The 69885-nt window shown below is 50.9% G+C and overlaps 3 protein-coding genes across 3 annotated transcripts; 2 read left to right on the top strand and 1 right to left on the bottom strand.

Moving 5' to 3' along the window:
- The first annotated feature begins 694 nt into the window (after positions 1-694).
- LOC134413401 (uncharacterized) lies at positions 695-2424 on the top strand. The gene has a single exon (XM_063147584.1). It carries the CDS (start codon positions 760-762, stop codon positions 2422-2424), a length of 1665 nt encoding a protein of 554 aa, XP_063003654.1. The 5' UTR covers positions 695-759.
- Positions 2425-3951: 1527 nt separating this feature from the next.
- On the top strand, positions 3952-9126 carry LOC134407310 (gastrula zinc finger protein XlCGF26.1-like). The gene is made up of 4 exons (XM_063139435.1): positions 3952-4000; positions 6040-6166; positions 6559-6657; positions 7334-9126. The coding sequence occupies exons 1-4, from the start codon at positions 3959-3961 to the stop codon at positions 8569-8571; spliced, it is 1506 nt and encodes a 501-aa protein (XP_062995505.1). The 5' UTR covers positions 3952-3958; the 3' UTR covers positions 8572-9126.
- Positions 9127-16598: 7472 nt separating this feature from the next.
- LOC134413400 (protein KRBA1-like) lies at positions 16599-64198 on the bottom strand. The gene is made up of 27 exons (XM_063147583.1): positions 64160-64198; positions 60798-60966; positions 59136-59198; positions 58656-58697; positions 57918-58019; positions 56464-56619; positions 53543-53671; positions 52234-52395; positions 50112-50297; positions 46293-46466; positions 45871-46041; positions 43718-43846; positions 40910-41080; positions 40121-40285; positions 37501-37584; positions 36115-36279; positions 35557-35721; positions 33978-34151; positions 31124-31291; positions 29940-30104; positions 29130-29366; positions 28083-28397; positions 22525-22698; positions 20840-20950; positions 20509-20709; positions 18913-19062; positions 16599-17548 (listed from the first exon to the last, which is right to left on the bottom strand). The coding sequence occupies exons 1-27, from the start codon at positions 64196-64198 to the stop codon at positions 16599-16601; spliced, it is 4917 nt and encodes a 1638-aa protein (XP_063003653.1).
- Positions 64199-69885: the final 5687 nt, after the last annotated feature.

The raw sequence follows: 69885 nt of genomic DNA, 5'->3' as shown, positions 1-69885 counted from the left end.
AAAGGAAATGCGCTGTGGAGGCTGACGCTGATATGTAAAGGACCCGCAAACATCTATAAGTAACAGATCATCGGCATCCAATAAATCGCTTGTGCAGAGAAGTTCTGGGCAATATTCCTCTGAGTAACAGATACTGGGGACAAACAATAGCCAACACTGGAAGCAGAATACTGCACTAAGTGGACATTTTGTCTGTTCCTGCAGGACAGTTCACTTCTTAAGTTCTTAATTTATTTTTTCCAAGTTGGGTGGAACAGTCAGTGCATATGCGGAGAAATTACTTCTGTTACTGTCTCCACTTTAGACCAAAATGCTTATGATAAAACTTAACTATATCTGTAATTTTTCAGGTGCTAATTTATGGAATGAGAGGACAGCTTGGGTTAAGCCAAACACTAGAACTGAAAATCATACCATTGACTCAGACATCTCTGGGAAAAACCAGTCTGCTCAGAAAGGGAAAGGGAGACCATCTGAAGAAGCAACACGATTAAAACTACATGGCAATAAAGAAGGAATGAGGAATGTTTGTAGTGGTCACTTTGGGGGGGTCTACACCACTGCTTTAAAGCGCTTTATAACAGTTTTGACAACTGTTGGGCCCCAGGACACACTGCATATACAGTTTCCAAACTGTTTTCAAAGTGCTTTAAAGGCAGTAGTGTAGATCCCCCCTTGTTGTCCGCCTCACATGAACGCTCTGCAGTTCCACCAACAGCTGCTATTTCACTGCCAGTAAATGACAGAGTAGTAGACAAAATGATCGAACGAAGCACCGTGTTAGAAGAACGTGACCAACTCACCATTTATCGCCTTCCTTTAACAAAGTCTGCCTCTTCTTCTTCCAGTTTTATAAAATACCGGCTGGGGCACGAAGACTCCCGATTCTCTCACAAAGTGATCATGGTGATGGGAGCAACAGGATCAGGGAAGACAACCCTGATCAATGGGATGATCAATTACATCCTGGGAGTAGAGTGGAAGGACCGTTTCAGGTTCAAGCTTATCCATGAAGAGACCAACAGAAGCCAAGCTCAGAGCCAGACTTCCGAGGTAACCGCCTATGAGATCAATCACTTAAATGGCTTTCAGATTCCCTATAACTTAACTATAATTGACACCCCAGGATTTGGTGACACCAGAGGAATAGAGAATGACAGACTGATAACAGAGAAGATCCGGGAGTTTTTTTCCACTCCAGGCGGCATCGACCATATTGACGGTGTCTGTTTCGTGGTTCAGGCCTCTTTAGCTCGCTTGACACAAGCTCAGAAATATGTCTTTGACTCGGTGCTTTCCATCTTTGGGAAGGACATAAAAGCTAACATCCAAATCCTAGTCACTTTTGCAGACGGACAGTTTCCCCCTGTTCTTGAAGCCATTTTAGAGTCTGAGGTGCCCTGTGCTATGGATGGAGACGGCAACCCTGTTCACTTCAAATTCAACAATTCTGCTTTGTTCGCCAGCAATTCTACAGCGAATGAGACAAGTTTTGACTTTGATGCAATGTTCTGGAAAATGGGAGCTGTGAGCATGGAGAGGTTTTTTGCGTCTTTGCACAATTTAGAGCCTAGAAGCCTACGGATGACCAAAGAGGTGCTCCAGGAACGGAAGAGGCTGGAAACGGCCGTGCAGGGGCTGCAGCCGCAAATCAAAGCCTGTCTGGGGGCTCTGGAAGCACTAAGAAAGACACAGCAAGCTTTGGAGCAGCGCAGAGACAAGATGGATGCCAACAAGAACTTTGTGGTTGAGGTTGACAAACCAGTGACCGTGAAAATAGAGGTCACTGATGGATTCTTAACTAATTGCCAGACATGCTACTTCACATGTCACTATCCCTGTGCCTATGCCAGTGATCAAGACAAGCGCAAATGTTCTTCAATGGATACAAGTGGAAAATGCACCGTTTGCCCCGGGAAATGTGTGTGGAACGTACATTACAACCAAAAGTACAAGTGGGAGTACAAAACTGTAAAGGAGGAGCAAACATATGCCCAGATCAAGGAGAAATATGAAAAAGCCTGTGGGGAAGTGATGACAACAGAGAAAATCTTTGAGCAGCTTATCGAGGAATATGAGGATGTGGAAAATGTAGTGCTCGAACTGATTGAGGAATCGTCTCACAGTATTGAGCGCTTGCAGGAAATTGCCTTAAAGCCCAACCCGATGGCAACTCCAGAACACATTGATTTACTGATTGAAAGTGAAAAACAAGAAGCTACGCCTGGATTCCAAGATCGCATCAAGGCACTCGAGGGGGTGAAAGAAATGGCTGTGATTGTGAACAAGATTGCCAGAGGCGAACGACTGCTTCCATCCGAGCAGAAAGCAGCCCACAAGTGTAAAGCCAAACCATCTAACAGCAAAAAACTGTTCAATTATTTTACAAGTTGGCTTCCCTCTATGAAAAGTGACTCACGTTAATTTTAATTACACTAATTTTCTGGTGAGGCTCTTTTATTACGATGATGATGATGATGATGCATGTCCCACTTCTCTCAGTAGTGAGAATTTCTGGAGTCTCTGCACTTATGCAAGTTTTGCTTGTGGAACATAGCTGGAGGAATGCAGTTCGACTGCACAGAGATTGTTTTTCCCTAGGGTGACCCTGTGGAAAGGAGGGCACCAGGTTGGGGAAGGGCTGCTCTAAACAAAAAAAGAAGTAGGTGGCTCTAAGTTGTTCGTCATCAGTTTTCCACAACCCCACAGTCACCTCTGCCTATCCTACTCTCCATCCTGTCCTCATGGTTTATCTGCTTTGGCAGAATGAGAATTTCACTCGTACTTTCTGCCTCCTTAGGGAGGATGTGGCGTTAAGGCTGGCGAGCCTTAACTCCCAATTTCCCCGCTTTTTGGTGCTTGGTGGAAAAGTGTACGGCCTTAACGTTGTTTTATAAACCGTAGGTTTTTTGTTCATTGAATTTCATGGCTTTTTGTAAAGGATGACGAAAGCCCTGCCCTCTTTTAAGTGCGGTCACTGTAGTATGGCTCCTGCAGCTTTCACTGTTGTGATGAAGAGGAGATTTCACCAGGTTCTCCATATATACAAATGACACCTGCTGAAATTCCCTTTTCTGTGCAACTGTTAAAGATACAGGAGCCCAGTCCTCCTTTTCATATGGTCACCCTACATAATGAAGCTCTGTGTAGAAACAGTATATGCAGCAAGAGGGTTCTCTAAGGCGCATCACACAAGGGAGAACGCGTGACACAGCAGCTACGGAAAACGTGGGATGCGTCTGTCCAGGGACACGCGTTGAGAATACGTGCAGTTTGGCCGCCGAGGCACACAGACTTTTTAAAGATCTCAGCAACGGCTTTGAAAAAGATCGCCCAAAAAAACAGCACAGGTAGCCCCGTCGGCCGTCAGCAAAATTCCAAGATCCATATTGCTGTAGTACCTATATTGGGCCAAGAAAAATATTACATGTTTTTAATGATCTCCAGACCTCCTGGGCACTCCGTGCTCCCCCCTCTCCCCGCACATCTGGACCGGGGCCAGAAAGAGCAAGGGGGGAGTGGGGCTGCCCGGAGCGGACCTTTTGCGCAAGCCCGACCCTGCTGCTGCTGCTGCTGCTGCCCCGAGTGCCCGGCTGCCCTCCCGCCACGCGCGCCGTCGACCTCTCTCCTTGCGCGCAACTGTTCGCACGTGTGAATCGGCCCGTGCAAAGCTGCGCAACGCGGGCGGGCCGCCTCTTCTGCGCCTGGCCGCTGTCTCAGCCGCAGCCCGGCTTCCTCGGGAGCAGGCGCCGTGCCAGCTCGGGGCCTGGGGGGGGCGGGGCCGGCCTCCGGGGAGGCGGGGCGGAGTTCGCGCGCTGGGCTTCATCCCGCAGCGGCCACCAGTTGCGCCCCGGAGCTTGCCCGGGCTGCGGAGCGCAGAGGCCGCCCTTGTCCTGCTCCCCGGCCCGGATCGAGACCCGCGCGGCGCCGCGCCTGCTTGCTTGCCGCCCCCTGCAAGATGGCGAGGAGGAGGAAGGCCGGCCCCGGCCGCCCTGCGCAGGTAAGGGCTGCCCGGGGAGGACGCGTCTGCGGGGACCGCGAGCGGGGCGCGCCCTGTGGCCAAGCGCCTCCACTCCGGGGGCGGCGGCGGCGGCGGAGGAGGAGGCGGCTGGGGAGGACAGGGCGCCGGGGAGGCCGGGGCCGGGGAGGAGGCCCATTCTGCCTGCCCGTCCCCCGGCTCCCGCGAGAGCCGGCCGCCCCGAGGAGCACCAGCGCCCTGGGGTCAGGCGCAGGCCAGCAGGCGCTTCAGAAGGACGCCTCCCGCGTCCCGGTGCCTCCGTGCCTGGAGGGACCCCTGGGCTCCCCGAGGGCTGCTGCTGCTGCCGCCGCTGCCCCCCCGGCCACGCGCGGAAGCGGCCTTCCCGCAAACTGGCGGGGCTCCGTCGCACCGACTCCCCCCCCCCCCGCGTCCCGCGCGCGCGCTTTGAGCCCACGGTTCCGCCCTCCGGTCTCCTCTGCGCGCTTCCAGCTCGGATCTCTTTGCCCCTGGAGCGCTGCTGGGCCGGCGGAACCTCCCTCCGCAGCCCTCCGCCCCCCCCCCCCCATGTTCTTCCCCCTGTACTTAATTTTATATCTATTATTTCTGCGCAGAAGCAATAGGAGGGCAGCCTGGAAATGGGATTTTATTTATTTATTTATTTATTTATTTATTTATTTTTATGAATTACATTTCTATGTAATTCCCAATAGCCGGAACTCTCTGGGCAGTTCACAAAAATTAAAAACGTTCAAAGTATAAAACAACAGTAGAAAACCGTAATATAAAATACAATATAGAAGCACAACCAGGATGAAAACAGCAGCAATGCAAAATTACAAGTTTAAAACGAATGCGGCATTAGCGATCCTCTTGTGGACAGCCATGGTTGGCATCCATGCTCAGGCAGCTCACATCCCAAAAAAAAGGGCTCCCGGTGGCGTGTTGCAGGGGAGCATAAGGCCTTGCATTCCAAAGTTTGAGAAGCACTGACTTAGGGAATGAAGGTTTGTTTGTTTTTGGTTTTTTGGCCAACAGATAGCTCCACATCAGAAAGTAGGGAGCTGAATATGAGCCAACAGTGCGATATGGCTGCAAGAAAGGCAAATGCTATTTTGGGCTGCATTAATAGAAGTATAGCTTCCAAATCACGTGAGGTACTGGTTCCTCTCTATTCGGCCCTGGTTAGGCCTCATCTAGAGTATTGCGTCCAGTTCTGGGCTCCACAATTCAAGAAGGACGCAGACAAGCTGGAGCGTGTTCAGAAGAGGGCAACGAGGATGATCAGAGGTCTAGAAACAAAGCCCTATGAAGAGAGACTGAAAGAACTGGGCATGTTTAGCCTGGAGAAGAGAAGATTGAGGGGAGACATGATAGCACTCTTCAAATACTTAAAAGGTTGTCACACAGAGGAGGGCCAGGATCTCTTCTCGATTCTCCCAGAGTGCAGGACACGGAATAACGGGCTCAAGTTAAAGGAAGCCAGATTCCGGCTGGACATCAGGAAAAACTTCCTGACTGTTAGAGCAGTGCGACAGTGGAATCAGCTACCTAGGGAGGTTGTGGGCTCTCCCACACTAGAGGCATTCAAGAGGCAGCTGGACAACCATCTGTCAGGGATGCTTTAGGGTGGATTCCTGCATTGAGCAGGGGGTTGGACTCGATGGCCTTGTAGGCCCCTTCCAACTCTGCTATTCTATGATTCTATGATTCTATGGTACCTGTAGACACCTGTGCACATCCATACATGTTGTTTAGAACTGGCCACATGCAGATCCTATCCCTTTTTTTAAAAAAATGGAAAAAAACTTCCCGGCAACTTGGATTGTTGTGAAATAGATTTAGTGTCTTTCGCCTCAGCCCCCACCTCGGTCTTTGGGGCAGTTTGCTTGTCCTTCCCTGCGCCTTCCATGGCAGACATTTTGTGCTGGTGCCCAGGACTGTTTCTCAAATTGCCAAATTATGTCCATGGCCCCCCAAAAAGTTGGCCGTCCCCTGTTCCACCTGGAAGGTGAATCACAAAGAGCCGAATGTGGGACACCTATTTCTTTTTTTTACTCTAGCTTGCAGTGAGCTTTGCTGACGTCACCGTTCTTTTCTCTCGTGGGGAGTGGGAGATGTTGTCAGCCTTCCAGAAGGATCTGTACCGAGATGTGTTGAGTGAAAATTATGCCAGCTTCGCTTTCCTAGGTGAAAAGGGGTTTGGTTTGCAATCTGGGATGGGAAAATGGCTGTGGGCTGAAGACTGGCTCTGAATTCCCAGAAGGCAGGCTTCTCCTATCCCCTGTGTAATGACCACACTGAGCACCTTTTGGGGGGTGGAAAGGGGGACCCTGAATCAAAGCAATCCCTAAATAACCACCAGGGCATCTGCCCTGGACATATTTCTGCACGGGCCCTTTGAACCCAAGCCTTTCCCTGCCTCTCTTCCTCGACAGAGACCGCTCTCACTTCCTTGGGATCAAGTCCAATGAAGGGCAGAGCGACTGAATTCCAGATTGCATGCGTGGAATCGGGCTCCTTTGCGGTTTAGCAGAAGAGATGTGGCCCTTTTCTCAGCCAAGCTGTCCTTTCGTTCACAGGCCTCGCGGCTGGCAAACCTCAGCTCATTTCCAAGCTCGAACAAGGGCTGGAGTTGTACCACGGGGACCCGCCCGGGGGCGCTCAGAGCCCCTCCTTAGGTGAGTAGCGGTATTCATTGAACAGTAGTGAGTGCACCGCAAATAATCGGGACATTGGGGAGGGCATTTAAACGCCTGACAGGGTTTGCTTGCGAGATGTTCCGGCTAAGGGTCACCGGGGAGGTGGGGGATCCTTACCAGCGCATTCTCCCATTGATCCGCCCTTCATCCACTGGGGAATTGCTTTCTATCAAAGGTGATTTAAACCTGTAGCTTCAATTGGCACAAGGCAAGACGGAGTTCAGCCCAGTTCCCCAGTTGCACCGCAAATACTTCCTAGCGATGGGATTGCTTCTCTCCGTACCATGAAAAGGTTCACCTGAAGCAGGGCTGCTCTAGTTTCCTGGCGTTCAGCAACTGAGCTAGAAGGATGTATTAATGGCTCTATATAACAATCAAAATGTGTCGATTTTCAGTTCAATAGAGCTGACCTAGGAGGATACAGTGGATTCTAAATTGCGGTATAGTTCTATAAGTATTTAAAGGACGTCTCTATGATTTTAGAAAACAATTCTGGAAATTTTGGTTATTTTATGAGTACGTTCTTGGGTCATGATTGGCGTCAACCTACAGAAAGGATGGGAGCTGGAAGATAATGAGGAGGGCCTCTTGCTACTTTTGCATGTTGGTCTTTTAACAGTGAAGTGGTTTATGTCCCTTTTCTTGCTTCCTGTAGCTGGGGAAGGAGCAGGACCTTCTGAAAGTCCAGGATCTCAAGAGACCCGCCCTAAAAGGTTGGAAGAGAAGGAGAGTCACAGGCGTGGGAGATTGTCCAGCCGAGGCAGAAAGGGTCCAGCACGAGGGGAGCGTCAGATAACGGGAAAAGGAGGCTGCAAGTGTATATATTGTGGGAAAATCCTAGCCAGTCGGAAAACCCTGCATGCTCACAAGAAGACCCACAAGGGGCCAAAGCCCTTTGAGTGCCAAGAATGTAAGAAGAAGTTCAGTCGTAGCGCACACTTGATGGTGCACGTGAGAACCCATACAGGGGAGAAGCCCTTCCCATGTGAGGTCTGTGGGAAGCGGTTCAGCCAGAGGGCCAACCTCCGTACGCACTCCATCACCCACTCCGGGGAAAAGCCCTTCGTGTGTTCCAGATGTGGGAAGGCGTTCAGCCAGAAACAATACCTCATTCCGCATGAGAAACTCCACAGGGAAGAGAAGCCGTTTCGATGCGACACGTGCGGCAAACGTTTCATTTCCACGAAAGTCCTCCGGTACCACCAAAAGTCTCACCTGGGCCCTTACCCGTGTGTCGAATGTGGGAAGAAGTTCATGTCCCAGGCGGGCTTGAAGAGACACCAGGTCATTCACACAGGGGAGAAGCCATTCGCCTGTGCCAAGTGCGGGAAACGCCACATCACCAAAGCCAGCCTGAAGTACCACTTGCAGACATTCCACTCGAAAGAACGGCCCTACCAGTGTGGAGACTGTGACCGTAGTTTCTGGCGCAAGTCGGCCCTAACGTACCACCAGAGGATCCACACTGGCGAACGGCCCCATAAATGTACTGAGTGCGGGAGCAGCTTCTGCTACAAGAAAAGCCTCACGAAACATCTGCGGACTCACACGGGCGAGAAGCCCTTTTCCTGTGACGAGTGTGGGAGAAAGTTCACCACCAAGTGCAGCCTCCAGGCCCATCAGAAAACCCACACGGGCGAGAAGCCGTTCAAGTGCAGGTTCTGTGGGAAAAGCTACTGGGAGTACCGGCGGTGCCGGAGGCACGAGGAAGTCCACACGGGGGATCGGCCAGCGTGCCTCGAGTGCGGGAAGCAGTTGCGGACGGAGAGGGAGCTCCTGATACACCAGCGCGTCCACACCGGGGAGAAGCCCTTCCAGTGTCCTCGCTGTGGAAAAAGCTACCACCGGAAAAACGATTTGGTAAAGCATCTGAAAGACCCGTGCAAAGAGTAATGTTGCATGTTTTTGTGGTTTTTGATTTTTGTATACTGTTTTTAAACGTTTTATGTGAACCGCCCAGACAGCTTCATCTATGGGGCAGTATAAATAAATAAATAGAAATAAAAAAATAATTGCGAAGGAAGGCTGGGGTCCACCCAGCGCCCTTGCAGGGTAGGCACCCGGACCAAACGTCAAGGTTCCCAGGTAGCCCCCTCCCTAGTCCTGTCATAGAATCATATTGTAGAATAGCAGAGTTGGAAGGGGCCTACAAGGCCATCGAGTCCAACCCCCTGCTCAGTGCAGGAATCCACCCTAAAGCATCCCTGACAGATGTTTGTCCAGCTGCCTCTTGGATGCCTCTAGGGTGGGAGAGCCCACAACCTCCCTAGGTCACTGGTTCCATTGTCGTACTGCTCTAACAGGAAGTTTTTCCTGATGTCCAGATGGAGTCTGGCTTCCTGTCACTTGAGCCCGTTATTCCGTGTTCTGCACTCTGGGAGGATCAAGAAGAGATCCTGGCCCTCCTCTATGTGACAACCTTTTAAGTCCTTGAAGAATGCTATCATGTCTCCCCTCAATCTTCTCTTCTCCAGGCTAAACATGCCCAGTTCTTTCAGTCTCTCTTCATAGGGCTTTGTTTCTAGACCTCTGATCATCCTGGTTGCCCTCCTCTGAACCCGCTCCAGCTTGTCTGCGTCCTTCTTGAATTGTGGAGCCCAGAACTGGACGCAATACTCTAGATGAGGCCTAACCAGGGCCGAATAGAGAGGAACCAGTACCTCACGTGATTTGGAAGCTATACTTATATTAATGCAGCCCCAAATAGCATGGCCTTTCTTGCAGCCATATCGCACTGTTGGCTCATATTCAGCTTGTGATCTACAACAATTCCAAGATCCTTCTCGTTTGTAGTATTGCTGAGCCAAGTATCCCCCATTTTGTAACTCTGTCTTTGGTTTCTATTTCCTAAATGTAGAATTTGGCATTTATCCCTATTAAATTTCATCCTGTTGTTTTCAGCCCAGCACTCCAGCCTATCAAGATCACTTTGAAGTTTGTTTCTGTCTTCCAGGGTATTAGCTATCCCACCCAATTTGGTGTCATCTGCAAATTTGATCAGCGTTCCCTGCACCTCCTCGTCCAAATCATTAATAAAAATGTTGAAGAGCACTGGGCCCAGGACTGAGCCCTGCGGCACCCCACTTGTTGCCTCTCCCCAGTTTGAGAAGGTTCCATTGATAAGTACTCTTTGAGTCCGATTCTGTAGCCAACTGTGGATCCACCTAATAGTTGTTCCATCTAGCCCACTTTTAGCTAGTTTGTTAATCACAATATCATGGGGCACTTTGTCGAAAGCTTTGCTGAAGTCAAGATATATGATATCTACAGCATTCCCACAGTCTGGGAGGTTATCCTATCAAAAAATGAGATCAAATTAGTCTGACAGGATTTGTTCCTGACAAATCCATGTTGGCTTCTAGTGATCACTGCATTGATTTCAAGGTGTTTACAGATTGACTTCTTTATAATCTGCTCCAGAATTTTCCCAGGGATGGATGTCGGACTGACTGGTCTGTAGTTCCCAGGTTCCTCCTTTTTGCCCTTTTTGAAGATAGGGACAACGTTGGCCCTCCTCCAGTCGGCCGGCACCTCACCCGTCTTCCATGATTTTGCAAAGATAATAGACAAAGGTTCTGAGAGTTCTTCCGCTAGCTCCTTCATTACTTCATCGGGCCCTGGAGATTTGAACTCATTCAAGGAAATTAGGTGTTCTTTGACCATTTGTTTATCAATCTCAAACTGCAATCCTGCCCCCTCAACTTCTGCTTCACTTTCTCCAGGGGGGGTCATAGACCCGCTTTTGGGGGAAGACCGAGGCAAAGTAGGAGTTTCCTGTCCCAGAAGAGTGGGGATGCCTATTACCCTTTGTACAATGTAGCATCATGCTACAGTTGCCACCCGTTTTTTTATTTCCTTTTAGTGCTCAATCTCCAAAATGGAAGGTTCTGGAGCTTAAATCTGCCTGGATGTCACATCTTTTAGCCTGCAAGCCTAGCCCTCTAGTCTTAGAGTCACGAGAAAGTGTTGTGGCCTTCTCCTTGGAGAGGTATAAATACTTTGTCCATGCTCAAAGGCTCTGTTATAACCACATCGTTTCAAGGCTGTACCCAAAAAAGCAGGGCCTTACAAGGAACATCCCTGGAAGCCTCCAGGCGGACATTTTAGGTGGTCTCCCTCATGTATTACTGTTGCTTTTGGCTGCATTCCCCACAGCCCCCAACCTGTCTGTTTTGATTTTTGGCTTTAGGAGAGTAGGGAGAAAAGACAGGTATTCTCTCTGGCCTTCCTTCCTCTCACATCAGTCCGCTGGTTTCTGTTCACCACTCTGCCGCAAAGATCATCTTCTTGGCTCGCCGCTCCGACCATGTTACTCCACTTCTGAAATCTCTTCATTGGCTTCCAATTCACTTCAGAATCCAATATAAACTTCTCCTGTTAACCTTCAAAGCTTTTCACGGTCTAGCTCCTTCCTATCTCTCCTCTCTCATCTCACACTATTGCCCCGCTCGTGCTCTTCGCTCCTTTGATGCCATGTTTCTCGCCTGCCCAAGGGCCTCTACTTCCCTTGCTCGGCTTCGTCCATTTTCTTCTGCTGCCCCTTACGCCTGGAACGCTCTTCCAGAACACTTGAGAACTACAAACTCAATCACTGCTTTTAAAACTCAGCTAAAAACTTTTCTTTTTCCTAAAGCTTTTAAAACTTGATGTTGTGCGGACTTTATACTGTTAGTTTTACCCTACCCTGTGCCTGCTTACCCTACCCTGTGCCTGTTTGCATTCTCTTCCCCTCCTTATTGTTTTACTATGATTTTATTAGATTGTAAGCCTATGCGGCAGAGTCTTGCTATTTACTGTTTTACTCTGTTCAGCACCATGTACATTGATGGTGCTATATAAATAAATAATAATAATAATAATAATAATAATAATAATAATAATAATAATAATCACCCAGCCAGGCCCTGAAGAGACAAAACCAGCCAGCCAGAGAACACAGGAATTATGTGTGAGCTGCTTGGAAAAGGTTACGTCCATCATCCCCGAGCAAGCGGCAGCGAGTAACAGGGATGGGGAAACCGCCAGGCCCAGAAGTTTCTTTAAACATGCAGGACAGACTGAGCCGTGTCGGAAGGGCAGGCAGGCCTGGGCCAAGTTGGGGCCCGGGAGTTTGTGGAGGAATGTTGCCCTCCTTTCTTAACAAGGGAAGATACAGTCTCACACACACAAGGTGGCCTCCTAGTTGCATGGGACCTGGGTTTGGGAGCACCAGAGTCCAGTCCAGCCTGGCTTGTGAATGCTGGGAACGCAGGTGGGCAGAAGGATGTCTTTGTCCCAGGATCCACACACACACACACACACACACACACCACGGATCCTCCAAACTGAGAGTGCCTGTGCTGGAAGACGATATGTCTCTGTGAACGTTGCAAACGGGGTTCTCAGCAGCATCTGCTTGGCCAGTATTGGTTAGGGTGACCCTGTGAAAAGGAGGACAGGGCTCCTGTATCTTTAACAGTTGTATTGAAAAGGGAATTTCAGCAGATGTCATTTGTATATGTGGAGAACCTGGTGAAATTTCCTCTTCATCACAACAGTTAAAGCTGCAGGAGCCCTGCCCTCTTTTAAATCTGGTCACTCTAGTATAGCTCCTGCAGCTTTAACTGTTGTGGTGAAGAGGGAATTTCACCAGGTGCTGCATGCATACAAATGACACCTGCTGAAACTCCCTTCTCTATGCAACTGTTCGAGATACAGGAGCCCGGTCCTCCTTTTCATAGGGTCACCCTAGTATTGGTCTGACCCAGCAGGGCTCTTGTGTTTTTGGCCAGGCCAGGAAGAAGCAGCAGCAGCAGCAGCAGCCGCCCAGGCAAAGACTCCCCCAAGGCGCAACACAACTTTCAGCCCAGCCCATTGGGGAATGGGAAGGGGGGGCGTCGGGGAAGCATTCAGTGCACACCCTGTGCACTGGAAGTTCGTGGGGTGAATGTTGGAGGCTGTTTGCCAAAGGGGACCACAGTACGAATGGGCCACATGGCCCAGTGGGGGCAGTAGGGTGACCCTACGAAAAGGAGGACAGGGCTCTTGTATCTTTAACTGTTATAGAGAGAAGGGAATTTCAGCAAGTGTCCTTTGTATGCATGTAGCACCTGGTGAAATTCCCCTCTTCATCACAACAGTTAAAGCTGCAGGAACCCCTATCCTAGTGACCAGATACAAAAGAAGGCAGGGCTCCTGTTGTGATGAAGAATTTTCCTTCATGTGATTGTATTGGTCTTCTATGCTCTTTTAACTAATTTTATGTATTATATTTTATTTAGGGTTGTTACCCGCCTTGATCCAGAGGGAGAGGCGGGTAATAAATATTATTATTATTATTATTATTATTATTTCACCAGGTGCTGCATGCATATAAATGACACCTGCTGAAATTCCCTGTTCTGTACAACTGTTAAAGTTACAGGAGCCCTGTCCTCCTTTCCATAGGGTCACCCTAGGGAGGAGAAGCCCTGGCCTGAACGCTTCCCCTGGGTCTTAATAAATTTGGAAGTGAAGTCATCCCAGGATGACTTCACCCCCACCCACCCCAGGATGGTCCAAAAATACAGACAGCTGTGTCACTCTCTCTCTTCCCCCACCATACATGCCTTTTGTAAAGCGAATGGGTCTTAATTGCCCATTCAAGGCCAAGCCAATGCATTACAATGGGGACAGAAAGGTGGGGGGCAAGTGACTAGTGTGTCTCACTTTGCGTTTTATGGCTTCAATGGTTCTGAACCGTTTACCAGCTGTGTTTCTGTGCAGCTGGCTCCTCTGCATTGATTCCCCCTTAAGCTGTACTGAGCACCTTTCTAACACGGCAATCCCAAACCTCAGTCCACCTTTCCAGTTTGTTGGTACCCTGGGTCAGGTAGATTAAGGCCAATAATTCATAACGCTGGCTCCGCCTTTAGCACTGTGTTAGTTTACAAGACCAAATCCTAGGAATATCTCCTCAGAAGTAAATCCCGTGGCGTTCAGCAGAGCTTACTCCCAGGTACGCGTGCACAGGATAGTATCTGGTCTCTAGAGCAGGGCTCCTGCAGCTTTAACTGTGGTGAAGAAGAGGTGATTTCACCAGGTGCTGCATGCATGCGAATGACACCTGCTGAAATTCCCTTTTCTGTGCAACAGTTAAAAGCTACAGGAGCCCGGTCCTCCTTTCCATAGGGTCACCCTACGACCAGACTGAATGCAGAAAGAGAAGGGGCATCCTCAAAGAAGCTGCTGCATTCTTAGGAGTCCCAAACCAGGCCTGCTCTTGGGCTTATTTAAAAAACCTTCGTTGGCGTCCTTCAAGAATGTTTCCACATTTTAAATCAGTCGTTTGTGTATATTTCTATAAATTAACATATACAAATAATTAATTGGGGGGGGTGTCTCTTAACCATGTCCCACAAAAAGCGGGTATCAAGGTGCCTTTGCAATAAGGAACTCAAGCGCAGATCATGCCTGGCATGCCATGGGGGCGGGGAGGGGGGCGATATGAAAGGGATCTGGGGGGCACCAGCTCCCATCACTTCGATGCACCCCGAGGCTCAGAAAAGGCAGAAAACAGCTTTAGTTCCGCTTGAGGGAGTTTGTCGTGTGTCTGCAGAGACCATCCGTGGAAGGCGGCCACCTTGATCTTGGCAATGCTCCTGCCTTTTTTAAACCACTGAGAAAGGCAGAGATTCAACAGGGAAAGCACGCTGCCGACAGTCCAGACTGGGGCACAGCTATTCAAGGCCGAGGAGCCCTATGAGAAGAGGAAAAGGTGACTACCCTAGCATGGGACCAGGATACCTGAGAGAACGCCTTTTCCCCTACCAACCTGCCCGGTCACTGAGGTCATCCAAGGGCCTGCTCCTGGTGGTTCCACATAGATCCATCCTCCGATTGAAGTCCACCAGGGGAAGAGCCTTCAGCGTGGTGGCTCCCCTCCTGCGGAATTCCCTGCCTCTGGAAGTCAGGCAGGCGCCAACTTTGTATTCCTTCCGGCACCTCCTGAAAACGTCGTCGTTCCAGGAAGCCTCCCATTGATGACCAGCCACGGTTCACTGTACATTTTACTTCTTTTAAAAATCTATTTTAAGGTGTTTTTATTTTGTTTTGTTCCGAAATTTTGAATAGGGAGCGGTATGTAAATAAAATAAATAAATAGTGTGGAGGTGTAGATAGTGAGTGTATGTGTGTGTACGCGTCCTAGAACTATGCTCTTTAGTAAAGACGCAGAGTGGATTATGGTGTCCCTTCCAACATCACGCCTCAAGAGGTGAGCTGCTTTACCCCTAAACAGGAAGGTCCAAAACGGATCAGAGCATCCACCCTAAAAGCACATGGCAGGTTCAGAGGCATCCGGGTGACATCCTTGAGACACTTGAGGACTAGACGCCTCGGTGCCAAAGTCCTTCATGCAGTCTTCCCCAAGCTAGTGCCCTCCAGATGTGTTGGGACTACAACCTCACATTATTGGCCGTGCTGGATGGGGATGATGGATGAGGTACTCCAACACATCTGGGCGGTGCCAGGGTTGGGGAAGGCTGCTGAAATTGGTTTGGAAGAGCTGGATTAATGAATTACGGAGTGCGCTGGATGGGGGGCGTTGCTCACCACAACTTCTTCTCTAGAAAGCCCAGGAGAAGTCTGAGGGATTCCTCACAGGTCTCCCGTGAATACGATCCTTCTTGGTGGAGAGGCCTGGGGACGCCCTCCTGTGCCCAAAGCACCAACGAAGAAGCAGGCAGAAGGACCTACGGCCCTCGGGAATAACCCCGACATTCTCACCCCAGGCTCCTTTATTGTTCGTAAATATTGCCAACCCTCTACACAAAGGCTCTGGACGTGTTAACAACCATACATAGAAAACAAAATACCAATATAAAATATCATTAAAAAACAATACATGAAAAATATAAAACAACACATTTTGAAAACATACTTTCACCCTGATATATTCCCAGCCAGCCGATGCCGGTCCAACCCCAAAAGGCCTCACATTGTGCCTCCGGGGGGGGGGGGGGAACCACACACAAAAAGGGGACTGCTGAGCCCCAGGGGGAAGAGAACTCGACCCCCACAGCCGGAGAGCGGCAACCAAAGATGCGTCTCGGGGCATCCTAGCTTGGCTGTATGGTAGGGTTAAGGGCGGGTTTCTCAGCCCTAGAGATCGCAACGGGGCGCGCACGACATGGATTCAAGCGGGAGAGCAGTTGTAGGTCACAGCAGCTTCTTGAACTATGCCTGGAGTGTTACTGCGGCGCTGAGAGCCAGTTCCAGATGGGTTGGAATGATGGGAGTCGTAGTCAACACATCTGGAAGCGTGCCCGTTGGGGAAAGCTGTTGCCGGGACACCAGCTGCCGTGTCTTGCTCATCCCAGGGTAGCATCCATTACGGTTACACACACCCGTCAACATTACAAGCGCTGAGAACCTTCCTCGAGAAGTCTACACAGTAAGAAGAGGGCCGCTTCCATCTTCTCGCTCAGTGGAGGGGGTGAAAACACTGCTGACCCCCCCCCCCCCCAATCCTGACTTGAGCACAGAAAGCTCCGTGTCCCAAGGATTTTGTCGGGGTGGTGGTGCGGATATATGAAGACCAGGCAGGGACAAGAAGGGAACCTGCAGGATTCCTCAGAGAAGGTCCCAGAATTAGGGAGGGTGTTTCGAACGATGAGCCATCACCCACCCACTCCTCTCTGGAACAGACCCACCCAAGGGAGAGACCGGCTGCACCTACAACCCCAGTTCCTGGTGTGTGAAGGGGGATTGGGTGCAATTACTTGTGTCAACAGACATCAAGCCCAGGTGCCAGCGTCCACCAGCCTCACGGGCCTCTTCTGTCGCGTGTGTTTGTGTGTCGCTCCTGAATCCACTGAAAGGCCCAGGCCAGCTCAGTCAAAACCGATGCGGCTGCAAGAAACGAATCGCCTTTTCCCTCTCGGATCAGCCGTCCTGCAGCATCACGGCTTGTGTTGCTCACAGCTCCCTGCAGAACGGCACGCACCGTGATGCCCCGGGCCTGGTAATGGGTCTGTGTCCCAGCTTCCTGTCCCCGGTCCTTTAGAAGCTCTGCCTTCCTTCTGGCCCGCGAGGGGCCCAGAGTGGGCGAGAGGCTCCCGCGGTCCTTCAGCCCAGCCGTAGCAACCGGAGGAGTGCCGCGGGCCAAAGCACAGGTCTGCTACCCACCTGGTCCTCCGGAACGTCCCGAACGGGACCCGCCTACGTTGAGAGAGTGAGGAGCAGAAGTCCGGCAAAATGGTGACCTGCACGCTGGCGTAGCTGAGGGGCCGCGTGCGTGCCGCCTGCAAAATGGCCGCCTTGTCGGCAAAACGTAGCAGCCGGAACACCAGCGGGCGGGGCCTGCCGTTGGAATCCCAGGACGCGCCCCCGTGTACCCTGCGTGCGCTCTCGATCTCCAGGGCCGGGGCGTCTGGGGCCGAGCCCAGCATTGCCGGAAGAGCTCGCCGCAAGAAGGAGACGGCGTCGCTGCCCTCGACTCCTTCCGGCAAGCCCAGCAGGCGCAAGTTGTTGCGGCGGGAGCGGTTCTCTAGCGTGCGGCAGCGGCCTTCCACCCGCCTCACGTATTCGCTCAGGCTCCGGTTTTCCATGCGGAGGGCAGCCAGCTCGAGAACCCAGCTCCGGGCGTCCTGCTCCAGCCGGTCCATGTGACTCTGCAGCCGGGAGACGTCCCTGCAGATGGCGGTCATGTCCGTGGAAAGGCGTTCCAGCTTCGTGGACAGGAGAGGCCCCAGGTCGCCAAGCGCAGCCCTGCACTCCGGCGGCTTCCCATTCCCCCAAGTCAAGAGAGGTGAAGGCGGGTCCAGGCTGTGGCACCTTTTCTTGGGGAAGTTTCCTGACTCCACCTCACCTCGGGATTTGAACCCTGGGGCTGGGCCGTCATCGGCCCTCGCTGTAAGCAGAGGATAAGGAACATAAGAAATAGCTGCTAGGTCCTTCTTCCTCTCTACCGCAATCTGGGCTGCTTCAAAGTAACCCAGTTCTGAAAAAGATCTCCCTTTTCCTCAGCCTGAGAGTTAAACTTCCTATCCAGCCTAAAAGTCCCAGAAAACTCGCTCAATAGGTTTACACATTTTAGTTGGTCCTAATAATTTTTTTTCTAATTCTTCTTCCTTTTTAATAGACCCACACAGCAACCTACATTTTTTCCTAGAAGAGATTGATTGAGAGCTCCATCAGATGGGGGGAAGGAAATCGTGGTTCCCTACCGTTGCTTCTCCACCCCTGCTCCTGTCCCACAATACTTCCTCTTTCCTCCAGGAGAAGAAAGAGGAAGTAAACAAAGACCACGTGGCCCATTCAGGGGGCATTGTTGTCGTGATGCTTTTCCTGCACACAACAGGAAATGGCAACACATTCTGTTACCAAAAAATGGTCGGATTTTGGGGGGTCTATTTTGTCACAGGAAGAAGGCAAGAAGAAGCAGGAGGCAATACGGGAGGCAGACAGCGGCGTCTAAAGGACGCTTGAACATCCGTAAGTGGGCAGCAGCAAGCGTGCGATAAAACACTCGTCTGATGAACCCCTCTGTGATGTCTAGAATTACACCTAGCCTTCCCAGTCCCAAAGGAGTAGGGAGAATAAAATTTCACCGCAATAAAAGAAGTTACCCATCTTTTTTTTGTGACCCGCCCAGAGAGCTTTGGCTATTGGGCGGTATAAAAATGTAATAAATAAATAAATAAATTTTGGCATCACCCCAGTTCTGTGGCAAACCCACGCACGCATGAAGCTAGTATGCTTTAGGGTGGATTCCTGCACTGAGCAGGGGGTTGGACTCGATGGCCTTGGAGGCCCCTTCCAACTCTGCTATTCTATGATTCTATGATTCTAGTCCAGCCGGAAACCTCTTACACCACAAGGCTCCTGCACTTTTATGGAGGGGAGGGGGTTTATCCCAAGAACGCCCCTCCCCAGGCTTATGCTATTCTAGCTGGATGCTTGCATGCATGTCCCTGATTTTGCTAGTCCTGTGTATGGATTAGCCCGCTCGTCACGGGCCTGCACAAATCCTGCTCAGCCCCCTCTGCACCCAGCACCAGTTTTTGCACTTGGGCAGTACAGATGCTGGACAGAAAGCAGCCCCATTTTGCTTCTTCCCCAAGAAAAGGATTTGTACACAATATCCTTGAGCTGGACCCAACGGAGTCTCAGCAAGCAGCGTTACGACATTCAGGAACGCCCAAGCCAGTGGGCCGGAAACCTGGGCTGCCGCCCCTCAACCTTCCGGCTTCCAGTTCAGCCCTTCTGCCTCACCTGCCGCGAAGGCTCTTTTCATCCCACTCTTGGGCGAGGTGGAATCACTCCGTCTGGGAGCGCCAAACTTGAGCGCGGGCGACCTCCTGCTCAAGGCGCACGCGGCTCCGATCCCCACACCGCAGACAGGCGGGTTTCTGGAGGCAGCTCCTGATTGGAACAACAGAGCCACAACCTGTGGTTACGTGGGGCTGCCTTTGAAAACGGTCCGGAAGCTTCAGCTGGTACAAAACAGGGCAGCCCGTTTACTAACAGGGACTGGCTGGCGAGACCACATTACGCCAGTCCTTTTCCAGCTTCATTGGCTGCCAGTCCAGGTCCGGGCCCGATTCAAAGTGCTGGTATTGACATTTAAAGCCCTAAACGGTTTGGGGCCAAGTTATTTGAAGGAACGCCTCCTCCCATATGTACCTCCCTGGACATTAAGATCATCCACAGGGGTCCTTCTCCGTGAGCCCCTGCCAAAGAAAGTGAGGCAGGTGGCTACTAGGAGCAGGGCCTTCTCCGCTGTGGCACCCCGGCTGTGGAATGAGCTCCCCAGAGAGGTCCGCCTGGCACCTACTCTGTACTCCTTTCATCGCCAGCTAAAGACCTTTTTATTCTCTCAGTATTTTAACACTTAATTTTAACTTAAATTTAAATTTTACTGTTCTACCTTATATCTATTTTGCTGTGTGGTTTTATCCTGGTTTTGCTTTTTAAACTGTATTTTGTATTTGTGCTTTTAACATGTTGGTTGTTTTATTATGGTTTTAATTTTTGTGAACCGCCCAGAGAGCTTCAGCTATTGGGCGGTATAAAAATGTAATAAATAAATAAATAAATAAACCTGTGTTAACTGGAGTGAATCGGAGTCTTCAAAAAATGTTTTGATCAAAGCCAAACAGCAGCTGCGATAATAATAAGAGCCCTGATGCTGGATCAGACCAAAGTGTGTCCATCTAGTCCAGCACTCTGTTCACACAGTGGCCAGGCAGCCATCAGTTGGGGACCAACAAGGCAGGACATGGTGCAACAGCACCCTCCCACCCATGTTCCCCAGCAACTGGTGCACCCAGGCTTACTGCCTCGAATACTGGAGATATGCTGCATGCATTCAAATGACACCTGATGAAATTCCCTTTTCTGTGCAACTGTTAAAGATACAGGAGCCCAGTCCTCCTTTCCATAGGGTCACCCTACGCATTCTAGTGGTGGGTGTGGCCAAAGGGGCAGGGCCAAAAATACAAACCTATTTTAAAGCTCTTCCTGCCCGTAACTCAGTCTTGGGAGAGGCATTTCAAACTTTTAGAAATAGGGCAAAAGAAGGCCATCTGGGAAATTGCAGAGAGGCGGAGGCGGCCCCTGAGCCTGAGGTTCAACATCTCTGCTCAAAAGGAACAGAAGAGAACTCTCTAAGGGCAAGTTACAACGTACACCGGATAACAGCCATGGCTTCTTCCCTAAATGGTCACTGGGAAATGTATGTCTACAAGAGGCAGCGGAGACATCGCAAAACCACAGCTCCCAGGGGGAAGGAAAGAGTGGCCTTAGGGGCTTCCTCTGCTATCTACCTGGCCGTGCCTTAAGGTCGTCAGAAGAGGCCCTTCTCCGTACCTCTTCCATCACAGGAGCACATTTCACCTTTATGAAAGAGGGGGCCTTCTCTGGGGTGGCTCCCCAACTCCGGGATGGCCTCCCACGGGAGGTACACCTGGCCCCGGCGTGGCACTCTTTTCGGTGCCGGCTTGGCCACAAAGATCAGTCCAATGGGCAGATGCTCCCCTTGCTTTGACAGCGCAGTATCCCACGTTAGTCCTAGGTGGAACAGACCCATTGAAATGAATGAGATGCAAGTCAGTCACAACGTAAGTCAGACCCATTCATTTCAGTGGGTCTACTCTTCATGGGACAAATGCTGGATACTTAAGATACCACATCAGCTCACCTCCGGCATCCCCGCCAACCTCAGCGGGTGGGCTCCTCTTCACAGCCTCCCTCCGTGGGCTACCAGGGGAGACGGTGTTCATGGGCCTTTCCTTCAGACTGCTCCCCGGACCTGTTTGGACCACAGAGAGAAAGGCAGAACCACAGAGGTTTGGCTCAGGCGTGAGACTCACCCTTCTTCTCCCAGCTTCATCCGAGGTCCAACCCCAGAGGCTCATCTGAGGTCCAACCCCAGAGGCTCTTCTGAGGTCCAACCCCCTGAGGCTCATCCGAGGTCAACCCCGGAGGTTCATCTGAGGTCCAACCCCAGAGGCTCATCCGAGGTCAATCCTTCTCCCAGCCTCATCCAAGGTCCAACCCCAGAGGGTCATCTGAGGTCAATCCTTCTTCTCCCAGCCTCATCCAAGGTCCAACCCCAGAGACTCATCCGAGGTCCAACCCCGGAGGCTCATCCGAGGTCAACCCCGGAGGTTCATCCGAGGTCAACCCCGGAGGTTCATCCGAGGTCCAACCCCAGAGGCTCATCCGAGGTCAACCCCGGAGGTTCATCCGAGGTCAACCCCGGAGGCTCATCCGAGGTCAACCCCGGAGGTTCATCCGAGGTCCAACCCCAGAGGCTCATCCGAGGTCAACCCCGGAGGTTCATCCGAGGTCCAACCCCAGAGGCTCATCCGAAGTCCAACCCCAGAGGCTCATCCGAAGTCCAACCCCAGAGGTTCATCCGAGGTCCAACCCCAGAGGCTCATCCGAGGTCAACCCCGGAGGTTCATCCGAGGTCCAACCCCAGAGGCTCATCCGAGGTCCAACCCCGGAGGCTCATCCGAGGTCAACCCCGGAGGTTCATCCGAGGTCAACCCCGGAGGTTCATCCGAGGTCCAACCCCAGAGGCTCATCCGAGGTCAACCCCGGAGGTTCATCCGAGGTCAACCCCGGAGGCTCATCCGAGGTCAACCCCGGAGGTTCATCCGAGGTCCAACCCCAGAGGCTCATCCGAGGTCAACCCCGGAGGTTCATCCGAGGTCCAACCCCAGAGGCTCATCCGAAGTCCAACCCCAGAGGCTCATCCGAAGTCCAACCCCAGAGGTTCATCCGAGGTCCAACCCCAGAGGCTCATCCGAGGTCAACCCCGGAGGTTCATCCGAGGTCCAACCCCAGAGGCTCATCCGAGGTCAACCCCGGAGGTTCATCCGAGGTCCAACCCCGGAGGCTCATCCGAAGTCCAACCCCAGAGGCTCATCCGAAGTCCAACCCCAGAGGTTCATCCGAGGTCCAACCCCAGAGGCTCATCCGAGGTCAACCCCGGAGGTTCATCCGAGGTCAACCCCGGAGGTTCATCCGAGGTCCAACCCCAGAGGCTCATCCGAGGTCAACCCCGGAGGTTCATCCGAGGTCAACCCCGGAGGCTCATCCGAGGTCAACCCTGGAGGTTCATCCGAGGTCCAACCCCAGAGGCTCATCCGAGGTCAACCCCGGAGGTTCATCCGAGGTCCAACCCCAGAGGCTCATCCGAGGTCAACCCCGGAGGTTCATCCGAGGTCCAACCCCAGAGGCTCATCCGAAGTCCAACCCCAGAGGCTCATCCGAAGTCCAACCCCAGAGGTTCATCCGAGGTCCAACCCCAGAGGCTCATCCGAGATCAACCCTTCTTCTCCCAGCCTCATCCGAGGTCCAACCACAGAAGCTCACCTTCCTGGGACGCCCTTCCAGCATCAGGCTCCTCCTCCTCCTCCTCCCCGTGTTTGCGCCTCGGCTCCCCTTGCGCATTGCTGGCCGACGAGCTGCATGGACTGGGGCTCCTGGCCGTGATCTCCTTGAGGCACCTGAGCAGGCCCTGGAGGGGGCTACTCTCGGTCAGCCCCTCTGAGCAAAGGAAGGCAGCGACCCATGACTGGGTTGTCCAGGGAATCCAGGGAGCAAGAGCTGCCTTTGGAGCTCAAGGCCAACGGATCATGCACAGCAAATTATTTCAACAGACGCCACCTCCCTCCCTCCTTCCCAATTCCTCCTCAGAAGTTATCTTTTCTACATAACTTTTGGGTGTGCCCACTAAATCCTCTTTCTCATCCCAAATCCTTCAGGGAAGGCCCTGAACCCTCAACTAGAACCCTATTGGGTTGGCATGTCAACCACCCTTCTCCAATCTGGTGCTTTCCAGATGTGTTGGACTACAACTCCCAGCATTCCTGACCATTGGCCATGCTGACTGGGGCTGATGGGACTTGATAGGAGGGACCATAGCTCAGTGGTAGATTCCCCTGCTTTACATGCAGAAGGTCCCAGGTAGGGCTTGAAAATCTCCTGCCAGTCAGTGTCGACGATACTGGGCTAGTTGGACCAACGATTCCATCCATCTGCTGCCAGCCAGTGTCAACTATACTGGGCTATATGGACCAAGGATCTAACTCAGAATAAGGCAGCTTCCTGGGTTCTGATGATACTAGGCTGGGGAAAGGTTATAGGAGCCACCTTAAATGAGCAACTATCTAAGTCCAACTCCCCCAACCTGGTGCCTTCAGATGTTTTGGACCCCAACGACCTTCAGGCCCAATCGTCAGGAATGCTGGTCCAAAACACCTGGAGGGCACCCGCCTGGGGAGGGTGATCTAACTGATGCACCTTCATTGCTGGAATTAAATGCGCAAAAGAACAGCAATGGAAGAACCCCACAGCTCTGCGAGCTGCCACCATTTACTGAATTCACGGAGCAGCGGGACTCTGTGGTAGTTTGGGTCAGGGTCCCAAAACACTCCGGGATGTGGCGTGAGATATGGCGGGTCAGTCATAGAATCATAGAATCACAGAATAGAAGGGTTGGAAGGGGCCTACAAGGCCATCGAGTCCAACCCCCTGCTCAATGCAGGAATCCGCCCTAAAGCATCCCTGACAGAGGGTTGCCCAGCTGCCTCTTGAAGGCCTCTAGTGTGGAAGAGCCCACCACCTCCCTAGGTAACCGGTTCCATTGTCGTACTGCTCTAACAGTCAGGAAGTTTTTCCTGATGTCCAGCTGGAATCTGGCTTCCTTTAACTTGAGCCCGTTATTCCGTGTCCTGCACTCTGGGAGGATTGAGAAGAGATCCTGGCCCTCCTCTGTGTGACAACCTTTTAAGTATTTGAAGAGTGCTATCATGTCTCCCCTCCATCTTCTCTTCTCCAGGCTAAACATGCCCGTTTTTTTCAGTCTCTCTTCATAGGGCTTTGTTCATCCTGGTTGCCCTCCTCTGGACACACTCCTGCTTGTCTGCGTCCTTCTTGAATTGTGGAGCCCAGAACTGGACGCAATACTCCAGATGAGGCCTAACTGGGGCCGAATAGAGAGGAACCAGTACCTCACGTGATTTGGAAGCTATACTTCTATTAATGCAGCCCAAAATAGCATTGGCCTTTCTTGCAGCCACATCGCGCTGTTGGCTCCTATTCAGCTTGTGACCTACAACAATTCCAAAATCCTTCTTGTTTGTAGTACTGCTGAGCCAAGTCAGAATCCCCCTGGGCTCAAAACACCCCCCAGTTGTGCTTTAACCAAACAACTGGATTTATTATCGAAAGATACGGAACCTGCCATGGCAGCCAATTTAAAACAGAGGTGGGTGACTTCTAGCCCTTCAGATGTCACTGGACTGCAACTCCCATCAGCCCCAGCCAACGGTGATCACGGTAGCAATCCTGCTCCTTGATCCCTTTTTTAGCTAAGAGATGCTGCCAGCCTGGGAGTGAGGCCAGGATCGTTTGTGCGCAAAGCGGGGGCTCCCCCGCCAAGCCTTCTTACGAACACCCCGGAGTAAGAACGCCAGCTGAAGGGAGGCACCGGAGAAAGGAGAAACTGCAACGTTTCTTAATCCGTGGAGTTTGCAAGGATCAAAGACGCTCCTGGATTGTAAGAGAAGTGAGTGAATCTCTCCCACTTCTTTCATTTCAAGAGCCTCATTATGAGGCCTGTAAGGATGGGGTTAAATCATACAAAGAATGGCTGTTTTAAAATGTTAAAATGTTTTATTGTTATGATTTTTAGGAGTGGAACAGATAAGCGCCAGCTGTATGTGGGCGTTCTGGCACATCCTGGAACCGCTTGGGGCAAGGCCGATCGGCCTTGAGCGAAAATTAGCATCTCTGGGAAGGTGTGAACGATCCTCGCAAGGGAGGGGGGAAGGAGCAGGGGAAAGTTTCTATAAAGGATATGCTTTTGAAAAAGGGGTTTTTGTTCTGAGCTGGATGACCACATGGCTGGGTGAAGTATAGTTTGCAACTTAGTTATTTAGTTTGCTTAGACTGGGTTCTTATTGTATCCGCATGTTTTATCAGTTGAATGCTAATCTTGTATTTCCTACCCTTATCCTGAATAAATTTGGGCTTAACCCTCCAAACTGGGAGCTGTGTGCGTGTGTTCTTGGGATCTGTGCAAAATCCAGTGAAAAAGCCAGCTTTGCTGGGGCGTGCTTCCTTTACAAGGCCCACTGAATACATCCACTCCATTTCATCCTCACAACAACCACCCTGTGAGGTAGGCTGGGCTGAGAGTCTGTGACTGGCCCAAAGTCACCCAGTGGGTTTCCATGGCCAAGTGGGGACTAGAACCCGGATCTCCCGACTCCCAGCTCAACACTTTAGCCACTACACCACACTGGCCGATACATAGCCATTATGACAGTCCCCATAGCCACCCCCACCCCAAGGAGTCCAAAAATGCAGGCTGCTGTGTTGATCCATATCAGCACATCAGTTTAAGCAGTTTTCATCTTCACCAAGCGCTGGACTTCTATAAAGCCACTGGGCCTTAACGGCCCATTCAGGACCACGGCACCCCAAAATACTTTGCACCACAACCATCAAGTATTGTTGTGATGCAGTGGCTAAAGTGGTGCAGTGGCTAAAGTGTTGGACTGGGAATTGGGAGATCCCGGTTCTAGTCCTCACTCGGCCATGGAAACCCACTGGGTGTCTTTGGGCCAGTCACGGACTCTCAGCCCAACCCACCTCACAGGGTTGTTGTTGTGAGGATAAAGTGGAGAGAAGGAGGATTATGTACGCCGCCTTGGGTTCCTTGCAGGAAAAAAGGTCGGGATATAAATGTAATAATAAGAATAAGAATAAGAATAAGAAGAGGAAGAGGAAGAAGAAGAAGAAGAAGAAGAAGAAGAAGAAGAAGAAGAAGAAGAAGAAGAAGAAGAAGAAGAAGAAGAAGAAGAAGAAGAAGAAGAAGAAGAAGAAGAAGAAGAAGAAGAAGAAGAAGAAGAAGAAGAAGAAGAAGAAGAAGAAGAAGAAGAAGAAGAAGAAGAAGAAGAAGAAGAAGAAGAAGAAGAAGGGGCAAACCCACTTTCCCGCAGGTACTGTGAGGATGGCAGCAAAGTTCAAAAGGGACAGAGAAGCCCGAAGGAGGTGGCAGGTGATGTCGTTGGCCCTGCTCATGAACACGTCCCGGGGCTTCGACCCTGCGAGCCCCTGACTCCAGCACGCCACCACATATAGCTAAGGACGAAGTCCAGGGCAGTCTCCTCCTCCCTGAAAAGACGGGGACAGGGCCTTCTACACACACACCCCAATCCCTCCAAGCTCCCCTTCCCACGTCACTTCCGCTACGGCGGCGCTTCTCACCTCCTTCCATGGCGTCTGCGCTCGTCCGTGCGCCCCACTCCCTGTGTTCCGAGGTGCCCGGAGCATCGCTTGGGAGTGACTTGGGAGGGTGGGGATGAGGGGCAGGCGGGTTGCTTTCCGTGCCTTGGCGGTGGGAGCTGCTTGCGGCCGCTTTCCTTTGAGCTGCAGGAGGCAAACGGAGAGAAGGGGTGATCCCCGCAGCACGGTGCCAGGACTTAACTCTGCCCCCTCATCCCTTCGCTGTGCCCTGGAATGAGGGACGCAACTGGGGCGCAGAGCGGAGCCACACGGCCTGGCTTCCCTTATACTCTTAATGCTCCAGCTAGTCCGTGTTGATCCCGTCTCTCCCCGAGCCCAACAAAAGTGTTAGACATCTCATGGGCCAGGGAGGCTCAGTTGCGGTCAGCACCGCTCACCAGCATCACGGTGAGGCTGCGGGAGCTGAGCATCCAGGCGGCTCCACTCGGATGTCCTCCTGAAGGAGTCCTGGGCTGGCGTGTTGGAACGACCTGGGGTATCGGTTGGTGCTGTATATTTGGAAAGGCTCGGTGGATTCCGGACTGGGATGTTGTCTGCTGGAGTTACAACGAAAGGAAGACATTCTCATTCAGCACAGGCCTGAAGTCCTGCCCGCAGGTGAGGTCCCATCAGCTATTCTTGCAGGTCTCAGCTCTAGGCTGACGCTTCTCCGCATCAAAGGCAGAAGCCCTGAATGTTTGTATAGAATCATAGAATCATAGAATAGCAGAGTTGGAAAGGGCCTACAAGGCCATCGAGTCCAACCCCCTGCTCAGTGCAGGAATCCACCCTAAAGCATCCCTGACAGAGGGTTGTCCAGCTGCCTCTTCAAGGCCTCTAGTGTGGGAGAGCCCACCACATCCCTAGGTAACTGATTCCATTGTCGTACTGCTCTAACAGTCAGGAAGTTTTTCCTGCTGTCCAGCTGGAATCTGGCGTCCTTTAACTTGAGCCCGTTATTCCGTGTCCTGCTCTCTGGGAGGACACGGAACAACATGTAACGGAGGCTGGAACCCTCACCTCGCCCTTCTGCTACCAAAGCAGGGCAGGGCGCTCAGCTCCAAATAGCAAAAGGCTTGTCCACAGCGTCAATTCACTCGAGATTCCACAAAACCTGTACTAGATGTCAAGAAATACTTTTGTAAGCCGCCATGAGAGCCTTTTTTGGCTGAATGGCGGCATAAAAATCCTTAAATAAATAAATAATAAAAAAAGATCCCTTCTCTGATTGGTTTATGGGTCATTTCTAGAGTTTGAAATTGCACAGAATGCAGCAGAGAAAAGCCCTGATGATCCAGGGCCTCCTCTGTTGCCTGCATTTCCTCTTGGGACCAAGAAGACCCAACTCCGGGCCCTGCAAGAGTTTTCTTCTCCCAACTCCAATCAGCCCTAGGCCGCATAACCAATGGTGAAGGATCATGGGAGTTGTAGGCAAAAACTCCTGGAAGGCCACAAGTCACCTTGCCGTGCAGAGTTCAAAATTCACGGCAAGTGACCAAAGAAAAGGGAGTTTCAGTTTTGCCATTTCCAAGGGCAAGTTCTCAGCACCCTCCCACTGCCCTGGCCAGGGGCAGACAAGGCCCAGCCAGGCACCAGAGCAAACTCAGTGTTGTAAAAGCTACCTCAGGCTCACTTACTCGACGAATGCAATCCAGAAATCGCTGCCTCGGATTCCCCGGGTGTCACGTCCCGCTGGGTGTTGGCATTGGCAGGAAGAGGTACGTTGGAGCAGAGTAATGGGCTTGCGGCAATGTCCTTCAAGCAGTTTTCCAGGCCGCGGAGGGGGGAGGCAGGTGGCTCTTGGTTGCCCACTTCGACAAGCTGAGGCTCTTGCGCGGAAGGAACCCTCCTTCCCTCCTCTGAAGGAAGGCAAAGCGACGGACTCGGACTCCTCCCAGATTCCACCCCCTTCTGCCCCACAACTTCATCTGCCTCAGGTCCTTGGCACGTGTCTAGGAAGAGCAGAAATACACAAAAGCTCTTCATTTTCCCACTCTTCCTCCCCTCCAAGCCACAACTGCTTCTCTTTCATCAGCCCCTTCACTGTGAATATGAGATAGGCTCTGAGGTTCCCAGCCATGAAGACAATAGCATGTCACAGGCACCCCTGTGTCACTGCAGCCTAAGATTCCTAAACAATCCAGGCCCCTTTAAGAGAAAATGCCTCTCACTGTAGAGGTGGGGCCAACCAGCCTAAAAGAAGCCAAACTCCTACTTAAGGCTCTGTCACGGTCTGCTGCTTGGTGGAGCAACTTACAGACAAGCTTGTCTGCCATCCAGCCCCACTACTACTCAGAGCTCTCCGTGGTGTTTCCATGTTACTGTTCAAGAGAAACCTGACTTGCCCAAAACCCTTTGTAAAGCACTGATCAACAGTGAAACCCTGTAACCCAGACCTCAACAGTGTTCATTGCTAAGCTCTTGCCATGGCAGAACATATCTCACATCAAGACAGACCCATTGGGGAATTTTCTGAGGGGTTACCCATTGGCAGCATCTCCAGCTTCTCTCACCTGCTCCTCAAATTGCTGCCTCCTCAGCCCCCAACCCTGACTTCCCCTCCTGTGACAACCTGTAGCCTGCTGCACCCTTCAATGGATCAGACGCAACAGCACTTCCGAGTCCAACCTGCCATTCAGGACTGGTGGGTCCTGTTGTGTCTCCACCTAGCTCCTGAGACCCACCTTGGCTGCAGTCCCACCATGCCCCACTGCCAGGGCTCTGCTGGTCTCTCTCGGTTTCGCTGCAGCTGGAGGAAGAAGAGGAGACGCTCGGCGTGTTGAGGTAACTCGGCCTTTGGATGGGGATTTCCTTTAGACAGTTCATCAGTCTGTGGAGGGGAGACGTTTCCACGCCGTCTTCTGTGTTCACGGAACCGGAGACGCTCGTGGGACATTGCAGAAGACTGTCCACGGAAATGCCTAGCAAAAAGAGAAGGCAACCTCTGGAATTCTCTCCCCAAGGAGGTTAGACTGGCTCCTTCTTTGTTCTGTTTTGGGCCGGCTGTTAAGCCTGTTTTGTTCTACGTGGGCTTCTCAGTATTTTCAACGTATTAACGCTGCACTCTGTTTTCAAATTGTTTTAAAATAATGGTTAAACAGGTAAGATGTTTTAAGTTTTAATGGTAAGTCACCTCGGCAACCCTCTTTAAGCTAAAACGCAACTCGTACACTTATAAATAAATACAAAATAATGGAAGGGATTCCTGGGTCAGACTGTGAACATCAATTAAAGAGATGTGCAGCGCATTAACTGGCAACCCTATACACACACTTACCAGGGCATAAGCGCCACTGAGCTAACTTTCGAGCAGACACGTACAGGGTCGTACTGTTAATCTCCTTCCTGAGGGAAAATACTCATGGAGTAAAAGAACACGCACGCTCAGCTTCTATTTGGCTAAAGAAACCTGGAGTTTCTTTAGGATGGATCCTGCCTGGTTCCCAGGGACGTGGATCCCCAAAAGGCCGTCTTCCCTCCGTCCTTCCCCTTACCTCCTGCCCACAACCTCTGCGACGCGGCCTCCGGTCTCCGCCGCTTCTGAGCACAGCTGTTGCTTGCTGCGGGGCCGGAGTTCGGGAGGGACTTCCTGCTCACCGGGATCTCTTTCAAGCAGTTCTCCAGGCCTTGAAGGGGAGGGATCCCTGAGGGATTTGCTCCTGTTTGAAAAAGGTGTGCCACGCCTGAAGACCCGTGGCCAGAGCTTCGAAGTTTTCATAAATAAATAAATAAATAAATAAATTCCACAAACCACCCCAATCCTGTATCCAGAGTAAACCTAGCGACGCCCATCTTTCCCTGGGCATGGTGGGAGTTTCAGTCCAACACATAGAATCACGTCTGGAGGGCAGCAGGCTGGGAAGGCTGGATTTATCCATGATGCGAAACTGCAGGTATTTTTGTACGGCTTCGTTCCTGAATTTCGTCATGCAAAATGCCTCACTGAGGAGGAAATGCCGACACTACCCCTAATGACCCCGTGGATGCTGTATCCCACTGTTCAAGCAGCGTGCTGCCAAACCTACTCTTGAGTAAATTTACTTCCCAGCGGGCCCAGCTCTGCGCCCCTGGAAGTTCCTTTGGCTTTTAGCCCTGCCAGCGTGGTGTAGTGGTTAGAGTACTGGACTGGGAGTTGGGCGATCCGGGTTCTAGTCCACACATGGACATGGAAGCCCACTGGGTGACTTTGGGCCAGTCACAGACTCTCAGCCCAACCCACCTCACAGGGTTGTTGTTGTGAGGATAAAAATGGAGACAAGGAGGAAGATTGTATACGCCGCCTTGGGTTCCTTGGAGGAAAAAAGGCAGGATATAAATGCAATAATAAAGACAATAGAATAATAAAAGCTGAAGAGATTTTGAGAACAGAAAGCCCAATGCATTGGATCCAAAGTTGGTCATTGTTAAGGTAGACCCTGGAAAGCAACCAGCCTTACATGGGTTGAACTCAAGTCCCATGGATTTCAAGGGATCTACTCTAACTATGACTAACTTTGGATCCAACCCGTATAGTTGCAAATAGTCTTTTGTTTGCTTTTTGTCTTTGCTTCTGTCGTGGATTAAGGAGTGGGAAGCCAGCCTGGAATCTCAAGGAGCCTCAATCTACCTGTGTTGGATCTGCAGAAGCTCCTGGCTACCCTGTGAAACGGAGCGGCCGGACCCACGAGCCTCACCTTACCTTCCTTCTTTGCTGACCGTTCTCCCCCATCTGGCTTGCAATGCCGGTCAGAAGAGCTGCCAACGGATGAGGCGCCTGCTGGAACGAAGAACCGGCTGCCTGCGATCCCAGGAAGGTCCTTCGAAGAGCTTTCCAGGCCTTGCAAGGGGGTGCTGTTTCGGCTGAGACCTACGGAGACAGGACATGCGAAGATGCGCCTTGGTGCGCCTGTAGAACTCTCTCTCCCTTCCACCAACCTCCAACACCTGTCCTGGGCCATCTTTGCTTTGTAAAAAGCAAGCAGGGCCTTCTCCGCTGCGGCACCCCGGCTGTGGAATGAGCTCCCCAGAGAGGTCCGCCTGGCGCCTACACTGTACTCCTTTCATCGCCAGCTGAAGACCTTTTTATTCTCTCAGTATTTTAACACTTAATTTTAACTTACATTTAAATTTTATTGTTTTAACTCTGTATTTTAATCTTATATCAATTTTGCTGCGTGGTTTTATCCTGGTTGTGCTTTTTATACTGTATTTTGTATTTGTGCTTTAAACCTGTTGGTTGTTTTATTATGGTTTTAATTTTTGTGAACCGCCCAGAGAGCTTCGGCTATTGGGCGGTATAAAAATGTAATAAATAAATAAATAAATAAATAAATAAAGCAGCCCCAGGACCCATACCTTTCAGGTGTTCTTTCAGTAGATCAACAAAGGAAACATGAAGGAAAATATTGCAGGATTCCTCACCTTGTGGCCTGCTAAAAATGAGATATTTGCGTTCTTTCAAAGTCACCCTAAAGCTTTTATTGGTGCACAAATCCACCCCAACCAGTTCCTAGATAAATGGACACACAGACAATGCGCACCAGGTTATAACTCCTAAAAAAAAATTAAAACTGATCTTTTAATTAACGCTAAAATGCTTTGGGGGGTATAATTTTAACAGCTATTAAAAGATTTGCAAAATACTGCTTACATGAAAAGGAGTTACGCTACATTATTTATATTTAAACTGCTTATTTGCAACTTGATATTGAAAAGATCTCTAAGCAGTTTTAGGGCTGTAACACTATAATGCTAAGAAAATAACTTTTCCATTTACCACTCTCTGTTTTATTATTTTCCCGTAGTTAAGTGCTTGATTCAGTTTTTAAAATATTAAAATAGCAAAAGACTGCTTGAGTGAAAGAGTGTTACAGCGCTGTAACACCGCAATGTTAATTGGAAAAAACATAAAGACAAAAAACGCTTTCCAATCACCAAACCACACCATTTTAGCGGTTCAGGTAGTACCCTACCTTTATCAAGGCAACGATCACAAGAAATGTGCAAGCTTTCCAGAGCTCCAGAATGTTTGCACATTTTGGGTGATCTTTCTTTGGCCAACTCAAAAGTAGTATATGCGATTGGGGACTTATTCTTATGGCTGCTTTTGCTTTTTGTACATTTCGGCAATCTGTTATCTCTCCCCTAATTTAACTTCTGATCGAAAACAAACATTAAATGCTTTTTTTTCTTTAATTTTGGGGGACATTTCACAGCTTGGGGGTGCTTCTGGATCCGTCGCTCCAAATGACAGCCCAGCTAGATGCGACAGCCAGGAGTGCCTGCTATCAGCTTTGGCTGATATGCCAGCTGTGCCCCTTCCTAGAGTCGGAAGGCCTAAAGACGGCGGTGCACGCGCTGGTAACTTCGCGGATCGACTTCTGCAATGCGCTCTGCGTAGGGCTGTCTTTGTGCCCAGTCCAGAAAATTCAACTAGTTCAAAATATGGCAGCCAGATTGGTCACCGGTACACCTAGGGGGGACCACATCACACCAGTCTTAAAATCTCTTCACTGGCTGCCAATTAGTTTCTGGGTGAAGTATAAAGTGTTGGTTATCACCTTTAAGGCCCTACATGGTTTGGGTCCAGGCTACCTGCGGGATCGCCTTCTCCTACAATCCACCCCGCACACTCAGGTCTTCTGGGAAGAATTTACTCCAGCCAACAAAAACAAGGCTGACAACTATTACCCAGAGGTTATAGGACACGGAATAAGTTGGAATCTGGCTCAAGTTAAAGGAAGCCAGATTCCAGCTGGACATCAGGAAAAAACTTCCTGACTGTTAGAGCAGTACGACAATGGAACCAGTGACCTAGGGAGGTGGTGGGCTCTCCCACACTAGAGGCCTTCAAGAGGCAGCTGGACAACCATCTGTCAGGGATGCTTTAGGGTGGATTCCTGCATTGAGCAGGGGGTTGGACTCGATGGCCTTGTAGGCCCCTTCCAACTCTGCTATTCTATGATTCTATGACCTTTTCTTCTGCTGCTCCCAGACTGTGGAATGGCTTGCCGGGAGAGATTTGTCAACTTAACACTCTGCCAGAATTTAAGAAAGCCATAAAGACTGATCTCTTCCGGCAGGCCTACCCAGCTGAATATTAAGATGTCTTTTTAATAATGTGCTGCTTTTAATGATGTATTAATTTTAAATGTTTGAATTAGTTATATGCATTTTATGGTGTTTGCATTTGTGTTGTACCCTGCCTCGATCCAGAGGGAGAGGCAGGTAACAAATAAATAAATATATTATTAATATTATTATTATTGTAATGGGCAAACCTTAGCCCTAAATAAATACTTGATTTTTATTTGTTTTCATAAAGATCGCTCATAATTCCCCCCCACACTCCCAAATGACCAATTAAGTCGACTGGACTTTCCCCTCCCACACGCAGAGCGGCTCACCCTCTTAACTGTGAGGAGCGAACGCAGCAGGACAAACATTCAGACCAAGAGTGGGAAGTCAACACTTCGGTTTGTATCTTACAACGGAAGAGCAATGACGGTTGAGCCCCAAAAGCTCCCCCGCCCCCGAAGCAGCCTGGGTCTCACCTTCCTCCTTCCTGGCCCCTCTCCCTGGTTCCGGCGTCCACCTGTGCCGTCCGTCTGGCGAACTGCCGATGGAGGAGCTGATGGCGGGCGAGCAGGGCTGGCTGTGTCCGTTCGGAGGCAGCTCCTTCAGGCACCGCTCCAGGCCTTGTAAAGGGGTGCTGTTTCGGCTGTGCCCTATGGGAACAGAGTACGCAAAGGCTCTGAGCCCACCATTTTAACGTCCTAGTTTTATGGCTTTATGCGGAGCCATCTTGGTCTTCCCTCAACCTTAAATATCAGTTCTGGGATTTCCTTTATTTGGAAAAAGAGAGATACCTAGGACTCTGACCTTCCTAGAAGTATTTGTGCATTATTTATCTATTTAGTCATTTATTTGTTACATTTATATCCTGGCTTTTCCTCCAAGGGAGTGTATGTGACCTCCTCCTCTCCAATTTATCTTCACAACAACCCTGTGAGGTAGGTCAGGCAGAGAATCAGTGACTGGCCCAAAATCACCCAGTGAGAGCTCTCCAGTCCAACCACTATGACACACTGCCTATGCGGCTCATTGCCAGAAGCCCTGTGGCCAGCTGCCAACAATGTGTTCAGAGGAGGGCAACGAGGACGATCAGGGGTCTGGAAACAAAGCCCTATGAAGAGAGACTGAAAGAACTGGGCATGTTTAGCCTGGAGAAGAGAAGATTGAGGGGAGACATGAGAGCACTCTTCAAAGACTTAAAAGGTTGTCACACAGAGGAGAGCCAGGATCTCTTCTCGATCCTCCCAGAGTGCAGGACACGGAATAACGGGCTCAAGTTACAGGAAGCCAGATTCCAGCTGGACATCAGGAAAAACTTCCTGACTGTTAGAGCAGTATGACAATGGAACCAGTTACCCAGGGAGGTGGTGGGCTCCCCACACTAGAGGACTTCAAGAGGCAGCTGGACAACCATCTGTCAGGGATGCTTTAGGGTGGATTCCTGCAATGAGCAGGGGGTTGGACTCAATGGCCTTGTACGTCCCTTCCAACTCTGCTATTCTATGATTCTGTGATCTCTTTCACTGCCTTGGTGGGACATTTACACCAACAAATGAACATGGAAAAATTACCACAGGTTTCCTGGTTGGGGAAGGCTGTAGTACATTGTGTAATCCCCTTTTTTATTTCTTAACATGTGTCTCATCACATATCTTTTCAAGAACCACAGCCATATATATACATACACACATGCATATTTGATTGCTAGTGGAAATCATATATGTATGATTTCCACTAGCAATCGAATCACACTGTAAGAAGAAAGCAGTATTCTCACAATAAAATCCACATCAGTCATGGAATCTCCCCATAAAACCACAATAAGATCTAGAATATGATTTTTTATTTATTTAGAAGGTATAAATTCATCCTTCCTATGAAACAATCCTCAAGATGTCTTATCTGAGCCTGTAATAATAGAAACACGCACGTACACACACACACGTACAGGCTGCTCCCATGCAAAGACGATTCCCCACTGGAGCAAGCGTTTCATGCTGGAGACTCTGACGGTTTGGGTGACCCTGGGCCTCCAAACCAGCCAACGGTGCCTCTCACCTTCCTCCTTCCTGGCCCATCGCCCTGCCTCCGGCGTCCACCTGTGGAGTCCGTCCGGGGAGCTGCCGAAGGAGGAGCTGACGGCCGGTGACGAGGTCTGGCTGCGTGGGAGCTCCTTCAAACACCTCTCCAGGCCTTGCAAAGGGGTGCCGTTCCGGACGGGCCCTGCGGAAACCGGGCGAGCAAAGCGTGCCGGATGTCTCAGCTTTCCACCAACCACCGATACTAGATTGGTGGAGCAGCTCCATCCGCTGAGATGCCAGGATCAAACTTTTCAGAAGTTATGCTGTGATGTCATTCTGGTATGGGTATTTCAGACACCCTTGGGCAGCCTTCGTCAAGTTGGCGCCCTCCAGATGGGTTGGACTACAACTCCCAGCATCCCCCAGCTGGAGGATGCTGAAAGTTGTAGTCCAACCCATCCGGAGGGCGCCAACTTGACGAAGGCTGCCCTTGGGCTACGTAGTGCCAGATGGTCCCTGAAATGTCTATGGGAAACTCTTGATTGGCTGGCCCATGAATGGATCTGGGCCCCCACCCCCACCAGCCAGATCTCACCCTCTTCCTTCCTTGTCCACTTCCCTCTCTCTGGCGTCCACCTGGAGAGTCGGTCCGGCGAGCTTCCGATGGAGGAGCTGACGGCCGGTGAGGAGGGCTGGCTCCGCGCGTTGGGGGGGAACTCCTTCAAGCACCTCTCCAAACCTTGCAAAGTGGCGCCAGGTCCTACGGAGACAGAGGGGAGAAATGGAACTCTGCGTGCTGGGCCAGGCCCCGCCCCCTGGGGAAATCTAGGGAGGCTCCGCAGGCCGGAAGCGGAACCTCCGCAGGCCAGATTAAACCTGGGGGCCAAAGGTTCCACATTCCTGCTTTATTGTGTCCCTGAGCTTATTTCTAATCCGTAGTACAGCTTTCCCCATCCTAATGCCCACCAGACATGGTGGACCATCACTCCCATCATATCAGCCCTAGCATTTTAAAATAATAAAACATTTAAATGACAGGACTGGTAGCCCTGGACAGCCTTCTGCTCCATGAAGGTGTCCAATTAAGAGTCTGGAAACAAAGCCGTATGAAGAGAGACTGAAAGAACTGGGCCTGTTTAGTCTGGAGAAGAGACGATGGAGAGGAGACCTGATAGCACTCTTCAAATACTTCAAAGGTTGTCACACAGAGGAGGGCCAGGATCTCTTCTCCATCCTCCCAGAGTGCAGGACACAGAATAACGGGCTCAAGTTAAAGGAAGCCAGATTCCGGCTGGACATCAGGAAAAACGTCCTGACTGTTAGAGCAGCACGACAATGGAACCAGTGACCTAGGAGGTTGTGGGCTCTCCCACACTAGAGGCCTTCAAGAGGCAGCCGGACAGCCATCTGCCAGGGATGCTTTAGGGTGGATTCCTGCACTGAGCAGGGGGTGGGACTCGATGGCCTTAGAGGCCCCTTCCAACTTTCCTATTCTATGATTCTATGATTCACTCCTCTTTTAAAGCCATCCAAATTGGTAGCCATTGCTACATCTGGTCCAAGTGAATTCCATGGTTTAATGCTGCGTTGTGCAAAGACGGCCTTCCTTTGGTCTGCCCTGAAGCTCCCACCAACCAGCTTCACCAGGTGACCCTTTTAGGTTCAACTATGAGAAGAGAAGGAGAAAATGCCACACACACACACACACACCCCTTATGTACCGTATGTAAACTCAGTGGATGCTGGTGGCCCCCATGTCAGTGAGGAGGTGAATCTGCTCCAGGTTTCAGTCAGAACTTTAAAGGAGCTCTCCAAGGTGTGGAGCGGATCCACTCCCTCACCGGCATGGGGGCCACCATCCTCCACTGCCAGAAGCCCTGCAAGAGAGTTGCACCCATGGATCCAGGCCTCCATCGGTGCCTTGGCAAGGCCAGCCAGCTCTGAGGGCCTGAAGAGCCCGAGCCAAATCCTGCCCCCTTACCGCAGATGGCGAGTGCTGGAGGCGTGTGGCACTGGGCCGGGCCGGGACCCATCTTCTCTGTTGCCGCCCACTCGGTGCGCAGATCTGGAGGTGAGAAGAAGGCAGGATCAGGGCGGCGCTTTCATTTCTTGACACAGGTGACATCTATGTGCCTGGAGCATTACAGCATAGGAGACGACCGGTCCCTGCCTCACGGGGATTACAAGCGCCGTTTTTACGCAGAGGAGACCGCAAGGGGGCGAGGAGAGAAACAAAGGCAAACCCTTCTCTGCTGTGGCACCCCGGCTGTGGAATGAGCCCCCTGAAGTGGCACCAAACAGCCTGGTGAAGGACCTTTATATTCTCTCAGCGTTTTCGCATTCTATAAACTTAATGTACTTTGGCCACATAATGAGAAGACAGGACACCCTGGAGAAGAGGCTGATGCTAGGGAAGGCAAAAGGAAGAGGGGCCGACCAAGGGCAAGATGGATGGACGATATTCTGGGGGTGACAGACTTGACCTTGGGGGAGCTAGGGGTGGCGACAGCCGACAGAAAGCTCTGGCGTGGGCTGGTCCATGAAGTCACGAAGAATCGGAAGCGACTGAACGAATAAACAACAAACTTAATTTTAACTTGGCTGTTTTAAATGTGTATCTTAAATTTGTATTTCTGCACCGCTGCTGATTTTATCCTGGTTGTGCTTTGATACTGTATTTTATATCATGCTTTTATCCTGTTTGTTTTATACTTTGAGTGGTTTTAATTTTTGTGAACCACCCAGAGAGCTTCGTCTGTTGGGCAGTATAAAAATGCAATCAATCAATCAATCAATAGTAGACAGGCAGGGGGGAATGAGGAGAATAGACACGGATTTCAGCTTAGCTACAGAAGGGTGGGCAGCAGGGGGTTTCAAGCCGTGGGGCAGCAAGGGAGAAAGGGTGGAGATTTATATTATTGTATTATCATCTCTCCTTTTCTAGATGGACATGACAGGCTTTGCCAAGTCATACTGTCTTTTACTGATTCAGGAATTTCCTGACAATTGAGCATGTTTTAAATATGACCACTTTCTGGATGTTGGTGTATATATATTTTGGTAGGCCCAGTTTCTGAAGGTTTGCTGTCTAGCTTTTTGATGTGATGCCAGTGACTGATGTGACTAACGGAATAATTGTGACCTTTTCCTGTTGCCATAGTTCTTTAACTTCCATGGCCAGTGGTGTATATTTTTCTTTCTTTTCCTCTTCCTTTTCGACATATTTGTCATTAGGTATTGCTATGTCGATGAGGTGAGAGTGTTTTTCTTTTTTGTCTATAACTGTTTCGTCTGGTCAGTTGCAAGGCATTGTCTTGTCTGTATGAATTGTTCTGCCCCAGTATATTTTATGATCTGCATTTTCCAAGATTGTTTTGGGTGAGTATGTATAGTATGGTGTAGGTTGTTTGATGAATTTGAATCTGATGGCCACTTATTGGTGAATTATTTTTGCAGCTGTATTGTGTCTGCCCGTATAGTTCATTCCTGGTAGAATTTTACATCCTCCTGTTACACGGTTTATTGTTTCTTGGAACTGATGGCATTTCCTACATAAATCTGTTGTTACACTGTTATCTTTTATGATGTATTTTTGGTAGTTCTTGGTTGCTATAACTTGATCCTGTATGGCTATTAGGAATCCTTCTGTTTCAGGAAATAGCGCAGCCTTCCTGAGCCATCTGTATCAGTGTTCTTTGTTTATTTGTTGGTTCTGTATTATGCTGTAGTACTTTTTGTGCCCCTCATCATCATCATCATCATCATCATCATCAATATTATTATTACCGTTATCACTATATATGGTGCTTTAAGGACTATCAAAAGCCAAAAAGCTGAGACAGTTTCCTGCCCCCAAGGACTTTACAATCCCCCTTTAGATTCTGGGGAGTGGGGTGAGGCAAAGCTAAAGCCAGGAATGGATGGGAGCAAAACGCCCTGCTTGGAAGAGCTTCTCCATTGGGCAGCTGAGCTCATGGAATCCCATGTCCCAGCATCCTGGATGAGGGCACAGGACCCAGCATCCCTGGCGCGCAGGAAGACGCCCGAACAGCTCGGTCAGCCTTCCTCAAACTGCTGCCCTCCAGGTATGTTGGACTGCAACTCCCATCATTCCCAGCTGGCATATGTGCTCTAGGTTGGGGAAGGCAGAGTTCGAAAATTCAGGGCCAGATCCAGCAATGCTGGAGTGAGCGCCATTGAGCAGAAACGCAGATCCAGAAGGGTTCCCACAACCGCTCCACACACACTTTTCGGGCAGTGGCAGCTGGTGGCTCCGATGTCAGTGGGGCGGAGAATCCGCTCCGGGTTTCACTCAGAACCAGTCAGAACTCTCAAGGAGCTTGGAGAGTTATTCACCTTGGAGCGCCTTCCTCAACCTGGGGTGCTCCAGATGTGTTGGACTGCATCTCCCAGAATGCCCCAGCATTCTGGTCCAACACATCTGGAGCGCCCCAGGTTGAGGAAGGCCACCTTGGAGTGTTCTGACTGAAACCCGGAGTGGATTCTCTGCCCCACCAGCATCGGAGCTGCCAACCTCCACCGCCTCCGGTTCTCGCCTGCCCAGCCACCCCCCCCCGCCCCCTCGGGGCTGGAAGACATACCGAGTTTCCCCCTTCGTCCCGCTTTTCTTCTCTCCTTCCCTGCTCCTGCTGCTGCTGTCGCGCCTCTTTTGCCAGGCAGGAGTTTGGACGCATGAGGCCGGGGGACGGGGATGTCCTTCAAGCAGTTCAGGAGTCCGTGCAGAGGGCTGGTGGCCGGGCTCCACCCTGCGTCAGGAAGAAGAACGGCTCAGCACACGAAGCAAGGAACTGACGGGCAGCGGCTGGGGCGTGAGGGACGTGGAACCGGGGAGGCAAGCGGGGAGAGGAGTCCCCCTCTCTATTGGGCCCCCTTCCGTCCTGGGGCACAGGGGAGAATCTCGTGCGGGACAGGAGTTGGCAACGTTTGGACAAGGACGTAGCTTCCCGTCTTCTCCCCACCGCTGTGACTGCGTCACCGCTCGACTCAGGCATCTGCACGGGCTCCCTGTTGTTCTTCTCAAGTTCCGAGTCCCTGTGTTTCGAGCTCTGCTGACACCTTTCCGCCTCCTTCCTGGCTCCCGCTCAGGCTCAACTGCTGCTGGACTATTTTACCTCCTCCCTCGCCGCCGGGCCTTCTGCTGGGCCACCTCGCCATCCCCCGTCTCCCTCAAGCCTCTCCGATTAAGCCTCTCCCCACTCTTTCCGCAACGGGGCCCTCGGATCCCTGCTGGCCTCACCCCCGTCCCGCCATCTTCTTGTCCTCCCAGCGTAGATGCGAGCGCTCTGGGGCAGGGACTGCGACCCGTCTAAGCTCTTCAAAGGCAGCCCCCGACACCAACCAGGCCCTGCCCTGTACGGCCTCAGTCTCACCCTCCGGATACGGGGCCCAGGGGCCCAGCTCCATCCCGGCCTCCGGGCTGACACGGGAGGAGCCGCTATCTGGTAAGCAGGGCCGGGGGCAAGGCTCCTCCTCCTCCTCCTCCTCCTCGGGGGCTCCCTTCAGGCCCCGCAAGGGCAGCTCCTCCTCGTCCTCAGTTTTAACTGTTGCAGAGAGAGAGAGAAAAGGAAGAAAAGGAGAAGGATGAACATCACTGTGGGGGGCTCTGACGTCTCTGCCCCCCACCCCACTGGGGCATTCCTGGCCTGGCAAAGAGACTGAAAGAATTGGGCATGTTTCGCCTGGAGAAGAGAAGATGGAGGGGAGACATGAGAGCACTCTTCAATGACTTGAAAGGTTGTCACACGGAGGAGGGCCAGGATCTCTTCTCGATCCTCCCAGAGTGCAGGACACGGAATAACGGGCTCAAGTTAAAGGAAGCCAGATTCCAGCTGGACATCTGGAAAAACTTCCTGACTGTTAGAGCAGTATGACAATGGAACCAATGACCTAGGGAGGTGGTGGGCTCTCCCACACTCGAGGCCTTCAAGAGGCAGCTGGACAACCCTCTGTCAGGGATGCTTTAGGGTGGATTCCTGCATTGAGCAGGGGGTTGGACTCGATGGCCTTGTGGGCCCCTTCCAACCCTGCTGTTCTATGATTCTATGAAGTCCCGTCGGCAGCCCGGAAGTGGAAGGAGACAGCGAGGAACCAACAAAAGAGAGACAAAAACCACCTCCGCCCGGCCCAGAAGTCCTCTTTGTCCTGCTGAGGGTAGACTTGAGTTTCACAAGATCCCAGAGACATTCTTGTGACACCTTAAAGCCTAACACATTTATTCCAGCATGAACGTCCATGGACGACAGCCCCACTTCATCAGATGCACGGGCTATTATGGAGAGGTTTGGTTTTTTTTTAATACAGGGCATATGGTAGGGGAAAGGTGGGAGTTGGAATTGTGAGGCCAGAAGGAAATTAAATGCAGAAAGTACTGCTGGTGACAATCACATTATTCAGTGCTCAATCGCAGCGCAGTTTTGCTGATAACAGCGTCCTGGCACTAGGTACACCAATTCACACATGCAGTGTGATAAAAAGCCTTTATCCTGATTCAGGCCTCTGAGCCTAGAATTGAGCCTAGTGATGCATTTTGGTTCAGCAGTTCCTTGGGAATCCTGTGGGCCTCCAGATGTTGTGAGAGTTCAGTTCCCATCATTTACTTATTTATTACATTTTTATACTGCCCAATAGCTGAAGCTCTCTGGGCAGATCAAAAGAATCATCCCAGACCACTAGTCATGCTGTTTAAGGGGGTGGGGACTTGGAGTCCAACAACATTTGGAAGGCTACAGGTTCCCCAGACCTGCGATAAATGGATGACAATGTAGCCGGGGGGGGGGGCATGAAAGAAGTAACGGAGGTGGAGAATGTGCTTACGTGGTTCACTTGACCAAGGTGAATTTTTCTGACTGTTAAACAGCTTATTGAAAAAACCAATAAAACCAGGGTTGTTGTTTTTCTTTCAAAGGTATTTTAATTAGATTAAATCAACTAAGGATGCATGTTTAGGCAGAAAAAGTAGTCCTGTACTAGCTGGGGCATGCTGGATGCTGTAGGACTTTTTCCTGTCTAAACATAAAATCATGGAATTGTGGAGTTGGAAGGGACCACAAGGATCATCCAGTCCATCCATCTGCAATGTGCAGGAAAACCAGTTAAACCATCCATGAGAGGTGGCCGTTCAGCCTCTTCCTAAAATCCTCCAGAGATTAAGAACCCACAACTTCCGTAAACAGACTGTCCCACTGTTGTACAGATCTTACTCTCAGGAAATTTTTCCTTATATTTAATCTAAATCTAGGTCGTTGTAGTTTATACCCATTATTTCAGGTCCTAATTTTTGTGGCTGTGGAAAATAGCTCTTGGCCATCTTCCCTGTGTAGGGTGACCCTATGAAAAGGAGGAGAGGGCTCCTGTATCTTTAACAGTTGCATAGAAAGGGGAATTTCAGTAGGTGTCCTTTGTATGCATGCAGCACCTGGTGAAATTTCCTCTTCATCACAACAGTTAAAACTTCAGGAGCCCTGCCCTGTTTTGTATCTGGTCACTCTCGTATAGCTCCTGCAGCTTTAACTGTGGTGATAAAGAGGGAATTTCACCAGGTGCTGCAGGCATACCGATGGCCCCCTGCTGAAATTCCCTTTTTCTACGCAACTGTTAATGATACAGGAGCCCTGTCCTCCTTTCCATAGGGTCACCCTATCCCTGTTGCACCCTTTTATGGGCCTGACCCCTGCTCACATGTCTCCCCTCAAGTCTTCTTTTCTCCATGTTTAGCGTTGTGCCATAAAAGACTCATGGCAAAGGCTAACAAATGTATTGTGGAAGAAGTTTGCAAGGGCTGGAGTCGACGTTGTCCTGGGTTGGCAGAGCACATGGCTATCAGGGCATGCTGGGAGTTGTAGTCCAACATGTCTAGAGGGCACCAGGTTGGTCTACACTGACTTGCAGAAGTTCTCCTGGGTTTCAGACCAAAATCGTTTCAGCCCTACCTAGGAACAGAGCCTAGAAACCTTCTGCATGAAAACCGCGTCCTACGATGCTGAGCTGCAGACCCTCACCTGAATTTCATCAGGTGCATTATGTACGGCATCCTTAACTGACAGGCCTTCGTGGAAAGCCTTCTGGGCCCCTCCTCTAATGGCCCAACCGGGCACGTAGGGTCCGGTCCCGGGGGCTGGTGTTCCTGGACCCTCCCCCAAGCCCTCCTCAGCCCACCAGCAACGCCAGAGGAGCCTTACTTTTGACGCCCAGGGCGCCGTTCTCATCCACGCTCCTCTCCTTGCCCGGGGCTCCGGGGGGGCTCCCAGAAGGGCTGGGTCTGCCCAGGGACTGTCGAGGGGGGCTGCTGGTCGTCGGCTCAATTTTAACTGCAGGCACCCGGAAAGGAAGCAGCAAGGAGAAGCCAGGCGGGGCGGCCTCAGCAGAGGCAGCCCGAGAAGCCAACGAAGGAAAAAGAAAAGTCAAATGCTGCACACGCGGATGCTGCACGTCCCGCTTTTAGAACAGAACTTCCAATATAAATAGAATACCTATTGCTGTTTTAACCCAAATCGTGCTAAAAGTATCATCATGAGTCACCATTTGCTGCTCCCAAATCAGGGCCCACGCCCTGCTTCAGGGAAGGGCCGGCCCGGAACTGGTGTCCATCACAAGCGGAGAAAACCTCACAGCCTGAACACAAGCGGCTTTAGGAACGTCCCACAACGACTGTTCTCTGCTGATCCAATAAACCAGGGGTGGGGAACCTCCAGCCAATCTGGCCTGCGAGGGTTTCCCATCCGGCCTGCGGAAGCCTGGCCAACCTCCGCAGGCACCTCCCCAAGCCCCTATCCCTTGGAGGCTACTGGTTAGGGCGACCCTATGAAAAGGAGGACAGGGCTCCTGTATCTTTAACAGTTGCATAGAAAAGGAAATTTCAGCACAAGTGTCGTATGTATGCATGCAGCACCTGGTAAAATTCCCTCTTCATCACAACAGTTAAAGCTGCAGGAGCTATACTAGAGTGACCAGATACAAAAGAAGGAAGGGCTCCTGCAGCTTTAACTGTTGTGTAGAAAAGGGAATTTCAGCAGGTGTCATTGTTATGCATGCAGCCCCTGGTGAAATTCCCTCTTCATCGCAACAGTTAACAATGCAGGAGCCCTGTCCCCTTGACCAGATACAAAAGAGGGCAGGGCTCCTGCAACTTTAACTGTTGCAATTAAGAGGGAATTTCACCAGGTGCTGTGTGCAGCCAAATGCCACTTGTGCTGAAATTCCCTTTTCTAAGCAACTGTTAAACATACAGGAGCCCTGCCCTCCTTTTCATATGGCCACCCTACTGCTGGGGGATCGTGGAGGAGGTAGAGAGAGGAATCCCCTTGTTATCTCTGATCTGTGACTGGAGATAACCAGGGGATTTCCCCACACACCCTCCCAACAAGAGGTCGAGCAGCACAAAAGGGAATCTCCTGATTATTTTTGATCACAGGCCGGGCCTAACCCCAGCGTTCATCTAATTTCATACTCCGTCACCCTTGATAAAATGATGCAGTGGACAGAGTCTCAGGTTTAGATCTTGGGGAACTGGATTTGGGGAGCTGCCAGCCACGAAAGCTCACTGGGTGATATTTGGGCAACTACAGGGAACTCTATCTTAAAAGAAGAAGCACCCTAAAAAGGACGGCTGATCGTAATTTGGAAACTAGAACGATGCAGACAGAGGACATTAGAGATGCAAGTACATTTTAACTGCATTATTCTGGGTTTGCCAGAAGTCAGATTTCGCAGTGGAAAAATGGCCATCTGTCTTCTAAAGCAGGGGATGGGAGGGAAAGTAGATCAGGAGCTACTGGTAGATTCCTGGGTGATCTGCACTCAATCTCCCAGGCTTTTTGGCTCCTAATTGACTAAGAATAGGAACAAATAAACACACACAAAAACATACCCTAAATTAAGTTGCTGAAACAAAGGAAGTTTGCAGGGGAGAGGAAACTAGCAGAGGATTTTTCTCCTGGTCTGAACATATGCTCAGAGGCACCCTGTCCTTAATCCGCCCTCTTGAGCCACTGTTTTCCACCAGTAGAAAAGTAGATCCCACACACCTAATAAAAAGTAGATCCCACACACCTAAAGTCTGCCTGGCCCTGTTCAAAACAAAGCTATAGAGACAGCAAGCAAAATGGTGTAGTGGTTAGAGTGCAAGACTGGGAAGACCTGGGTTCAAGTCCCCACTTGGCCATGAAGTTCAGTGGGTGAGATTGGGCCAGTCACTGACTCTCAGCCTAATCCACCTCACAGGGTTGTTGTGAAGGCAGAAGAGAGAGGAGGAGGACCAGGCATGATGCCTTGGAGGAAAAGGTGGGGGTTATAAATGTAGAAAGCGCAATAAAATGAATGCTGTGCCTTTTACCTGCTGCAAAGAGGCCGCTCTCCTTCCCCGCCGGTGTGTTCATTCTCCTGCCTCCTCCAGCCTGGAAGGCGGAGGCGCTTCCTGACGGTGCATCAGGGAGCCCAGATCCTTCTGGCCCAACGTTTCCTGGGCTTTGGACCTGTGACTCCTCTTCCGTCGCTTCGATTTTAACTAGACAGAGAAGTGCAAAATCAGAGTGATTTGAGAGAAATATACAATAGGGGCATTAAAAAATATTGATCTACGACTCGTTAGGTCTCATACAGAACATTGACAGGTACAGGAGGTAGCCACAAAGAATCCACGGGCAGGTGGCAGGTGAGAGTCAAAACACAGGTAAAGGGGGGGGTGCTGGGATGAAGCACGGAACCCGTCCCCCAGCCTGCGAAATCGGGGATCGTTGTAATCACATCCGGACTCACCTTGGATAGGCGGAGACCCGCTGCCGGCTTCCCTTCTCCTGCGCCCCGGGGCCTGTTGCCAGCTGCCTGTGGACAGTCTGCGGGAGGCCGGCTGGGAACGACGGGGCTGGTGGACAATCAGCTCCTTCAGGCACTTCAGCAAGCCCTGGAGGGGCTTCTCCTCAGCCGCCGTTTCTAAGTGAGGGCAGGAAGAAGAAGCGGGGTGGGAAGACAACGGCCGTGTTCAGAGGAGGGCAACCAGGATGATCAGGGGTCTGGAAACAAAACCCTATGAGGAGAGACTGAAAGAACTGGGCATGTTTAGCCTGGAGAAGAGAAGATTGAGGGGAGACATGAGAGCACTCTTCAAATACTTAAAAGGTTGTCACACAGAGGAGGGACGGGATCTCTTCTCGATCCTCCCAGAGTGCAGGATACGGAATAACGGGCTCAAGTTAAAGGAAGCCAGATTCCAGCTGGACATCAGGAAAAACGTCCTGACTGTTAGAGCAGTACGACAATGGAACCACTTACTTAGGGAGGTGGTGGGCTCTCCCACACTAGAGGCCTTCAAGAGGCAGCTGGACAACCATCTGTCAGGGATGCTTTAGGGTGGATTCCTGCACTGAGCAGTGGGTTGGACTCGATGGCCTTGTAGGCCCCTTCCAACTCTGCTATTCTATGATTGTACTCAGTACATACATGTGTCTTACAAACCAGAGAGGGAATCCCACACTCTCCCACACTAGAGGCCTTCAAGAGGCAACTGGACAACCACCTGTCAGTGATGCTTCAGGGTGGATTCCTGCACTGAGCAAGGGGTTGGACTCGATGGCCTTGTAGGCCCCTTCCAACTCTGCTATTCTATGATTCTATGAGGGCCTTCTCAGTGGAAGCCTTCTGATTATGCAATGCCTTGGAGGTCCCTTCCAACTCTGCTATTCTGATTCTAGTCTGACTGTCTTCCCCAACCTGGTGCCCTCCAGACGTCACGGAATGCAACTCCCATCACTCCCAGCCAACAAGGCCATTGGAGGGCCCTGTCAGAAACTGACATCCTGACACAGAGGCACCCGTCTCAGTGAAACCATTTATTGTAGTTGTTCCAGTCATTTATTTGCCTGAGACCCTGGATGTCCACGACCAGTCATGACGGAGATTACTGGGCCAAGGAGTGACACCATCGCGTCTGGCATGAGTGTTCCTGCCCTAAAGCCTCCTGGCACAGGTTTCGAGACCATCTGTGGCTGGCGAAAGGGCTCTTCCACATCATGCACGTGAAATCATCATGCACATCATGCACGTGAAAATCAGAGCCTTTATCCTAGGTCTCCTTTCCTAGTTTACAAACCTCGTGCAAGGTTTGGGGAGGAGGAGTCGGAAACGCCCTCTTGACGTGGCCTCCTTCCTGCTGCCTCAGGCCCCGTCCTGCCTCCTGCACTCCAGCTGCTGGACGAAGAGACTCGCCCCCAAATCCCAAGAGAATCGGCCCAGGTGTTCCGTAAGGGCAGATGGTCAGGATCCCCGGCGCCTTCTGCGGAAAGAAAACAACCAAGGAATGCCTCAAAGATCAGCACTGACGTTTGCACAAGACAACAACGACAAAAGCAGCATTTGGGCCCCATGTTAGGGGTCGGTGACTTCTGAATTCTGGGCTGGCGGGCACTCCCCGAACCCGCCACCGTTTCAGTTATTCCACTTGCAGGCCAACTTTGCTTGAACGGGCATCGTGTGTTCTCGCAGGACTGACATCCTCGCCAGAGTTCACTCTGAACCATCTTCAGTTTGGCAACAAAAACAGGCATGCTAGGGTGCGCTACAAGGTCTTGTTGACCATGTATAAAGCCCTGCATTGCTTGGGTCCTGGATACCTGAGCCCTCGCCTTTCTCCTGTGTCTCACCATTGGCAGACTCGCTCTCAGGAGCAGGGTGCCCTGATGGTGCCCCGCTACAAATTGGAATGTACCGGGGCCAGGGCTTTTTCAGTGGCTGGCCCCCGCTTATGGAACAATGTGCCCCTGGAGATTCGACAGGCTCCCACTCTCAAAGGCGTTTTTATTTTCACAAGAGTTTGGGGAGGGGGTGGTTTAAATTGGGGTTGAGGGCTTTTAATGGTTTGAGGGTGAGGGTTTTAATGGAATTGTTTTATGTGTTATTGTAAAGCGCCTCGATGCCAGAAATGGTGAGGCGGCACTATAAAAATGCTTTAAATAAATAGATAAATAAATAAATAATGTCCAAGACACTGGCCAGTGTTCTGGCAGCCTTAAAAACTTTGCAACCCATGATGCAATGCGACTGGGAACAAAAACCATAGGTGCATAAGAACATCTTATCTTGTAGGCCCCTTCCAACTCTGCTATTCTATGATTCTATCTGAGGTTTTTCCGTGAAAGAAAAGGAATACCAAAGAGGGTGGGGAAAAGGTGGGGAGAGGTCCCAGGCAGGCAGATGCCCTTGGGTATTCTCCGGTTTGGCTAGCCCTGAATAGAAGGATCTCCGCTGACAGTTTTGGCCACAAGCTGGCAGTTAAGGAAGGAGTTGCTTTTATTTCCTATTTATTTATTATTGCGTTTATATCCTCCCTTGGAAGGGACCGTTGCAGATCGCAAGCTGAATAGGAGCCAACAGTGCGATAGGGCTGCAAGAAAGGCAAACGCTATTTTGGGCTGCATTAATAGAAGTAGAGCTTCCAAATCACGTGAGGTCCTGGTTCCTCTCTATTCGGCCCTGGTTAGGCCTCATCTAGAGTATCACGTCCAGTTCTGGGCTCCACAATTCAAGAAGGACGCAGACAAGCTGGAGCGTGTTCAGAGGAGGGCAACCAGGAGGATCAGGGGCCTGGAAACAAAGCCCTATGAGGAGAGACTGAAAGAACTGGGCATGTTTAGCCTGGAGAAGAGGAGATTGAGGGGAGACATGAGAGCACTCTTCAAATACTTAAAAGGTTGTCACACAGAGGAGGGCCAGGATCTCTTCTCGATCTTCCCAGAGTGCAGGACATGGAATAACAGGCTCAGGTTAAAGGAAGCCAGATTCCAGCTGGACATCAGGAAAAACTTCCTGACTGTTAGAGCAGTACGACAATGGAACCAGTGACCTAGGGAGGTTGTGGGCTCTCCCACACTAGAGGCTTTCAAGAGGCAGCTGGACAACCCTCTGTCAGGGATGCTTTAGGGTGGATTCCTGCATTGAGCAGGGGGTTGGACTCGATGGCCTTGTAGGCCCCTTCCAACTCTGCTATTCTATAATTCTATGATTCTACGACCCAGATCTCTCGAGTCCCTAGTCCAGCACTCTAATAACGGCACCACACTGGTTTTCCATTTAGAGAACACAAAGATTATAATTACTAATAATGCCAAGGCTGCACTTTGCTTTGGGACCCTCCTCCAAGGGCCAGTTCTTATGGACCCCTTGTCATGTGGCTGGATGCTTGAAACACACGTAGGTGGGGGTTCAGCAAGTCACACTTATGAGGAGAAGGAAAGGAACCCCTCGTGCAAGCACTGAGTCATTACTGACTCTTGGAGGGACGCCAGCTTTCGCTGACGTTTTCTTGGCAGGCCTTATAGCGGGGTGGTTTGCCGTTGCCTTCCCTGGCCGTGATTACCTTTCCCCCAGCTAACTGGGTACTAATTTTACCGACCTCGGGAGGATGGAAGGCTGAGTCGACCCAAGCCGGCTGCCTGAAACCAGCTTCCGCTGGGATTGAACTCAGGCCGTGGGGAGAGTTTCAGCTGCAGAAACTGCTGCTTTACCGCTCTGCGCCATACGAGGCTCACACTTATGAACTGGGCCTCATATTATGGCAATAGCCTTTACTCTCCTGCTTTGTACCTGCAGGGACGTGCTCCCCAGCCTGTGGTGTTGCTCTGCTTGATCCCACGTCTCTGGCTGTGCTACGATCTCCACAGTCGCTGGACAGGGCTTGAGGCGTGCCGGGCCTGCTCTCAGCTCCATCCTCCTGTCCTCGATTCTTTGTACACAGGTTGTGGGAAAGGGATCTTTCCAAGGTTGTGTCTGCTTCAACGAAGGGAAACAAGTGTTACTGGTTTGAACTATCCGCCTGTAGTTCAGTAGTCTGGAAGCTTTTAGCTGCCTCTTTACTTGCTGAGTCTATTTTGTTTACTACAGAGTTGTCTGGCAGCATCACAAGCCAGAGCTTCGATATCAAAGAACAGGGCTCCTGTATCTTTAACAGTTGCACAGAAAAGGGAATTTCAGCAGATGTCATTTGTATATATGGAGAACCTGGTGAAATTCCCTCTTCATCAAAGCAGTTAAGGCTGCAGGAGCCCTGCCCTCTTTTGTATCTGGTCACTCTTGTATAGGGTGAGACCGTCGTGAGACAGGTTAGTTTTACCCTACTGATGATGTGTTGTTGCGCTAGTAATCCTGCTCAGTACGAGAGGAATCACAGGTTCAGACATTTGGTGTATGTGCTTGGCTGAGGAGCCAATGGGGCGAAGCTACCATCTGTGGGATTATGACTGAACACCTCTAAGTCAGAATCCCCTCTAAACGGAACGATACCGCAGCTCCGAGGAGGCTTGGTTGGCCTCAGCTAGCCGTTCCGGGTCCCTGCCCGGTCCGGTGAGGAGAGCCGTCCGTCTCGGGAGCGGAGCGTGGCCGGAAGGGGGCTGCCTCTCGCCCGTAGCACACCGCATATTCATGGGGCACCCGGCGCTAAATCATTCGTAGACAACCTGATTCTGGGTCAGGGTTTCGTACTCTTGTATAGCTCCTGCAGCTTCAAATGTTGTGATGAAGAGGGAATTCCACCAGGTTCCCCATATATACAAATGACACCAGCTGAAATTCCCTTTTCTATGCAACTGTTAAAGATTCAGGGCCCCGGTCCTCCTTTTCATAGGGTCGCCCTAGTCAGGTAGCTTCTTTGATATCGAAGCTCTGGCTTGTGATACTAGAAAAGGGAATTTCAGCACGAGTGTCATTTGGCTGCACACAGCACCTGGTGAAATTCCCTCTTCATTGCAACAGTTAAAGTTGTAGGAGCCCTGCCCTCTTTTGTATCTGGTCAAGGGGACAGGGCTCCTGCATCGTTAACTGCATCGTTAACTCGATGGCCTTGTAGGCCCCTTCCAACTCTGCTATTCTATGATTCTGTGAAGGACACCATCAGATACAACCCAACTTCTCCACGTTCTGACAACACTGGGACTAGTTGGGTGCAGAATCTGAATTGATGGAAAAGGCCTTAACTAAGGTCCTCAACCTAATTCAGGGCAGACGCCACAGTCCCATTCAAAACGCCTCGATGTGTAATTCATGTCTCCTGGGGAAAGAGACACAACAATGCAATAAATCACCCAAGGCCGGTGCCAGACTATTTTGCGCCCTAGGCAAGGTGAGCTACTTTCACCACTACCACCCCCCAAAAATGCCAACTTTGATTTTTAAAAACAGATGTTCCCTGGAAAAAATAAGAAGCCCAAAACTTGAAACTGTTAAATTGATTTTAAAGTGCAAGAAATATGTCATGCCAATTATAGCAAACAAATTGGAAAGGCATGTCTATGGGTCTAAAATGCATTATTTAATAGGAATATCACCTCCCCCCCAACTCACACGCGCACGCACACACACACACACTCAGCATCACTCACTCCAAACAAACACACGCATGAACACATGCATTCACTCAAAGACCCCGTGCACCCATACATTCTCTCTCTCTCTCTCTTCCGGGCGCGTTCCGGAAGTCCGAACATGGAGCCACCCCGCCCCAGCGTCCCTGGCTTCGCTTCGGCTGGGCGGGCGCGGGGCGCCATCTCGCCCGCCCAGGCCCAACTGAATCCTCAAGCCGGCCCGGCTCACAGCCAACGCGCGTGAGTGCTGCGCTGTGCCCGGCGCCCCTCTTAGCTTGGCGTTCTAGGCGGCCGCCTGAGTGGCCTCTATGGTAGCACCGGCCCTGAAATCACCCAGGTGTCTAACTCACCTGCAGCATCTGCGGCACAAGCCTCCGACTCCATGCCTGTTTGGGGGCAGCTGTTCTGCGTCCTGGACAGACAGGGCCTGTTGAGAAGGGCTCCCGCCTCACCCTTCAGCAGCCCTTGTGCCAGATCCTCTTCTACAGCGACCTCAGTGTTTGCTGCCACATCTATCCCAACCAAAAAGCAATGCCAAAGCAATAAGGGGTTACCTCTGATTGGGCCCTCTACTGGTGTCACAGGTCTGGGCAAGCATTGGATTTGCTCAGAACACTTTGTCCTCAAGCATGTATACCTGCCCGGACCCTAAGGTCATCTTCAGTGTCCCTCCGCCAAGTGCCCCCGCTAAACAATGTGAGGTAGCTGGCTACTAAACACAGGGCCTTTTTGTGGTGGCACGCCAGTTGTGAAACGCCCTCTCGTGACAGGGAGGCTCACCTGGCACCTACACCAGTTGTGAACCGCCCAGAGAGCTTCGGCTGTGGGGCGGTATATAAATGTAATAAAATTATTTATTTATTTATTACATTTCTATACCGTCCAATAGCTGAAGCTCTCTGTAAATAAATAAATAAATAAATACACTGTGGTCTTTTCAGTGTCAGGTGAAGACCTTTTTAGGTCTTCAGTTCGTTTCTAAATGAGTGTTGCTGTGTTTCTAGGTCTTTCACTCCATTTCTATTCTGTTTTAAACTTTTAGAGGGTTTATATCATGGTGTATTTAATTTTTCGGAACTGCCCAGAGAGCTGCGGCTATTGGATGGAACAGAATGGCCAAGGGGGGTGGGGGGTGACATGTGTCCTACGGGCTGCTCACTTCTCTTGCAGTGATAAACCATCATTTAGCGTTCTTTCGAAACACAGCCATGGACCATCGACACAAATCTGCAAATTCTTGTCCCCAAAATCCATGTCCAGAATACAGTTGCAGGTTGCATACCTTGCTTAAGAACCTAGGGTGAACAATCCATAGCAAACAACACCCACATGTCCACATGTTGTCACCAATCCCGTTGCAGGCCAAAGCCTTTCCAGCTGAGCAAATGTGAGTTGACATGTCACATTTGCTCAGCTGGAAAGGCTTCGGCCTTCAACGGGATGGGTGACTACATGTGGGTGTTGTCTGCTATGGATTGTTCACCCTAGGAAGCTGCCTTATACTGGGGCTGCTTCTGTATGAAGACTTCTGTGTGATCCAGTGACCTGCTTCCAGCACTTTAAACAGGAGTTCCACCCCCACCCACCCCCGGGCATCATATCTCACACAGCGTTAATGCCCCCGACTGCCTTCCTGAGGCTCGTCAGATGTGTACAAACCTCGAATGTGAGACTCTCCCCATTCTTCCTCTGCGCTACTGGCAGGTGTGTCTGGACGACTCGACAGGGCCAGGGAGACGTCCGCAAAATCGCCCTGCAGGCTAAGGTGACGCAGGCGCTCCACCCGTGCTGCAGGTTGAACGACAAGAACAGAGCAGATCTCAAATCAAGGATGGTCCCGCAGTGGCAAAGCGGTGCATTCGGCGTGTGGATGGATTCACACAGTGCCTTATTCCGAAAATGTTGGGGTATCAGGAGCAGGACGGCCTCCAGGTCAAACCCCTTCTAACTCCCACAATTATCTCCAATCTAGAACCCAGGCGTAGCCAACAGTGAGATATGGCTGCAAGAAAGGCAACTGCTATTTTAGGCTGCATTAATAGAAGTATAGCTTCCAAATCACGTGAGGTCGTGGTTCCTCTCTATTCAGGCCTGGTTAGGCCTCATCTAGAGTATTGCATCCAGTTCTGGGCTCCACAATTCAAGAAGGACGCAGACAAGCTGGAGCGTGTCCAGAGGAGGGCAACCAGGATGATCAGAGGTCTGGAAACAAAGCCCTATGAAGAGAGACTGAAAGAACTGGGCATGTTTAGCCTGGAGAAGAGAAGGTTGAGGGGAGACATGATAGCATTCTTCTAATACTTAAAAGGTTGTCACACAGAGGAGGGCCAGGACCTCTTCTCGATCCTCCCAGAGCGCAGGACACAGAATAACGGGCTCAAGTTAAAGGAAGCCAGATTCCAGCTGGACATCAGGAAAAACTTCCTGACTGTTAGAGCAGGACGACAATGGAACCAGTTACCTAGGGAGGTTGTGGGCTCTCCCACACTGGAGGCCTTCAAGAGGCAGCTGGACAACCACCTGTCACGGATGCTTTAGGCTGGATTCCTGCTGCATTGAGCAGGGGGTTGGACTCAATGGCCTTGTAGGCCCCTTCCAACTCTGCTATTCTAAGATTCTATGATTCAGCCCCATTCAGTCCAAAGGAGCTTACTCCCAGGTAAGCAGGTATGGGATTGCAGCCTAAATCTTTTGTAAATAGGAGTTTCACTTTGGAGAGAGCCCAAGTGATTGCCTTTTGGTGAAAATTTATTTATTTATTTATTAAATTTATATACCAACCCATAGCCAAAACTCTCTGGGCGGTTTACAAAAATTATGGGACTCAAGAGCCATTTTTAACACATGGATTAAATACATTGAGCTGATTTAACTACATTTCTTGGTTTTTACCACCAAAAGGTCCAGGCTACCAAATATACGATTCAACAGGCTCTAGTCCTGCTTCACTGAATGCACCATCTCCAAGACCTTAGTCCTCTACATGGCATAGAATCATAGGATAGAAACATAGAATAGCAGAGTTGGAAGGGGCCTACAAGGCCATCGAGTCCAACCCCCTGCTCAGTGCAGGAGTCCACCCTAAAGCATCCCTGACAGATGCTTGTCCAGCTGCCTCTTGAAGGCCTCTAGTGTGGGAGAGCCCACAACCTCCCTAGGTCACTGGTTCCATTGTCATACTGCTCTAACAGTCAGGAAGTTTTTCCTGATGTCCAGCTGGAATCTGGCTTCCTGTAACTTGAGCCCGTTATTCCGTGTCCTGCACTCTGGGAGGATCGAGAAGAGATCCTGGCCCTCCTCTGTGTGACAACCTTTTAAGTCTTTGAAGAGTGCTATCATGTCTCCCCTTATGTAAACCTCCCAAAATATAAATTGGAACTTTAGCTATAAGAAAGCATAGCTATAGGGAAATTGACGTATTTGCACCTTTGTGCGATCCCAGAGGATGGGAGGAGAGACCTTACCCTAGCCATAATACGCCTAGCCTGGGCCCTGAAACAGTAAAATCAAAATCGTATCTCCCCCACTAATTTGGACAGGGCGCAATGCATCCTGACGTTTCCTGCGTGAGGCCCGTGGAAATGAGCACGGCGCGCAGGAGGTTTTCCTGGTGCCTCCGGGGTCAGATCGCTCTGCCTCCCACTCTCTGCTCTCCCTTAATGGTGCCCCAAAACTGGCGAACAGAAACTGCAAAGGAGACCGGCCGGGGTGGGGGTGGGGGGTGGGCATGAACAGCTGCTTCATTTCCACTGTTTATGGCTCCGGCGGTGTCTTCACTGCTATCAGCTGAGCTGTTCTCGCTTCCTTTCCACCAGCCTGTTTCACCAGGAGTAAAGCCTTTGGGGATGAGATAACAGCGTCAATCAGCCGTGGTTATTTTCCAGGTTGCTACGAGATTTAAGAAGCGCATCGCCGTATGGGGCTTAGAGAGGAAGGTGGGCCCTTTTCCCTGCCTCGTCTCCCAATGATGACCCTAAACTCGTACGACCTCTCTCTCTCTCTCTCTCTCTCTCTCTCTCTCTCTCTCTCTCTCTCTCAGGAATACTCTACATCTGTCAGGCATTTCATGGCTACTCTTCAAAAGCCAAAGGCAAGGGTGGAACCAAGTACTCTTCAACAATAATATTAGTAAAAGTTTTATTAAAGTGCCAGGTGCAGACAAAGCCCTGAGGAAGAACGCAATCACGTTCGAAACGCTTAGACACCTGGCACTTTAAGCCAATTTTTTACTCCCCCACGGGGTTTTCCTTGCTTTCGCACTTACTCTTGAAAAGGCCAAGAGGGAGGGGGGGCAGGGAAGCAAAAAAATTCCAGCGTTGACAGGAGAAAAGAAAGAAAAAACCTACGCGATGCAATTCATCCAAACAAGAAAGCGAGACTTCGGCTTCCATTACGGTCTCGCCTCAGAGCCCCAGAATGAATTCAGGCCCAACTGAAATCACTGTTCGCACGAGAGACCGATCGGTGCAAAGCGATACGGCTCTCAAGTAGGAAGCAGCTCCAGGGGTAGGAAAGGGAACCCGGAGGTCTCTGTCCACCGCTCCACCCAGAAGGTGAGGCAGGGCGGACCACTCACGCACCGCTGCTGTCGGGCACCCCGGCTGCCTCCTCAGCATCACCCCCGCCGGCGGGCGTGGCAGGGTCGGTGTTGGCTTTGGCGTGTCCGTAGAGAAACTCCGGGATCTCCTTCACAAGCTTCATGAGCGCACAAAGGTGGAGGCTGCTCTGACGCTCGCCTGTTTGGGGCATGAAGAAATAAATACTCACGGAGGTGGAAGATAAGGTCACCCGTGGGCTGAGAGACACGGCCGTGACCCGCCGCTGTCCAAAGTTAACACAGGTTCTGGAACCCAGAGCCCTTAACGAGGGAGGGGACAGAAATTTGTTTGGTTTGCATTTCAATAGGAAGAGGAACTAATTCGAGCTTCCCAATCTAATATGCAAACTGTAACACGGTTATCCTTCGGTTTTCAAAATTTACTGCATTTTATTTACTGTATTTATAGCCCGCCCTTTTTCCTTCGAGGCACCCAATCCTCCTCCTCCTCTCCATTTAATCCTCACAACAACAACCCTGTGAGGTAGGCTGGGCTGAGAGTCTGTGAGTGGCCCAAAGTCACCCAGTGGGTTTCCGTGGCCAAATGGGGACCTGAACCTGGATCTCCCGATTCCCAGTCCAACACCCTAACTGCTACGCCACACTTGCGATCAGTCCTCCAATCAAAAAAAGCACACCTTAAGGGAAAATACATACCGAAAAGTATATGGTAGGGCAGGGGACCTCAGGCCTGGGCACCAAATCCAGCACTCTGGAGGTCCCAATCCAGCCTCCAGGCTTCCTCAGATCACCACGCCCCCTTTCTCCCTTTGGCCCCACCCTCTTTCCCCTGACCACCAAACGTTTGGCGCTTTCCTGGATTTGGTGCATTTCCCCCCATTCTACATGGTTGAAATGCTTAGTTGCTAGGAGTAAAAACTTTAAGGTAAAATATGCTGGCATTTTTGGCATTTTGCCCCAGTCCTTTTGCTTCCCCACTTTGGACGGCTCCTTTAGCATTCTGCCTGATACCCGGAGAGGATTAAACGCCCAAACTGACATCGGAGCCACCAGCCTCCACTGATATCAGGAATACCTCTGAACATGTTGCGCTCGTGGGTTCTGCTCCTACCCCTGCCACTGCGCTGAACAGCGAAGCCAGGAGTTCTTCGCAAAACATCACGAACGCAAATTCTCCTTCATAGAATCATAGGGTCATAGAATAGTAGCGTTTGGAAGGGGCCTACAAGGCCATCGAGTCCAACCCCCTGCTCAGTGCAGGAATCCACCCGAAAGCATCCCTGACAGAGGGTTGTCCAGCTGCCTCTTGAAGGCCTCGAGTGTGGGAGAGCCCTCCACCTCCCTAGGTAACTGGTTCCATTGTCGTACTGCTCTAACAGTCAGGAAGTTTTTCCTGATGTCCAGCCGGAAACTGGCTACCTACAACCTCTGCTGCTGCCCCAAACGCATAACCATTCACCCTTGTCCTCCCCTTACCGTCCACATCGCTGGTGGGGGTCAGGCACCCCTCTTCTTTGTCATTCATGTCCTCAAGGTCCCAGGGTTCCTCTACATCGTCTGAGAAGGCGGCCCGGCCATCTACGGAGAAAGACAGAAGACAGTCGAAAGCAGGGACCACAGCATCTCTACTTCTCCCCTTTGGCCTCAGTTTTAGACAGGCTGGGGGACAAAGATACAGTGTCATGTTGGCTGTGGATGATGGGAACTGTAGTCCAGACAACTGGACAGTGCCAGGCTGGAGAAGGCTGATTTATTCATGTTCATTTATGTCTTTCGACACCATCCCAGAATCTCTCCCAAACTTCCAAATAGGACAGAAGGTCATGGGTTTTTGGGGTGTGTGTGGGTGTGTCTTTTTAAAAATAGCTGTAGCCCTATTTTCTATTCAGTTTATTTATTTATTTATTACGTTTCTATACGGCCCAACAGCTGAAGCTCTCTGGGCCGTTCACAAAAGAAAGGAAGGAAGAAATAAGGAGGGGAAATCCGTCTCTCTCTCCCCCTCCCTCCAGACCCAGCAGAAAACTAGGCTCTGACATGAGTGAATTCGTGGAGAGGCTTTTCAAGTGGAAATTACTCACAAATCTTTTCCCACCCCCAGCCAGCCAGGATCTGGAAGCAGTCATGAAATAGGCTGAAACGGCAAGTTATAAACTTTTATTTGAAGGTACGAGGAGCCTTTGCCGGCTGTAACATAGTTCAGAACATAAGAACCGCCATGCTGGATCAGACCAAGGGCCCACCCAGCCCAGCGCTCTGTTCACAGTAGCCAACCAGCTGTTGACCAGGGACCCACAAGCAGGACACGGGTGCAACGGCACCCTCCCACCCATGTTCCCCAGCAACTGGTGTATATAGGCTTACTGCCTCTACTACTGGAGGTAGCACAGAACCATCAGGGCTAGCTGTATGTAGACCTGGCAGAAGGATTTTGGCCATGGGGGAAAAAGCATTGCTAATTAATAAAGGACCATTTTAAAAAGGTTTCCTAATTAATAAAGGAGGCAGGTCTGGTGCGATTCTGTTTGATGTCTACTCCCAGCAAGGTCTCGGCAGCACTCAGTGGCTCTAGCGTGGAGGCACCTCAAGGACCGTATCCTGGCTGCAGCCCCAGCAGCATTTGCAGCTCCTTACCCGTGGCGTGGTCGTCTCCAGCAGCAGAAGGCCCCCGCCCCGCCCGGCTAAGATTCCAGCTGTCCGTGGTTCCTTTGAGCGGGCAGATTAATGAGGAGAACTCCACCGAGGGGACAGAATGGCCTGCTCACAGGGAGACAAAATGTGAACAGGTGTTTGCCGCTAACAGACAGACCTGGCTTTGCACAGCTCGGAGCAGCCCTCAGCCTGATTCAGCAAAGGGCTCATCTACACCAAGCAGGATATTCCACTATGAAAGCGGTATATAAAAGGCAGGAGCCACACGACTGTTTTACAGCAGTACTGAAGTGCACTGCAGGATCTACACTACGGCTTTGTACAGGGCCGGTGCTACCATAGAGGCCACTCAGGCGGCCGCCTAGAGCGCCAAGCTAAGAGGGGCGCCGGGCGCTGCGCAGCACTCACGCGCGTTGTTGGCTGTGAGCCGGGCCGGGCCAGCCCGAGGATTCAGCTGGGTCTGGGCAGGCGAGGTGGCGCCCCACGCCCACCCAGCCGAAGCGAAGCCAGGGACGCTGGGGTGGGGCGGCTCCACATTTGGACTTCTGCCCGGAAGCTGCCCTCCCAGAGCCGCTCTAGCCACCCGGAAGCCGCCCTCCCAGAGCCGGGAGGCCGCTGCCAAAAGAAGAAGAAAAAGCACGTGGCGAGCTCGACCCTGGCTCAAGCCAGCCTCTGCCTTACTCCCAAGGAAAGGGCACCGGGTCGCCTCGCCTCTCTCCTCAAACAGGCTGTGATGTCCAGGCAGGCGGGCAAGCAGGACTCCCTCTCCCTTCCCCCAGGAAAGCTAGGGACTTGTGGACTCCTCGCAAGGCAAACTCTCCTGCTTCCCGATCCTGCGTGGATCAACGGCACTTGCATCCGAGAAAGCGTTGCACCGGGAGGCACCAGTCCAGCCCGATCCGCCTATGCCTCCTTACTCGGAAGCCTTATTTCCCCAAGTAAACATGCGGAGGGGATCGGGACGCCAGGATGCATAGCAGGTTGCGTTCACACAGAAGTAAGTCCCAGTGAATTCCAGACGGCTCGGTCCCAAATCGAAGTGAGCCAGTCCCAGCTCTCCACTCGGCGCACACGTTCGGACTTCTGTGCAATTTGGGGTGGGTGGGTGCAAGTAGCTCGCCTTGCCTAGGGCGCAAAATAGTCTGGCACCGGCCCTGGCTTTATAGTGGTAATGAAGTGTACTGACAACTGTTGGGGCCCATGACACATCTACACCAAGCAGGAAGTAGCACTATGAAAGTGGTATGAAAGCAGTATATGGTCTGTGTCCATGGTCCCCAACAGTTGTCAGTGCACTTTTATACTGCTATAAAGCAGTCGTGTGGCACTTGCCTTTTATATACCGTTTTCATACCACTTTCATAGTGGAATATCCTGCTTGGTGTAGATGAGCCCTTAGTCTTCATAGAATCATAGAATAGCAGAGTTGGAAGGGGCCTACAAGGCCATCAAGTCCAACCCCCCGCTCAAGGCAGGAATCCACCCTAAAGCATCCCTGTCAGAGGGTTGTCCAGCTGCCTCTTGAAGGCCTCTAGTGTGGGAGAGCCCACAACCTCACCAGGCAACTGATTCCATTGTCGTACTGCTCTAACAGTCAGGAAGTTTTTCCTGATGTCCAGCTGGAATCTGGCTTCCTTTAACTTGAGCCCATTCAAGTAAAGCTACGCAGCTGTCACCTGAGGACACTGCGCGCCCGTCCCTTACCCAGTGAAAGCAGCAAAGAGTAATTTTCCAGCATTATTTCCTTATGCAGCTCCTTCTGCCAGCCTTCCAGCATGGACCACTCTTCCGCGGAGAAGTTGACAGCAACATCTTCAAACGTCACCTGCTCCGGTGAACCAGCTGGGGCAAATGTCCTTCTTTGCGTCTCTACCTGAAAGCATCACATAAGCGTGTTTATTTAGGATCTTTACCTGACATCCCCACCACCACAGGCAGATATAACTCCAGGACTAGGCATATCCTGACCTACTGGCACAGGTGCACAGACTTTGACTCCAGCGTTTGATCAACATTTTGAAATTTTATTTGAAATAGAAAAAATTCACGCCCTAAAAAAAGGATTATGGGGTTTTTCTTTGCATTGTTTTTTAAATCTGAATTTTTAAAGTTGTGTCCAGTTTATGCTCTCTTGATTCTAATATTCTAATGTTCCACAATTCAGAAATTTATCAGTATCACCATATGCAAAATTAGCGCTGTGCCATCACTCAGTTCTTCCGTTACTCAAAATTAAAGGTGAAACCAGATTTCACGCGAATTCAGAATGTGGAAAACGCTTTAAAAGGTGAATCTAGCAATAAGGGCGAGGAGTTAGAGAGAGGGTTGGAACTTCTCTATTGTGTGTTTTTAAGCTGAATAAAACAGGAAGTCATAAAAATGTGACTGACATTTTTCACAACAAAATTAGCACATTCTGTTTTGAGAAGCACTTAAATGCGACTGCTCTCATGACGGGGAGTGTTGGGGAGGGAGGAAAGAGGGCTAGCAGGAGTATAAAAACGATCCCCCCCCCCCGGGGACATTTAAGTACAAAGAGTGCACTGAGGAAATGGGGTGTCCCCCCACCCAACAACCACACATCTTTTGTGTCTCCACGTGAAATGTACATGCCTCCCTTGGAAAGAAAAAGTGAGAAAGATCTCTCCTTCCAGACGCCCGCTGCTTCTGCTCGACCGTACTCCCATCCTGGGGAAACTACCCTTTGTTTACACAGAACATCTGAAGAGGAACTGGCATGAAATCTCACGTCCAGATGTCTGGAAAGAAACCGGCGGCCATAAAAGCTTGGCCATAAAAGTGCATCCTGCCATAAATTAGCCTTTACAATGCCAAAGGACCCTTTGCCTTTCTGGCTGGACAACTTCATGTGCTGCAGCCCAGCATGGAGAGAGGGCCGTAAAGAACATCCATGTCGTCGCCTTCAGCACAATGGCGACAGGATTCCGAATCGCATATGGGCGCTCTATGGCAGCACCACCTGCACACTGAGCGCAAAACGCCTCCGCACAATGGCGGCGAACTCCAGAGGAAGCAGCTTTCAAATACTACAGTCAACACGTAAAGAGCTGGTCTAGGAGGAAGCCATTTTAAGGGCCTCTGTGTGGGTGCCATAACATTTTTTATTCATCCCTTATGTGGCTAGTCCTGTGTAATCGTAAGACGTTCTGATCAGGGCTATATAATTAGCTGTACTACTCATCCAAAGTAGCTTTGGCCCTGTGTTTCTCAAACAGCGCGCACGCACACACCCACACACCCTTTTGAAACTGAAGGGGACGGCATGTGATACAGCACCGGGATCTCTGCTATTCAAAACTAATGCAAAAGTGAGCCCTGATCCCTGGCTTCCTTTTCCTTGCATTCAGTCATGCCCATTTTCATGCTTTATGAATACTTCAAATAACTTTCCAGTTATGGAGTTCCTTGCTTTTCCCCATGTTCCATATTTAGCCATACGCTGCGAGAGCTGCAACGGAATGTTGCAGTGTGGAATGCTCCAGCCAGCCGGCCAGCCGGCCCCTCTTCCCAGAGAGCCCCTTCCTTTCTCCTGATCCCTTTCCCAGTTTTCCATCCCCCCTCCCACCCCCCACAATAACTAGTCAGTCACCATTCAGTGTCAGCTAATCACGCTCAGTGTTCATTGGGCTGGTTTGGGGGAGGGAGACCCTCCCCTTAGTTCCTCCCCCAAAGATATTTTGTACTTCTTCACACTTTGGGGTTCCCTGAAAACTGCTGACGCCTGCCTTTTGTGTGGGTGGCAACATGAATCCATTCTCAGGGAACAAGTCTGCTATGAGTATATAGGAATCCTGTCGGCCACTTTGCATGTGCTAAGCCATCGTTTTCTAAAACCATTTTCAGACAGATAGTTCAGTTGAATAATTGACTGATTGATTAATAGAGCCACGCTCCCAACATTCTGTTTCGCTATCTCATAGCGTCAGGGGTTAAGGGCTGCACCCAAACCCCGCCACCAAATTTGCAGCGGATTCTAGTATGGCTGTGAAACAGAATCTTTTTTATTAATTATTTGCACGAGGAGGTGCAGGGAACGCTTATCAAATTTGCAGATTACACCAAATTGGGTGGGATAGCGAATACCCTGGAAGACAGAAACAAACTTCAAAGTGATCTTGATAGGCTGGAGTGCTGGGCTGAAAACAACAGGATGAAATTTAATAGGGATAAATGCCAAGTTCTACATTTGGGAAATAGAAACCAAAGGCACAGTTACAAGATGGGGGATACTTGGCTCAGCAACACTACAAATGAGAAGGATCTTGGAATTGTTGTAGATCTCAAGCTGAATATGAGCCAACAGTGCGATATGGCTGCAAGAAAGGCAAATGCTATTTTGGGCTGCATTCATACAAGTATAGCTTCCAAATCACGTGAGGTACTGGTTCCTCTCTATTCGGCCCCGGTTAGGCCTCATCTAGAGTATTGTGTCCAGTTCTGGGCTTAACAATTCAAGAAGGACGCAGACAAGCTGGAGCGGGTTCAGAGGAGGGCAACCAGGATGATCAGGGGTCTGGAAACAAAGCTCTATGAAGAGAGACTGAAAGAACTGGGCATGTTTAGCCTGGAGAAGAGAAGATTGAGGGGAGACATGATAGCACTTTTCAAGGACTTGAAAGGTTGTCACACAGAGGAGGGCCAGGATCTCTTCTCGATCCTCCCAGAGTGCAGGACACGGAATAACGGGCTCCAGTTACAGGAAGCCAGATTCTGGCTGGACAGCAGGAAAAACTTCCTGACTGTTAGAGCAGTATGACAATGGAACCAGTTACCTAGGGAGGTGGTGGGCTCTCCCACACTAGAGGTCTTCAGGAGGCAGCTGGACAGCCATCTGTCAGGGATGCTTTAGGGTAGATTCCTGCATTGAGCAGGGGGTTGGACTCGATGGCCTTGTAGGCCCCTTCCGACTACTCTTCTATGATTCGATGGTTCAAAGCTGAGTGTGGCTGACTTCCTTCTCAATGGCTCCCTTTGAGTTCTGTGGGACAAAACAGGCAGTTTCTCATCTGGGACCCAGCTGAGAGGGGACAAGACTTGGCACTCACTCTGCATGCTGTCCCCTGGGGCAGGTAAAAGCCACCCATGCGATCTGCCACAAGCTTCCCAGGATAGGGACCCCATGGTGGTGGTGGTGGTGGAGTTCTATGCTTTAGACTAGCCATCCGCAACCTGGTTGTTGTTATTATTATTATTATTATTATTATTATTATTATTATTATTTATATAGCACCATCAATGTACATGGTGCTGTACAGAGTAAAACAGTAAATAGCCCTCTGGATGTGTTGCACCACAACCCCCATCATCCTGAGCCAGGTTGGAGATGATTGGAATCGTATTCCAACACTCTCGAGGAAACCACGCCAAGGAAGGCTGGCTTAGGCGGTTTGCAACCAAACCTTCTACCCACCACACGCAACCTAACCAGGCCCGTCGCCCTGCGGTCCAACACTTCCCTGGGAACTCATTATGAGCTCCAAACTGGCCTTGCGGAAACAGAAGCGGCCAGCTGGGTCAGCCCAGCAAAACAGCAGGGCCAAGGGCCAGGGCAGCACGGAGCGGGGGCAGGCGCACCCAGCGACGCCCCGGGCGGCTTCTGACATGGCTGCCCGTCCCCGGACCAAATGCCAGCGCGACGTGACGAGATGCAACCCGGCAGCCCTGGCGCCATGACTGCAGGCAGTCAGGTATTGATCGGCCTAATGAATGCGGACGGCCACGGAGGACAGTCCTTGGCAGGCCTCGGCGTGGCCCCGCGGGCAGAGCGCCTTTCCCCAGCGCCCCTCCGGGGGGCTTCTGGAAGCTGCCAAGTGCTGTCATGCCCTCCCACGCGGGAATCCCTTCCCCTGCCAGGAGTGAGCAACTGGGAGGGGGGGAGCCATTTCCCTCCCCTCCATCCCACAGGGTCTGGCTGCCACCAGCACCCCCAACGCTGGCAGGATTTGGCTGCATCAAACACGCATCCCTTCATAGTCATAGAATCATAGAATAATGAAGCTGGAAGGGGCCTCTAAGGCCATCTAGTCCAACCCCCTGCTCAATGCAGGAATCCACCCTAAAGCATCCCTGGCAGATGGTTGTCCAGCTGCCTCTTGAAGGCCTCTAGTGTGGGAGAGCCCACAACCTCCCTAGGTCACTGATTCCATTGTCGTACTGCTCTAACAGTCAGGATGTTTTTCCTGACGTCCAGCCGGAATCTGGCTTCCTTTAACTTGGGCCCGTTATTCCGTGTCCTGCACTCTGGGAGGATCGAGAAGAGATCCTGGCCCTCCTCTGTGTGACAACCTTGTACAAATACACTGGAACCAGAAGCAAGCAGGGTGAATGGACACGCAAGCACCATCACACCCCCCCACTACAACTCCCATCATCCCAACCCAGCACCCTCAACATGAGATGAACTGCAACTCCCATCATCCCCAGCCATGTTGGGTGGGAATGATGGGAGTTGCAATCCAACCCATCTGGAAGGCACCAGTTTGGGGAAGATTCAGGCCTCTCACTTCCTGCTCCATGGAGGCAAAGTCCACGGCTCCCTCTTGGGCTCAGCAGGAAGGTTTTGTGCTCCTCAAGAGCCGCTGTGCCGTTGCAGCCCGTGAGTCCCAACACACTGGGGGGTATGTGGAATGTTTGGGGCCATATGGGGAAAGAGGCACGCCGGGATCTTCCTGTTCTCTTGCAACTTTTTTTTTAAAAAGGCTTTTGTTGGAGGCTTTTCTATCCTGTTCACCCAAATTAAATTTCTAGTTGCCAATGGCAACCAGATTCGTGGACAGCTGCCATTTATTGAGAATCTTCAAGAGGCAAGAAAAGCGGCTTAGTGGAATATCAGGCATCTCCACAATCCCCATCCATAGAATCACAGAATAGCAGAGTTGGAAGGGGCCTACAAGGCCATCGAGTCCAACCCCCTGCTCAGTGCAGGAATCCACCCTAAAGCATCCCTGACAGGTGGTTGTCCAAGATCCTTCTCGTTTGTAGTATTGCTGAGCCAAGTACCCCTCATCTTGTCCAGGGCGGTGCTGAACCCCTTCCAGGCCAAGGGACAAATGCCTTTTCAGAGAAGTTCTCAGGGGCGCATTCCAGGAGTGGGCAGGGCCAAAGGGAGTACCAAAATGGGAGTACCAAAATGGGAGTACCAATATGGGAGTACCAATATGGGAGTACCAAAATACCCCAAACACCAGCATATCATCACTTCAGAGGCATCTCAACATTTTAGAATGAGGGGGTGGGGAGACTGCACAAAAGCCAGGAAATGACTAAAACATCCGGGTCTGGGGCAAAGTCACGTGGACAGCTGGGGCACTGAGGCTGAGCTTGTGCCCCCTGGCCCTACGGCCACATTTTACTAAAGCCAAATAGGTTGCTTTAGTTATACTGATCTTCAATTCAGGAATCCCGTCCAATGACTGGCGGGCAAGATAGCTGTAGGGAACCACCCGTTCACCCGTTGTGGGGACTTCCAATGGGAGAAGGCTAGTGCTGGCGTGTCTTGCTCGTGGGCTTCCCCCTGGGGCATCTGGTTGGCCGCTGTGGCACGCTGGATTAGTCGGACCTTTGTCCTGGCCCAACGGGGCTCTTCTGATGTACCATTTTTCAGCTCCAAAGGATGAAGGAGGGAGTCACAGGGCTGGCGCACGGGTACGCGGACAGCACATCCTTGATTGTCACTAGTCCACGCACAAAGACTGGCTACTGAATGAGAGAAGAGGCTCCAAATGAAAAGCCGTATGTTATTTCTCTTTCTTTCTCTCTTCTACCTTTATACCACTTAGGGCACAATCCTAGGCATGTTTACACAGAAAAACGCTCCTTCAACTTCCAGCAGTGCTGGGAATTGGAGGAGCTTTTTTTATGCCTAGGCTTACCCCCTCAATATCCTAAGATTTCGAAGTGGGTCATAATAATTTCATGGTTCTGTTTGTGACTCTAGATCCGTGACGCCCATTCACAAGCGCAGGTCATTAATAGAAGATTCTGCCATCAAGCGCATTCCATGCACGTGGGAATGGACCGGGGCAGGCGCCAGCATCTGCCATCCTTAAGCACAGGCCGGGGACCCGGGACCCCATCAGAGCCTGCTGCCAAAGCCTGGCTCAGACCCCACTTTTTAAACACAAAAGATATACAACACGTGCTCTGAGTGGCACTGGGCAGTTGGGTTTATCCGCTGCCATTTTCCGTTCCCATAATGCCCCAGACTGACACTATGGCCTCAGCTAGACCTAGCAGTCTAGCGGGATGGAGGGGTGAAAATTTAAAAATGGCGGGCGCGCCATTTATCGCGAGATCTCCCCTGCTGTTTACACGCGGTGTGCGACGGCCTCAGAGGGCGAGGACGGCGCACCCGCCATTTTTAAATTTTTCTTAAAGAATAAGAGTGCATGAACGCTTGTGCGCAGAAAGGTAGGGTTTTTTAAAATTTAAACTTAATTTTCCCCCTCCCCCCCACCCCCCGATGGGCACAGAGCTCCTGAGAGCATGGAAAAAGCGGCCTCAAAGGCGAGGGCGAGATCCTGGTGCCAAGGAGGAAATCATCCCTCCCTGATCCCAGGATCCCCTGTGTGTCATGTGGACGCACAGGGATGACCCCGGGGATCACCCCGGGATTTCGCCCCATCTTGCTATGGCCTATGTCAGAGGCATTCTGGGGCATTTAAATAGTGGCAAGACCCAGTTTCCTGCCACCGCTTAAAGGGCTTTTTGCGGAGGGTCCCCCCACAAACCTGGAAAAAGCTCCTATTACTGATTTTTTCAAAGAACGCGTTTGTCAGTGTGTTGCCCCTAAAATGCATTTTTCATCTTGTTTTCAAACAAACAAACACACACACACACACACACAGCATGGAATATCTCCTCTAAAAGCCATGCAGAAATATTTTCCTTCTGATGGTTGGAAGTTTTTACGCACCTAATCTAAGCCAGCAGCCTTGTAGAGGAACTGATAGAAAGCATATTAGGTTTTATGGGTGGGGTGGGGGAGATGTCATCATGGGCAGGGTGGGGGAGCCTTTAATGGCCTTATGAATCTCCGCAGGGATAAGACAGGAAGCTCCTGCATCCCCGATGCGTTTAACAAACGTTTGAAGGGGACCAGTTTAGAAGCTCCCCGGAGAGTTTACAACACAGTGGAAGTAATTACACCCATTACTCTGCCAGGCACTAAACTTATACAAGGACAGATGCTTTGATTGCTTCGCCAAAGATTATATGAGGAGTCGGAAAGGCTGGGATAAAGCCCAGAACAATTTATGGCTGAGCAAAAGCAATGGAAACAGGGTAATTGAAAGAGCCGAGCACAGCGCTGGACCCTGCAACGAAATGCGGCAGCATGTAGCACTTCCGTTCAGGCTTCTGGCCACTCTGTTATTCCCATCCTGATCTTTCATCCCCCCCACACACTCCAGAAAAAACAGTCAGTTAGTAATCCATGCCAGTAATCCAATCATTATCATCATCATCATCTAAAATAGTTGTTTTAAAGCAGCCTTCCTCAACCTGGGGCGCTCCAGATGTGTTGGACTACAACTCCCAGAATGCCCCAGCTGGCTGGGGCATTCTGGGAGGTGCAGTCCAACACATCTGGAGCGCCCCAGGTTGAGGAAGGCTGCTTTAAAAGGATATTGTTGTTTTTTATGCTTTTGATGGTTTTAAATTTTTATATTTGTTTTTAATGTTCGCTGTTTTTGACCTTTGTAAACCGCCCAGAGAGCTTCGGCTATGGGGCGGTATATAAATGGAATAAATAATAATAAATAATATTTCCCAATAAGCATGCTTAGACCTTGCTGGGCTGTTTGTGGGTGACCCCGGACCCCTGCCAAGACAGCGGAGAAATCCCTCTCATGCCATATTCCCACCGGCGGAGAATGTGTTTGCTACTAGCACATAGGACGTATAGATGGATTGTTGTTATAAAAACACCCAGAGAGCCTTGGCTATTGAGGGTGTAGAAATGTAATAAATAAATGTTACTGCTGGCTGGGGTTGATGGGAGCTGTAGTCCAGGAAACAGCAAGAGGGCAAAGGCACTTGAGCATCACGAAACAGAAGAGAAAAAGGATTCTGAGATGCCAGAATGACATTATTCTGCTTAACGTGTTTTGGAAATTCCCTTCTCTTTCTTCAGATGGATCAAAAAGAATCCATTTGAGCATTTCAAGATGCAAGAACTACTGGAAGGATTCCCCCACCCCACCCCGATATAGCTGAAGAAAGAGAAGCGTCCCCCTGAGGAAGGACGTTTCAAGAATGTGTAGGGCGGAATAAAAAAAATGTATTTTTTTCCAGGCATCTGAGAACTCCTCTTCTGTTTTTAGAGCTGTAGTCCGACCCATCTGCAGGTCACCAGGCTGAGAAAGGTGATTGAGCGGAAGCCCTACTGAGGCCAGAGGTTCCATGTCTCCCAGGGTCTGGTGCCTCTGTCACGGCACCAGGTGTGGAACAGCGGGCGACGGAGCGTCCTCCGCAACCGCGTGGCCTGCCGGATCAGCCAGTCAACAACACAGTCCAGACGGCTCAAGCGAGATGAGGCAGCTGCACAGGAAGGAAACCCCCTGAGACCGTTCGCCAATCCGACAAATTCCACCCCCTCCAACCTGACCCGTGCTTTTGACTGCGGCTCCCATCAGCCCCAGCTAGCACGCCCAATGGACAGGGATTATGGGAGATGTAGTCCCAAACCCTGTATACATGCACGCACAAGACAGATCCAGGAGTGGGAGCTGCTCCCCAGGTGTTGCCTTCCCCAGCGATGCCCTGCCAACAC

Source organism: Elgaria multicarinata, chromosome 1 (genome assembly GCF_023053635.1).
Source record: "Elgaria multicarinata webbii isolate HBS135686 ecotype San Diego chromosome 1, rElgMul1.1.pri, whole genome shotgun sequence".
NCBI classification, from domain to species: Eukaryota; Metazoa; Chordata; class Lepidosauria; order Squamata; family Anguidae; genus Elgaria; species Elgaria multicarinata.
The sequence above is the reverse complement of the archived record's forward strand: the minus strand, read 5'-3'. Positions and strand labels throughout refer to the sequence as shown.

Excerpts from the sequence above, each read along its gene's own strand:
- LOC134413400 (XM_063147583.1), bottom strand. The coding sequence starts at position 64,198 with ATGGGTGGCTTTTACCTGCCCCAGGGGACAGCATGCAGA. Across the intron at positions 59,199-60,797 it reads CTCTTTGCTGCTTTCACTGG|GCCATTCTGTCCCCTCGGTG; the intron begins GTAAGGGACGGG and ends CCCTGTGAGCAG. Across the intron at positions 43,847-45,870 it reads GAGCGGCCTCTTTGCAGCAG|TTAAAATTGAGCCGACGACC; the intron begins GTAAAAGGCACA and ends GGGTGCCTGCAG.
- LOC134413401 (XM_063147584.1), top strand. The coding sequence starts at position 760 with ATGATCGAACGAAGCACCGTGTTAGAAGAACGTGACCAACTCACCATT.
- LOC134407310 (XM_063139435.1), top strand. The coding sequence starts at position 3,959 with ATGGCGAGGAGGAGGAAGGCCGGCCCCGGCCGCCCTGCGCAG. Across the intron at positions 6,167-6,558 it reads TGCCAGCTTCGCTTTCCTAG|GCCTCGCGGCTGGCAAACCT; the intron begins GTGAAAAGGGGT and ends TTTCGTTCACAG. Across the intron at positions 6,658-7,333 it reads CGCTCAGAGCCCCTCCTTAG|CTGGGGAAGGAGCAGGACCT; the intron begins GTGAGTAGCGGT and ends TGCTTCCTGTAG.